General features: G+C 44.6%; 2 protein-coding genes and 1 long non-coding RNA gene across 7 annotated transcripts in view; 1 reads left to right on the top strand and 2 right to left on the bottom strand.

The window, feature by feature from the left end:
• The window catches only part of LOC118392567 (protein O-mannosyl-transferase TMTC1-like), a 105,047-nt gene extending 84,205 nt beyond the window's left edge, over positions 1–20,842 (bottom strand). Inside the window, exons 1-4 of the mRNA XM_052460222.1 lie at positions 20,380–20,842; positions 16,341–16,518; positions 6,069–6,142; positions 5,751–5,927 (exon numbers count right to left, since the gene is read on the bottom strand). Of these exons, the coding sequence (XP_052316182.1) occupies positions 5,751–5,927; positions 6,069–6,142; positions 16,341–16,518; positions 20,380–20,672 (722 nt within the window). The 5' untranslated portion in view covers positions 20,673–20,842. The remainder of the gene's footprint in view (positions 1–5,750; positions 5,928–6,068; positions 6,143–16,340; positions 16,519–20,379) is intronic.
• On the top strand, positions 19,669–21,792 carry LOC127906803 (uncharacterized). Its single transcript, XR_008062885.1, has 4 exons — positions 19,669–20,091; positions 20,286–20,385; positions 21,425–21,495; positions 21,594–21,792. It is a non-coding gene; the product is annotated as an uncharacterized LOC127906803 (long non-coding RNA).
• Positions 21,793–31,926: 10,134 nt separating this feature from the next.
• LOC118392566 (importin-8-like) lies at positions 31,927–53,436 on the bottom strand. Of its 5 annotated transcripts, none has more exons than XM_052460217.1 (25): positions 53,227–53,436; positions 52,200–52,281; positions 51,738–51,894; positions 51,319–51,477; positions 50,945–51,101; positions 50,725–50,814; positions 50,504–50,598; positions 50,288–50,372; positions 49,980–50,114; positions 49,516–49,615; positions 49,275–49,351; positions 49,023–49,139; positions 48,835–48,924; positions 48,021–48,186; positions 47,746–47,906; positions 42,179–42,304; positions 41,243–41,318; positions 40,648–40,773; positions 40,407–40,504; positions 40,217–40,312; positions 39,571–39,791; positions 39,076–39,278; positions 38,018–38,242; positions 37,689–37,834; positions 31,927–37,441 (listed from the first exon to the last, which is right to left on the bottom strand). In XM_052460217.1, the coding sequence occupies exons 1-24, from the start codon at positions 53,308–53,310 to the stop codon at positions 37,701–37,703; spliced, it is 3,060 nt and encodes a 1,019-aa protein (XP_052316177.1). In that variant the 5' UTR covers positions 53,311–53,436; the 3' UTR covers positions 31,927–37,441; positions 37,689–37,700. The 5 variants fall into 5 exon arrangements, with proteins under 5 accessions (XP_052316177.1, XP_052316178.1, XP_052316179.1 ...); XM_052460218.1 differs by having other exon boundaries at positions 37,705–37,834; XM_052460219.1 differs by having other exon boundaries at positions 41,252–41,318.
• Between the last annotated feature and the right edge of the window lie 18,653 nt (positions 53,437–72,089).

The raw sequence follows: 72,089 nt of genomic DNA, 5'->3' as shown, positions 1-72,089 counted from the left end.
AAGAACTGACTTATTTACAGAGGGTTGAATGAGTGCGTGTTATTTCAGAAAATCACAGAAATCTCGCATAGCTCGGAAACACAATTCAAAAAGATTCGTCTGAACACGCTGCAACTGGATATGTAACTTAAAACAAAATGTAAAAAATGTTTGAAGATCACCAATTTTTTTATTGACACCGAAATTTGAACATTTCATAAAACGGAAACCGAATGTCCGAGAGACTTCGTTTGATGACTTCCTGGAAGATTCGGCCCTGCTGCACGGCCCGACGCCGTCCGAGAATTTTAGAAACGTTGTCTGACGTCTAGTAAGGGGACCGTACATTTGCAATGTGGACGATAATGTTCCCTTAATGTATGTAAGCTACCCAGCAGGGCGCACACACTCACTAACGCTATCTCCAGTGCTCCATTTCATGGGGACAGACAGACTCTCTTCAGAGGCTTCTTCACGTTCTAGAAGTTTCAGGGTTCTGTCTGAGTAAATAGAATCTTCAAAGTATTTCATCTCAAAAGAACTCAATGAAACATCAAAATACATATCTCCAACACACATTTACACAAGGACACACACACACTTCAGGGACTTATTTTATACTCTGTCTCATCATTACTATCATTTCCATCAACTTTTTAAACAAACTTTTTTTTTTAAACACACATAAAAACACATCAACAAAATCCCTTAGGAACATTGTGCCACATGCACCGACTACAAAGACACCTGTGAGTGGAGAGAAAATGTGTCACAATAGAATCCGTGTGAGTTCCAATGTCAATTAGAGGTCTCTTCAGAAGTACAAGCAAGGCAGGGGGAGCAGAACACCTACGGAAAGAGATCCTAACAAGAAACACAACTGACAGTTGTGAACCTCCCCTGAAGAATGAGGGACAAAGCCCCAAATTGAACACACTCTATCATAAATACAGCAGATACACGCAGGCACACACGAACTTGCATTAAGTTGTGTAGGTATGCAGGTTTATGGAGAGATCTACTCAGAGTTGAACTCTCTGGTCAGCCATATGCTTTCACTCATACCGTACAACACACACACACACACACTCCTCCGTCACAAACCCCCTCTGGACCCGAGCTCTCTCTGTCTGAATATTTTTAAAGCAGAGGGCCCCAGTCAGAAACACATAACCCAGTGTGATGGGCCCCTCATATCTCCTAGCCCGTCTGTAAACAAGCCTGGAGGAGATGACATTATCAGGCAGAGCTAACACAGACCTAATGGAGCTGGAGGAGGGCTAACTCACAGGGCAGAGACACGTCCCATAAACAATGTCTACGGCTGTGTTTCAAATGGCAGCGTATTAACCATATAGTACACTCTCTGTATATAGTAGACTCTGCTTATAGTGAATGTGGATTTAGTGGTCAACTACTTATAGTGATTAAATTCTCCTGCACGGATGTGAACACTGTATGCGGAGTTCTCTGTATTTCCATATGCAGGGCACTTTTCGCAAGGCCTACACAGTACATAAGGATGCTTGGAATACGAGCATGCAGTGTGATAAAAGTACTGTAACTGTAGTGTGAAATACTATGCTCTCAACCCGGACAGGGTTAAAACATCTGTTCTGCCATCTGATTGGCTGCTCTCCAGTTGTGTGGGCCGGCGATAAACGGGTGCCAAACAAATTAGGCAGGAGACAAAAAGCTCACCCCAACAAAAATCACCAGACATCTTTTTGATGAGGCATTTACAAAACAATCTCCCAATTAGTGTTCAAGCCTCTGGCCTGTGTGTGTGTGTGGGGGGGGGCAATCGTCCATCTAAAAACAGGCCCTCACACCCCACCGGGCCAGATACACCGGAGAAAGACATTATTGGCATTATTTTGCTCTCTTCATCTTTCTCTCTCTCTTATTCCCTCTGTCGCCATCTCACTCACTCGCTCTGCCTTTCTTCTCAGTCACTCTTTTTCCGTCACTCTCCGTGCCTCCTCTCTGTCGCATGCTCCCTTTCTTTCTTTCTCTCATCCCTCATAGTCTTTCTCTCCTCCCATTGTCATGTTGGATTGTTTAAAATCCCAGTTCCGGACCGCTTATCACCAGAGTATGGGAACGGAACTGGAGCGAAGCGAAGAGTGCCCAATTTGACTGGAGCGCGGAGTGAGATTACAAAAAGGTTGGAGGGTCGGCCTTCTCGCCTGCTTCAATTTCGCTCCAGTAGCGCTCACTTCATGAGCTCAGGGCATGCCTGGCCCAGCATGCATTTGTAGTCTACTTGTGTGCTGCTACAGTCCCTTGCTTTACCTACTGTCATGGAGTTCGCTAAATATTTACATAAAGAAACTGATAAAACACACAGGTGCTAAATCAAGGTGACTTACAAAGATGAGGACCAAGAGCAAGAGAGGGATTGCGGCGATGTAATGTCCACAACTAAAGAATCATTGTCTAATCTGAAAAGACACCTATCCTGAAAGCACGATGGTGTACTTACTACGTGCACATGCTAAAAGAAAGGAACGAGGTGAGTAGCTAATTAAGTGCAAAGTATTTACAAACTAAAAATCTGATCTCTTAAAAGTTTTGTTAATTTTTGTTCTATTATCTATACAATAGGCCATCATTGATTTTGGCCCAATAGGCCTGGCATATGCCCCCTTTCAAGGAGCTTTCGGTTTTGATTGGTTTATTTGGCCTAAAAACCTTTTTGGCCTACCTATAGGCATTTCTATAAATAACTCTATCTCCGCCCAGCTTGGCAAGAGTGCCCAATAGGGTATTTAGCATCTCCGGTGGCTCTGCGAGCGCGGAGAGGATGCTCTCTGCTACTGGCCTGACCATCACATGAGCCTGAAGCCACAAACTGGTTAAACTCGTGTTTCTAAAAATGAATTCAAAAAGGCACTGAGCCTAATAAAATATTTTTCATTTAAATTTGGATTTAATGATTTAATACCACAAAATGTTGTTTAATTTGGGAAACGCTTTATGTCCCTACCAGCGTATTGTGTCGCACTTGCAAATGTTTCACAATGCATTTCTTTGTAGGCTATAGCCTTGAAATAATTGAAATAATACAGCCTGAGTCATTCCTCTTCGTTCCTTCTTAGGCTCCCTGTCTGGCTCCTGACCTATTTAGAGTGTTATATGCGGTTTAATATGACATGTAGCCTATTTAAAATGATGACATTCACCTTTTCATGTTTATCAAAATAGCCTACTTTTCATTCCAATCATATGGTTTGGTTTCAATACTTCAAAACCAAATGTTAGGTCCAAGAAGTCACAGAAATAGACGGGCGTTGTTTAAATTGTGATTTTAATGAATGGAGAAAATTTGTGGCATCAGTCTTTACCCCCTGTGAGCACAGACCGGTTTTTAGCAGTAAGGTTGGAAAGGACTAGGAGAGGTGAGCGAGCAAAGCTCCGTGAGCGATGAGCGGGATTTCCCACCGCTCAACACCTTTCACATACCCTGCTTATCACAGACAGGTCTCCAAACAGGCAAGAGAGCTGTGGCCCAAGGGCTCTCATTACAGAGAGGAGACAGAGTGCACACACACACACACACAGAGCGCGCACACACACACACACACACACAGGCTCACATACTATCTCCGTCTTTCTCTCCCTCCTTAATTCCTTCCTTCCCTCTCTCTCTCTCCCCCTCTATCCCCCCCACTCCCTCCCCCAGTTCTATCAGTTAGTCCAGCCTGTAGATACATGAACAGATGTTGGTGTTTAATTAAGGCCCAAATTAAATCAGCATCTATTAAATCTTCCCAGCGTATCAAAGAGCCCGGCACAGGACAGGCGTGGGGAGAGATCTAACGCACCCCCAACATATCACTAACCTATCTCCAACGCATATCTAATGCATGTTGACAGTCCAGAACAAAGGGCGACTGGAGGGGAGAGGGGGAGGAGGGGGGTGGAAAGAGGGAGGGAGGGAGGGAGGGAGGGAGAAGAGAGTGAAAATGGACAGGAGAGTGAGAGGGACAGAAAGAAAAGCGGGGGTCTGACTTGAAATGCTATTGGATCTTCCTCGCTGAATTCCGGAGATGATCCGCATTTCCTGTTCCCTGGCACCAGTATCGAAGACAGTACAGTGAGGCGAGAGGCCGGAAAACAGTGGGTATTCAGTGAATACTCTCTCCCTCTCCTCATCCTCTCTCTATGCCTTCTGAAACACATCCGTACACATAGTCTCGGTCTCTCTCTGCAACAGGGCCTGTGGAGCTCACAGCAGACACATACAGCTCTTTTCTGTTCGGTCCCTTTCTGCTGGGTTCATTCACAGATCACAGCTTCACTCACTCACTCACACACACACAGTCTGAGGTCTCCCAAACCGCAGGCCCCGTGGCAGATACTGTAGGCCTTCAGAGAAGAAATATGCTGTGCGTGTGGTCAAATGAGAGATTCCATCTACTGCACTAACACACACGCCATCCATCAGAGAGCATTCTTGTCACCACTAGTTGAGACACTGATAGGGCTCTGGGCTTGTATTTGAGGCTTTAACATACTGCAAAGGATTACACAAACACACACACACACACACAAACAAACACAACCATTATTCTTTCACATCTGTCTCTCACCCTCACCCTCTCCCTCCCCTCACACCAATTCATCCCTCCCTCCTTCCATCTCCATCATGTTGTGTTGTGATGTCATAGCCACACCATAGAGATGGTGATGAGGTTGGTGTGTGGTGAGTGGGGGGGGGGGGGGTGAGTGAGAGAGTCCAAGCCCAGCGTCAGTGCTTGGTTTGGGGTAGGACTCAAGATTGCAGTGCCTAGTGGTGGTGGTTAGAGGTATGGAACTCCACACATGAAAGAGGGGATGGAGAGAGGACTGGGGCCCAGGAGCGGTTTTGGTGGCTGAGGACAGGGAGCAGAGATCGGGGTTGTGGCCCAGGCACGGTGCCTGATTGTGGATATAACTCTGGGCGTTCCCTGGTGGGTGGAGGGAATTGAAGTTGTGTGTGCAGTTTGTGTGTGTTTTCTGTCTGGAGACACAGAGGCATGTTACTGTGCCATGTAAACACACAGCCAGGCCGGGCAGCAGGCCAACACAGCTGTTCGGGTGTGTGTGTGTATGTGTGTGTGTGTGTGTGTGTGTGTGTGTGTGTGTGTGTGTGTGTGTGTGTGTGTGTGTGTGTGTGTGTGTGTGTGTGTGTGTGTGTGAAGATGTGTGTGTATGTGTGTGAAGATGGCTTGATTGCCTAAGAAGACCATTGTCAGCTTGTGTGTGTGTGTGTGTGTGTGTGTGTGTGTGTGTGTGTGTGTGTGTGTGTGTGTGTGTGTGTGTGTGTGTGTGTGTGTGTGTGTGTGTGTGTGTGTGTGCGCTGCCGCTGACTGACAGTCCTGGACTACAGGCCTCTCATAGAGACTCACTGCTAAGCCTCTGTAATAGCCTTCAGTATTGTTGTAGTATTACAACAGCTGTACTGGTCTGATAGTGAATGAGTGCACCACTAACCCCTACTGTGGGCTGATGAATGGTGTACAGCACTACTGCTGCTACTTACTTGTGGCTTTGTTTTTTTCTCTGTTGCTCTGGACTAAAGCTGCCTGCTAAATAGTTAATGGTGACTTCAATGTTGACTCCTATAGCTTTAAGACACTGTTCTGTTGCTAAGTTACAGTACAGTGTTGTTGCTTTTGCAGGAAATATAGTGTTACTTGCTTTATTGTTCTATTCCCGACACACACACACACACACACACACACACACACACACACACACACACACACACACACACAGAGACTTACAAGAGGAGGGGCTTGCGGCAGAGCACCAGGGCATCGTAGAACACACACACCCCGAAGACGGTGATGCCCGTCTCCTTGACCAACATGGCACAGGTGCCCAGCAGCAGACTGGCACCCAGCACCCACACAGACACAGTGGAGGGTAGACAGTCTGCAGAATCACACACACCCACACTCCTGGAGAGAGAGAGAGAGAGAGAGAGAGAGAGAGAGAAGGGGGGGATGCTATTAAGTAAAGAGAAAATGCCGCCCAGTGTAAATAAAACTCCACACAATCCGCCCTCCACAGTAGTGACAGAGAGAGAGAGGGTTTCTCACCTAATATAGGAGAGAAAGGCCAGGAGGAACAGCATGCAGGCCAAGACATCCGCCCTGCCCACGATACCAGACACCTGAAACATACACAAACAGAGTTTACATTAGTCCTGTGGCTCAGGTGACCCGCACAACCTGTAGACGAGTGACAGAGTAGAGTGGGTGTCCATAGGGAAGTCTATTTTGTTGCTAGGTTACACTGAAACACATAACTCTGTGTTATGGTACAGTCTGTCAGAGAAAGGTCCAGAGACAGTTCAGGGCAGGTTGGAGATGACAGTACGACATTATTAATTTCTATATATTTACCACAAAGTGGCCTGATGTTTGAGCCTCTTCCCCAGGAGAGAGACCTAGTCAGTTGGTAATACTTAAGGTGTGATAGGTTATCTGGTGATATGTTAGGTTGTGTTATAGTTCTGTTTGGGTCTGGGGTGCGTTAAGTTCTAGTGAGGTCTGCAGTTCTTAAGTCTCTGCTGCAGAAAGGTGGTTAGTCAGACTGGATGAGCACACTGACATGTCCAACTGGGACTGAGATAAAGAACACACACACACACACACACAGAGACAGAGAAAGACAGAGACAGAGACAGAGACAGAGAAAGACAGAGACAGAGACAGAGAAAGAGACAGAGACAGAGACAGAGAAAGACAGAGACAGAGACAGAGAAAGACAGAGACAGAGACAGAGACAGAGACAGAGAAAGTCCAGAGACTCTGAAAGATGAACTGGGTCAGATAGGAGTTGTGAGATCATAAATCTCAAAACCTCCAGGATAGGAAGACAGGGGGATGGAGAGAGGGAGGGGAGAGGAGTGGGATAGCAATAGATGAGGAGGACAGGAAGAAGTAGATTGATTGCCACCCTCCAGAGAGTCTGTAAATATAACAGTTGGGTCCCAGAACCTTTTAATCTAACTGGCAAGACAGCCTACCTCTGTCAGTGTGTGTGTGTGTGTGTGTGTGTGTGTGTGTGTGTGTGTGTGTGTGTGTGTGTGTGTGTGTGTGTGTGTGTCTGTGTCTGTGTCTGTGTGTGTGTGTGTGTGTGTGTGTGTGTGTAAAGGTACAGGGACCTCGTTTTGGTCTGCACTGTGAACCCGAATTAATAAATACAAAATATATTTAGAAAATACTAGGCCTACACTGCATTGTAGACATCTTTTGTAAATCTGAGCTAAATTAAAAAACAACAACAGTTCAGGCTATTCCTAAAAGAAAACTAGAGCCTATGTGCACGTTGTAATCACTACTACAGGCCGAAACTAGTTTTGTGCGATGGCGTGGTCGTTAAACCAGGAGTCGCCATCATCCTTTAAATCTCCAGTTTGGGAACATTTGGGCTTCCCAGTAGATTAGAGCGGTGATGGAGAGAGAGTAGCAGCCGCCAACACATTGACACATTTACGCAGACGGTTGAGAAGAATGGGGGGTGGGGGTATTCAGCACTTTGTGAAAGTGCTCGAGTCAAGCTACGAACTTCGCCCCCATTTCAGCAAACAGGTAGTATCCGCTCTATATAAGCAGGCTAAAGCCGGAGTTCTGAATGAATTGGCCAATGACCCTGTGTTGCACTTACTACAAATGGATGGACCTCCAAGGGCTACTTAACAGTAGGCAGGTTCCCAATGGCCCAGATTAAAGCAATAACGTTGCAACAAGTGTAATGGAAAGAGATATTTTCAAAAATATAGACAACATTTTTATCCATTTGACAAGGGTGGATTTTTATTTTGTCAAACTTTCTTTATTGAGACAAAATGAAGGAAATTATTTATTTTTATTTTTTATACTGTATATATAAATTGTTTGGAGAATAGTTTTGAAGGTACGCTTAAGGTACGTAACTATAAACTCCACTCTACATTTAATTCTAAATGCCTGCTGCTTACAAAATACATGTTTTCCAACTATATATACAGTATACCATAAAAGTGAGTACACCCCTCACATTCTTGTAAATATTTGAGTATATCTTTTCATGTGACAACAATGAAGAAATTACACTTTGCTACAATGTAAAGTAGTGAGTGTACAGCTTGTGTAACAGTGTACATTTGCTGTCCCCTCAAAATAACTCAACACACAGCCATTAATGTCTAAACCGCTGGCAACAAAAGTGAGTACACCCCTAAGTGAAAATGTCCAAATTGGGCCCAATTAGCCATTTTCCCTCCCCGGTGTCATGTGACTCGTTAATATTTACAAGGTCTCAGGTGTGAATGGGGAGCAGGTGTGTTAAATTTGGTGTCATCGCTCTCACACTCCCTCATACTGACTGGTCACTGGAAGTTCAACATGGCACCTCATGGCAGAGAACTCTCTGAGGATCTGAAAAAAAGAATTGTTGTCTACATAAAGATGGCCTGGGCTATAAGAAGATTGCCAAGACCCTGAAACTGAGCTGCAGCACGGTGGCCAAGACCATACAGCGGTTTAACTGGACAGGTTCCACTCAGAACAGGCCTCGCCATGGTCGACCAAAGAAGTTGAGTGCATGTGCTCAGCATCATATCCAGAAGTTGTCTTTGGGAAATAGACGTATAAGTGCTGCCAGCATTGCTGCAGAGGTTGAATGGGTGGGGTGTCAGCCTGTCAGTGCTCAGACCATACGCCGTACACTGCATCAAATTGGTCTGCATGGCTGTCGTCCCAGAAGGAAGCCTCTTCTAAAGATGATGCACAAGAAAGCCCGCAAGCAGATTGCTGAAGACAAGCAGAGTAAGACATGGATTACTGGAACCATGTCCTGTGGTCTGATGAGACCAAGATAAACTTATTTGGTTCAGATGGTGTGTGTGGTGGCAACCAGGTGAGGAGTACAAAGACAAGTGTGTCTTGCCTACAGTCAAGCATGGTGGTGGGAGTGTCATGGTCTGGGGCTGCATGAGTGCTCCCGGCACTGGGGAGCTACAGTTCATTGAGGGAACCATGAATGCCAACATGTACTGTGACATACTGAATCAAAGCATGATCCCCCTCCCTTCGGAGACTGGGCCGCAGGGCAATATTCCAACATGATAACGACCCCAAACACACCTCCAAGACGACCACTACCTTGCTAAAGAAGCTGAGGGTAATGGTGATGGACTGGACAAGCATGTCTCCAGACCTAAACCCTATTGAGCATCTGTGGGGCATCCTCAAACGGAAGGTGGAGAAGTGATGTCGTCATGGAGGAGTGGAAGAGGACTCCAGTGGCAACCTGTGAAGCTCTGGTGAACTCCATGCCCAAGAGGGTTAAGGCAGTGCTGGACAATGATGGTGGCCACACAAAATATTGACACTTTGGGCCCAATTTGGACATTTTCACTTAGGGGTGTACTCACTTTTGTTGCCAGCGGTTTAGACATTAATGGCTGTGTGTTGAGTTATTTTGAGAAGACAGCAAATTTACACTGTTATACAAGCTGTACACTCACTACTTTACATTGTAGCAAAGTGTCATTTCTTCAGTGTTGTCACATGAAAAGATATACTCAAATATTTACAAAAATGTGAGGGGTGTACTCACTTTTGTGATATACTGTATATTTATGTCAAGGATTGTCCTGACTTTTAAGAATACCAGGATTTATTTTCTGGTTGGATGGCAAGTTTCACCATCCACTTATTTCAGATGTCCAGTACGTTTCAGCACAGACCATGGCGATATGTTGGCGCAGGATAATTATTAGAACATGGCTAATATTAGTCAAATACTGCATTCCATACATGCTGGCTTTCGCCGGCTATACCTGAGACATGAAACAGGTGGGAGGACATACAGTCTGTCACAAATGTATTAATGTGCAATTTGCCTAAATGGGTAATGGAAACACTTCAACCACAAATTTTATTCGACATTGTAGGTTTTTGCAACAAAAGCTGTTTGTTTGTTTCTGTGGCGTCATTGTGTCCAGCTGTTTTTAAATCGACAAGATAGTTAAATGCAAACGTACCCTAGCAGGCAATTCATTGTCACATCTATTTTCTATGCAAACGTTAATTACGAAGAAAAAACTCAAATCACTGGACAAGTTAATGGAAATATAGCTAGCGACTGCCCATTGCATTACCCAGGAGTGGGAAATGCGAAGTAGCCTGCCGCGCTACAGACACGCCTCCTTTATGAGAGTCACACAAGAGCGCATATTGTTCTCTACCTAAGAAAAAAATGATAGAATAATATGTCTGAGCCAAGTTTACATATTGACTTCACTCGCATATTTCACTAATTTGAGTGTTTTTGTTGAGTAATCATTTGTTTTTATTTAATCAAATACAAAAATGTTGGTGTTATTCCTGAATGTGCTCTCATCAGTCATTTTTTTTTAACTCATGATCATATATGGAATCAGGAATACCAACACTTTGCATTTCCTAAATAAACAACAATTACCTACCGTAACTGTTGGTATTTCATTTTCCTGCTGTAGAAGCTCATCAGTAAAGCAGGGAGAGGAGCCCAGTATCTTATATATTTAATTAATGAGGAAGAAGACAAGAGTCTTCCACCCTTCCCCTGTCCTCACTCTCCTCCCTCTCTCCCTTTCAACTTCTTCTTCCCTCCCACCCCCTCATCCATTGCCCTTCATCCGTCACTTCCCCCCTCTGTTCTTTCTCTGCTTTCATCTTCCTCTATCCATCCCTGCCTCCCACTGTGACTGAAGGTGACTCAGCAGTGTCATCTCGGTAAACACACACACACACACACACACACACACACACACACACACACACACACACACACTTTAACAATATATCTCAACTCAAAAACACTCCCTGCCCTAACACTCACTTAAAATATCTAAATGTCCTACCCCATGGAGTACCATCTGTGTGTTTGTGCGTGCACGTGCGTGTGTGCAGTGAGAAACACATATCATGGTACATTCTGAGCCACACCCCTATAGGGCTGCAACTGTTTCTAATAGAATCTGCTTTAGAGACACACCCTGCCCCTTGGAAAGGTCTAATGGGACATTTGGTACTGATTTACACTGTGTGTGTGTGTGTGTGTGTGTGTGTGTGTGTGTGTGTGTGTGTGTGTGTGTGTGTGTGTGTGTGTGTGTGTGTGTGTGTGTGTGTGTGTGTGTGTGTGTACATGTGTGAGTGTTTGTGTATTAGCCTACATAACCCCACAACCCTTCCTGGTATGAGGCACGGCGTGAGGCAAGAGGGTTCCTCATGACGAACTCAGGATAATGCTGTTCCCTTAGGGGGGGTTGAGTACTCTATCCTGATCACACACACCCCTATTACAGTAAAGTATTACCCTACCACACATCCCTACTACAGTAAAGTACTACCCTACCAGACACCCCTATTACAGTAAAGTACTACCCTACCACACACCCCTACTACAGTAAAGTACTACAGTACCACACACCCCTACTACAGTAAAGTACTACCCTACCACACATCCCTATTACAGTAAAGTACTACCATACCACACAACCCTATTACAGTAAAGTACTACCTTACCACACACCTCTACTACAGTAAAGTACTACCCTACCACACATCCCTACTACAGTAAAGTACTACCCTACCACACATCCCTACTACAGTAAAGTACTACCCTACCACACATCCCTACTACAGTAAAGTACTACCCTACCACACATCCCTACTACAGTAAAGTACTACCCTACCACACACCCCTATTACAGTAAAGTACTACCTTACCACACACCCCTATTACAGTAAAGTACTACCCTACCACACAACCCTATTACAGTAAAGTACTACCCTACCACACAACCCTATTACAGTAAAGTACTACCCTACCACACAACCCTATTACAGTAAAGTACTACCCTACCACACAACCCTATTACAGTAAAGTACTACCCTACCACACATCCCTACTACAGTAAAGTACTACCCTACCACACACCCCTACTACAGTAAAGTACTACCCTACCACACATCCCTACTACAGTAAAGTACTACCCTACCACACAACCCTATTACAGTAAAGTACTACCCTACCACACAACCCTATTACAGTAAAGTACTACCCTACCACACATCCCTACTACAGTAAACATAATTTTGTAACTTATTTTGTACATAATGTTGCCGCTTCCATCTCTAATGACCAAAAATAAATTATAGGCATCAGGACTGTGATTATTCACCATGGACTAGCAGAATCCTATTTTTCCTTTCACGACTCTGACGAGCCCGACGTGAAGGATACACTACTTCCTCGGGAACAGACCCCGATCCCCATGATCAGAGTGAAGAGGAGGAGGAGAAGAAAGAGGGGCCGAAGGTCGGGCCGCTATCTGATAATTCGTAGGCGAACGAATAAACCCCCACTTCCTCATTCTTCCCTTGTTCTGCTAGCAAACGTACAATCTCTGGAGAATAAAATAGCCGAGTTGTGCGGAAGATTAATCTACCAACGGGACATTAAAAACGGTAACATCTTATGCTTCACGGAGTCGTGGCTGAACGACGACAACATCAACATACAGCTGGACGGCTATAGGATATACCGGCAGGATAGAACAGCAGCGTCTGGTAAGACAAGGGGCAACAGTCTATGTAGCTTGTGCATGATATCTAAGGAAGTCTCAAGCTATTACTCACCTGAGGTAGAGTATCTCATGATAAGCTATAGACCACACTAGCTACCGAGTGAGTTTTCATCTCTATTCTTTGTAGCTGTTTTACATACCACCACAGTCAGAGGCTGGCACTAAGACAGCATTGAATGAGCTGTATTCCGCCATTAGCAAAGAAGAAAACGCTCACCCAGAGGCGGTGCTCCTAGTACCCGGGGACTTTAATGCAGGGAAACTTAAATCAGTTTTACCAAATTTCTATCAGCATGTTAAATGTGCAACTAGAGGAAAAATAACTCTGGACCACCTATACTCCACACACAGAGACACATACAAAGCTCTCCCTCGCCCTCCATTTGGCAAATCTGACCATATTTCTATCCTCCTGATTCCTGCATACAAGCAAACATTAAATAAAGAAGCACCAGTGACTAGATCAATAAAAAAAAAAGTGGTCAGAGGAAGCAGATGCTAAGCTACAGGACTGTTTTGCTAGCACAGACTGGAATATGTTCCAGGATTGCTCCGATGGCATTGAGGAGTACAGCACCTCAGTCACTGACTTCATCAATTAGTGTATCGATGACGTCGTCCCCACAGTGACTGTACGTACATATCCCAACCAGAAGTCATGGATTACAGGCAGCATCCGCACTGAGCTAAAGGCTAGAGCTGCCGCTTTCAAGGATCGGGACTCTAACCCGGAAGCTTATAAGAAATCCCGCTATGCCCTCGGACGAATCATCAAAACAGGCAAAGAGTCAATACAGGACTAAGATCAAATCGTACTATACCGGCTCTGACGCTCGTCGGATGTGGCAGGGCTTGCAAACCATTACAGACTACAAAGGGAAGCACAGCCGAGAGCTGCCCAGTGACACGAGCCTACCAGACGAGCTAAACTACTTCTATGCTCTCTTCGAGGCAAATAACACTGAAACATACATGAGAGTACCAGCTGATCCGGAAAACTGTGTGATCACGCTGTCTGCAGCCAATGTCATCTACGCATAGTCACTTTAATAACTCTAACTACATGTACATACTACCTCAAATAACCAGTGCCCCCGCACATCGACTCTGTATCAGTACACCCCTATATATAGTCTCGCTGTTGCTATTTCACTGCTGCTCTTTAATTACTTGTTACTTTTATCTCTTACTCTTATCTGTATTTTTTTTAAACTGCATTATTGGTTAGGGGCTCGTGAGTAAGCAGTGTCCTGTTGTATTCGGTGCATGTGACTAATACAATTTCATTTGATTTAAAGTACTACCCCACCACACACCCCAACTACAGTAAAGTACTACCTAACCACACATCCCTACTACAGTAGTCAGTAATTAGCCTTGTCCAAGCCAGAACGGACTGGACCCATCCTGTTTCTGTAGCGTGAGGCAGCTTGATGTACAAGTACACCCCCTGGGCAGGACGCTAGTCAGTACCATACTACTCCTCTTTAACCCAGCACCAAACATGTCCATAAACCTATAGTGATAGACGGTACCTCTGACAGTGGTGACACAATGGTGACAGTGATACACTGAGCTGACTGACACAAAGGTGTTTCAATAATAGCTAGTGTGTTAACCAGAGCTGCTGTAATAGTAAGTATGGCTCTCTCCCACCTCTCCACTGCTGTCTTCTGGCCTGCTCTGCTCTACACACACTGGGCTCTGTTCACTGGCACAAACATACACACACACACAAAACACAGACTACCTCCTTCTAGCCAATTACATACTTTTGCAGGAATTTGAACACAGCTGCAGCTCCCCCACTCTAAACTTAACACGTGGAGTAGGATATACAATACGGCCCAAGGACACAGACCCAAACACATATATCACACACACACACCACACACACTCCCTCAGGTCTGCAAAATATGTATTTTCTTAATATCATGGTGTTAAAAGTCAGGAGAAAAAAATATTCTATCTACAGTATAGCGTCCCTCACCTCTGTCTGACACTCAACAACATCTACTTCGCCATGCCAACCATGTGTGTGCCTAAGTGGACAGTGAGTCACGCAGACGGTCAGTGGGATCCCCACATGACCTGACCAGTCTCTCTCAGCAGGAGAGTGGGATGAATAGAGGGCTTTCAGCCTTGAACAGCACCTCCATTCACTGGCTGCAGATCTGAATGACTGCATCTTTATGGCGGCCATATTGGATGGAGAGACAGGGACTGTGTGATGCCAGGAGCTCCACAGAGAGGGAGGATGAGGGTTAAGCCACTTTTTAATCTCTGTCTTATTGTGGTGTGTGTGTGTGTGTGTGTGTGTGTGTGTGTGTGTGTGTGTGTGTGTGTGTGTGTGTGTGTGTGTGTGTGTGTGTGTGTGTGTGTGTGTGTGTGTGTGTGTGTGTGTGTGTGTGTGTGTGTGTCTCCTCATCAGTATAAGTGAAGTGAACTCCAGCTGGTCCCCTGGCTAATGACGTAACCGGTTTACTGCACTGAGTTCATCAGATTCTGGTACCACTGGCACAGTCACTCACTGCAGAGACACAGCCCCAGCCCTCAGAATGACTGACTAACTACTTACTGCATGACTGCCTAGCAGACTGACACTGGGTGGAAATGGGACTGAAGCTCCTGAAAATGCATGCTAGGGAGGCAAGTGCTTGTATGAGCTAGGAGGCTAAAGACTCGAGTGGATGTGTGGATGTGATTCGAGTGGCTGTGGAAGTGGACAGGGGTTATGAGCTGGAGGTTGGTCCATGATTAGTTTATGGTTTAGGGAGAAGGTTGGGCAATGAAGCCTGGGCTGAAGCTCACACTGGGGACAGATGGAAGGATGAAGGAAACTGCAGCATTAACACTAGAGAGACTAAGGCTGATTGGGATGCAAGACACAGACTGGGAGCAGCCCTGGTCTCGTCTCTCCTTTCCATTATTATTATTATTATTATTCTCTCTCTCAGGGGCTCAAGGGAGCACCCTGTAGAGCTCTATAGTGTAGTTCAGCTCTCACCCCTGCTGCTCTTTATTCAGCTCCCTCTCTTTCTCTCCCTCGCCCCTCCTTTTATCCTTCGCTCTCTCCACCATCTCATACATTCCTCTGCCTCGCCCTCTCCACATTTTTCTCCTTCGCCCTTTTCATCTCACTCTCTGTTTCACTCAGTGTCTCTGCAGAGCTCTAACTTTAACACAGCTGTCTTTCTTCTTCCTTCACCTGTGAGAATGAATTATAATTCTCCTCCACACAGGATTTGCATTTGTAAAACTTTTTTATTTATTTTACTAGGCAAGTCAGTTAAGAACTAATTCTTATTTTCAATGATGGTCTAGGAACAGTGGGTTAACTGCCTGTTCAGGGGCAGAACGACAGATTTGTACCTTGTCAGCTCGGGGATATGAACTTGCAACCTTTCGGTTACTAGTCCAACGCTCTAACCACTAGGCTACCCTTGCCTCGTTACTTTTCAAACATTCAAAACTAAAGTCATGGAACTGGAACCTGCAATATGAAAACGGGAAGGTTGCATTTTCCGGACTTATTGAACAGGGACCTGATTCACCAGTAGCGAGATGAGTGAGTGAGAGCACAGTTAGTCACAGATTACCACGTCACAGGATGACTGCATGTGTCACAAAGTAGTGCTACTCTACAGTATGTGACGGAATCCATGTCATTGGTTTTACACGTGAGGGAGGAGTCATTGAGAAGAAGCATGTCTGCTAGAGGGGGTTGTGTGTGTGCGTGCATACTCACAGCCTCAGTGTGTATGGGGTGCACAGCGAAGAGGAGGGCGGTGAGGAAGGCCAGACGGGGGTCGTCGAACACGCAACGATCGCACGTGTGCATGAGCAGACAGGTCACGGCACAGTGAAGACACACGTTGACCACATGGAAGTAGAGAGGGGTCATTCCACCCAAGAGGATGTTCAATCTGATGGAGAGAGAGAGAGAGAGATTGTAATTGCAATCACCATTTTGTAATCAAAATCACCAGATCTGTAATCAACCACATTTTACCATCATAATTAGAGAGAAAAGAGACTTATTCAAACTAAAACCGCAGGATATGAAACATTCGCTGCTAATGTTTCACAGTCACACTGTGTCCGGAACTATGACCCTCCTTTACAGTTGCCACCATCACCAATGACTACAGTCCAATCACGGCTGGGGTCACTTCCATTCGACCGGAGTCAATTAAATTCAGGACGGGTATCTAACTTAAGGTAATTACATGAATTGAATACAATTACATTCATTTTTGTTGAGGATATTCCCTTCCCTTAATGACCCGATTTTAAATGGATGAGCCTAACCCTAATTATTTTACACATGAATGAAGCAGAGCATTATGAAATACCAGCACAGAAACACATATAATCTCCCTTTACAGAAGCTTTTTGATGGTGTAAAAAGGCTGAGATAAACCATTTGGAATCTTCATAGAATATATCTCATATCTGCATATATTAGTCTTTTCAAATGACATTTTTCCCCCACCCACACACAGTTATGACACAATAGTAAAATCTCCATTACACACCCAGGTACAGAAAACCATTAGTTCAGGTTACATAAAAGCATTTCTCCGTGAGATTGTAATTACGATTCCTCCCCCGTCTCAAAGAGAAGAATCCCAACCCCAAACCTCCATTATGAATTCAATTACAGTATTACACCATCTCCGTAAAACAGCCTGTTTCTCTCGTCATTGAACGAGCACAGTCCGACTACTAATGTGAAGAAACCCACACATGTCCAGGGTGAAAGACATGGAGAATCTGAAACTGAACTAAACTAGACAGAAGGGAATCTGAAGAGAACGTAACACGGGTTTTAATGGGGGAAAGACCATAGAGCTGATTGTCACACATAAGCGATAATAGGGATGTCTCATAAAAGCCAACGTCCAATCCATTAAGTGATGATGAAAAGCAGGCTCCACCCCTCCTATATCCTGTGTTACATCATAGGTCATACATAGTGGATGTTGTAGGATAGGCCTTCTCAGTGAGTCATGGCGGATGTGCACTCTGTTATTAAAACTAATGCATTTCAATTAGAGACCAGAGGCTGGACAGTGGACAATTTCCTGGCAATGTGATCTGACCAGGAAAAACAAGGCCTTTCTTATACCCTACGACTAGGATCTGGAGGTGTCTCTGTATTGTGATAGAAGTGTTGAGCCGTGCAGTTAGAGTGGTTACACTGGTCAATGCTGAAACAGACAGGTGTCCAGCTCCCAAAGCACACAGTAACTGTCCCCAGGCAGCCTGGCTGTGTTGGAGGCGACAGGGAATATGACAGATGCTTCAGCAGGTTATGTGTCTTTACACTGTTGTACCATGTTTATACTATGTCCTCTGGGTGGGATTCAAGAGGGGGGGGGGCTGGACCATATGCTGTGACGTGATCTCATAGCCTGTTCTTCTGTTGTTCTCGGTTGTTATACCCCTCTCTTTGTTATACCCCTCTCTTTCCTCCCTCCTTCTCTCTACCTACCTATATACCTACCCTCTCTCCCTTGGTCCCCTCCTGCTCTCTCCCCAAAGCCATTGTTCCATTAATAGGCTACTTTAAAGTGCTTCGGGGGTGTGTGTCCTTCACCTTGAGGGCCGTCTCAGAGGCCCGACAGTGATCACGGACACAGAAACACACTGCTATACTGAACACAGAGCCCCCACAGGCACACGTGTGTATGTGAGCGTGCGTGTGTGTGTGTGTGTGTGTGTGTGTGTGTGTGTGTGTGTGTGTGTGTGTGTGTGTGTGTGTGTGTGTGTGTGTGTGTGTGTGTGTGTGTGTGTGTGTGTGTGTGTGTGTGAGCCCCTGCATGTCGAAATGACAGATATACCTAGCAGATCCTCAAGGGCATAGATGTGGGAGTGTGTGTGTGTGTGAGTGTACATATGTACCACTGACCCATATACGGTACATGTCTGTAAATAGGCACTTAGTCTCCCATAATAAGGAAGCACACATGCAAATGTGAGTCAGATTTGCCCCATTTAGTCTGAACTTAAAGCGAACACAGAGGAGACGTACACACCACAGAGAATGCATCTGGACAGTTTTGGGCTATGTGTAGATGGAGATTCAGCTGCTTGGTTTGACAGCAGTGTGTGGGTAACCAACTGCAGAACCAGAAGGGGAGCGCGATACAACATCAATCGCCTCAAAAGAGAGAAACCCATTCAACGCCTCAGCACATCAGCCTTCCCTCTCCCCCGTACCAGCACACTAAGTATTCAGCACACACACACAGCAGCAGCTGACAACCTCTCTGTTGTCATAATCAGCATCTCGCGACTTTAGCTCTGAATATGTGCCCTTTTCAAAGAGGATGTTGATACCTACACGCTCAACACAGGAATGTAGCGCAGAGAAGAAAAAAAATGTTTTTTGAAATGTATTTTCTGGCGCATCGTGCAGTGTCGCGGAGGAGCAGCACATGGTTGGCATGCGGTTCAGGCTCTGAGAAGAGGTCAGAGGATACAGCGACAGAGTGACAGTGGAGATGTCTTACTAAGCAATCAAAGTATTAGAATAGATAAGTTCCATACATAGGACGGTGTGAGTGTATCCACAGCCCCGTGCAAAAAAAAGTAGCACAAAGCTTTACCAGGCAGAGAATCGGTCTATCCTGTGGTTGTCTACCGCCTGATGGTTCATATTAATATTCCAGGCTTTTCATATCTATTCTTTATATTTCAACTGTATTGCCTGCTGAAGAAAACCAAGCAATTTGTGCCCTCGCTGATTACATAAAGACCTGCTAGACATGTTTACTAGGCAGCCATTGTAAATAAGAATTTGTTAATTTCTTAAAAACGGACTTGCCTGGTTAGAATCAAAGTTAAATATCAAGCCTACATGTGCTAGATAGAAACAGAGCCTATGGTTTGTGTGTATTTTTCATATCAACACATCTTTCAAACAGTCTGCCGTATGTTTTTTCATCAATCTGTGACATTTGTAGGTTATTAATGTTTCTGGTTGACTAACGCTTGAGCCGAGAGCCAGAACCCTCCCGCGTCCCACCGCGCTGCCTGTGACACGCCCTCTCCAGTGTGTGTACCCGGAGAATAAAATGACGCTGTCTGGAAAAGTTCCCTTGAATGACGACTGTTTGTTTAGTTGATACAACAACATTCAACACTAATTTCCCAAAATGTGGCCGATAAATGTTCTGGAGTGTCAAACATGTCCGCCAAAAATACATTGAAGTGAACGTGAGTGCGAATTCAGGGATTCCACAGCAAGCAACAAGTGTTGGAGGCAAAAAACGGTCAATATCTGCCCGGTCCAGCTAACATACTGTATGACGACATTGGGCTATTTGAAAATGTTTAAGTAGCATATTTTAAGGTCAAGGAGCACAAATAAAAGCGGATGTTCTTGCGAGCGAGCATTGTTCATGGCACGCTTCAGCAAGTTTAGCTAACTGCGCAACCGGACCGTAGCAGTCTCTTTATAACCCATTAGGCTACATGCATGTTTGTTTATGGTAAGTGCAGATGTGCGTCGTTCATGACCGCAGGCGATCGAAGTAACCTACAATAGGCTAGCCTATGACGTCAGCCTATTTCTGGGAACGGATACATGGTATTAATTGTATCCGATCACTGGTAGGATAGCTGACGAGGCCAGCGCATTTCTGGACATTGCCACCAACTTCTGCAACATTGTTTCTCATTTCAGCCCGAGACCCAACTGTTCAAGTAAACTACATAGACTTTGCAACCGATGCTGGGAAGATAACCACAGAGAGCTAGAGGGGAGAGAGAGAACTTACTTGAAGGTGAGGATGCATAACGGTCTGTAGGACTTGTGGCTCGTGTTGTCCGCCATCCTCTTGCCCCAAAAGTCGTTGGAGAAGATGCTCTGCAGGCTGGACCCGGGCCGGACGTCGGGGTTATTGCTGATAGCCCACACATCGTCGTGCACGAACTCCCCATGCAGAGAGTTACTGTAGCACAGCGCGCACAGAGCCAGCAACACGGCATATCGACCCGCTCCTCTCCCCGCTTCTAACGGGACCGACAGGCGGAGCCGACCAGGGGTCTTCTCTCGTCGGTGTACTGTCATGTCGGCCCTTGCCTGGCAACAAGCCGCTTGGGTCTGGGAAAAAGCCGGGGTGAGTGGGGAGCCATATCCGTTCCACTAGGCAGGCAGGTAGCGACTGTATTGCCTACTGTGGGCTGCGGGGACTGACTATGGAACAGCCTGCGAAATGAGAAACCTCCTCTTGACGCATGCGCACCGTGCAGTACAGGCCTTCGCAGAGCTAGAGAGGTTCATTAGCACCATCTAGATCGAAAATCAATAGCGCGCGGCGTACTGTTTCAGCCGACATGACCTTTATCTTTAGACTAGGACAATAATAAACGAATGATTGTCTAGGACGGGCCATGCGGGGACGCGCTAATAGAGTGAGTTAGATATACATGCCCGTGTCCTGTCAGTCTGAGTGGGAGAGATGAGAAAACAAAGACCTTGTCTGTCTCTGTGAGCTCGAGGTCACTGACTCTTACCCTGCCTAGCAGGTTATTATACACAAAAAAATAGGGGTTCAACAAGGGTTCTTCTAAGATCCTCAAAAAACTTAGGGTTCTTGGCACTGAAAATTACCCCCAAAAGATTATTCCAAGAACCCCATAGGAGGTGGGGTTCATCGAAGAACCTCCTAAGTTGTTGGAGGTTCTTGCAGGAACCTAATTGCCCAATTTAAACTTGGATTTTAATTTGAAAGGACAGAAGGTGCAGGCACTTAACTGAAAATGTAATGATCTCCTCGTGATTGTTTTAGGATGATATTTGTGCACATCTTTCTAAAACAGGAAATGGACACATTCCAATGGATAGCTGTATTGGGTGCAGATGACTGAACTGCTCACTTCTGTGTCTGCAGGTATCTGAGCAAAATCTGACCAAAATCCAAGGTATGAATACTGTCATGTGCATGTTTTGTTAATCATCTGTATAATTACTATTTTTGGGGATTCACAGACTTCACCCTCCCTACACCTCTGATGAATACAACAGGAAACCTGTTCAATGACCATGCACTGCTAAATCATTCTGGCTATAGATACGGAGAACATCAACACATGAACATCAACACGCCAGAGGATATACCCATTGGACTTGAGGCTCTGATGGGAGTTTACCTCGTATTTACAAGTTTTAATCTGTTTGCCACTAAAATCATAATAAACACTGACAACTAAACTATTGTGTTATTGTTGTTCTTGTTATGCATATTATTAATCAATCATATTCATAGGGTAGGGGGGTAGATAAAAAATGAACCACAAAAGGTTTTTCAAAAAGTTCTTTGACAATCCATTAAAAGGGGTTCTTCGGCGAACTTATAGGGGTTCCCCCACAGTTTCAATTTGAAGAACCCCTAAATAATACTCCAGGAACATTTTCTTTTTAGAGTGTTGTCGTGTCTTTGGCTATGCCGGATTAAGTGATATGACATGCTATTCTATAAAATAATTTATCTGTAATTAATATTACCTGATTGAGCTAATCATGTAAATGTAATTAACTAGAGAGTCGGGGCACCACAAAATAATATGTATAGAGCTGTTAGAATAATCAGAATCTTCAGAATAAACTCTTAGAAAGACCTAGTAATGTTTTTACATCAATAGAAGTCAATATTAATCGTCACCTTAATTCAGTCTCATCTGGAAGTTGTAAATTCTTGGTTATCTGCACAAACCCTGGCTAACAAGTTGAATCAGCAATACAAAATTGGGTTTAATTATTTATTTACTAAATACCTAACTAATCACACAGAATTACACATACGCATAATTAATCATAACTTGATTACAAATTACGTCATAAAGGAAAACGTCCCTAGCGGGCGGAACAGATATGACAGCTGGATACACAAAAGAAAAGGGTCTGGGTTTGAGTGAAAGAGCGGAAAGACTGAGGAACAAAGGGCGAAGCTGTACTATCGTAAATACAATATCTTATGCATTCTAAATTAATGCCCATTTGGAAAAGGAAAATGCAATAAATATTTACTCTGAGCTGCGCTTCAGTAGGTTGGTGGTAGATGGAAGGCCGTGTTGCCCAACCGAGTCCTTTGTCCTTTGAATAATGTCTCTGCTGGTAAACTGGATACGTTGTAGTAACATCGTTGTGTGGTAGACGGGATACTCTGTCTGTTCCTTCCTAACCTGCGTTTGCAGCTGCTGTTGCTAACTCAACGGCTAGGAGGTATCACTTCTGTAGTGAATAAGAGTTCAAAGTTCATACCATTCGCAACCAAAGCTCACGCTGATGTTGGCTTCGTTCTGTAGTTATTATCTGAACCATTCTGACATCAGACCGTCGTCCTCACATTCTCAGAACAGGAGGTTATATTGTCATCAAGCAAGACTTTATATAGGAAGGGAGAAAAGGGGTGTGTTTCATAGTTTACAACCTATGTCTCTTCACGTGGGCGGGTCACTGAGTCGGGCCTAATTCACTCATGAAAACCCAAATCTCATATTTTAGAAGCTAAAATCACATTTCATCCCATCACGAATAATTTAATATTCAAACATTTAGATTGAACAACAATTCCATGTGAATCCGATAACTCTGATGTGTAGACTTTCCACTGTAGAGTTTATGTCATCTTATCATTGATGAGAATGTCTCAGATGACAACCAAACTGACATCATATTCATTAAGTACCATCACATACAGTGGGGCAAAAAAGTATTTAGTCAGCCACCAATTGTGCAAGTTCTCCCACTTAAAAGGATGAGAGAGGCCTGTAATTTTCATCATAGGTACACTTCAACTATGACAGACAAAATGAGAAATAAAATCCAGAAAATCACATTGTAGGATTTTTTATTAATTTATTTGCAAATTATGGTGGAAAATAAGTATTTGGTCAATACCAAAAGTTTATCTCAATACTTTGTTATATACCCTTTGTTGGCAATGACAGAGGTCAAACGTTTTCTGTAAGTCTTCACAAGGTTTTCACACACTGTTGCTGGTATTTTGGCCCATTCCTCCATGCAGATCTCCTCTAGAGTAATGATGTTTTGGGGCTGTTGCTGGGCAACACAGACTTTCACAGTAGGTATGGTGTTCTTTGGATGCAACTCAGCATTCTTTGTCCTCCAAACACGACGAGTTGAGTTTTTACCAAAATGTTATATATCTCTGGATCATCCAAATGCTCTCTAGCAAACTTCAGACGGGCCTGGACATGTACTGGCTGAAGCAGGGGGACACGTCTGGCACTACAGGATTTGAGTCCCTGGCGGCGTAGTGTGTTACTGATGGTAGGCTTTGTTACTTTGGTCCCAGCTCTCTGCAGGTCCTTCACTAGGTTCCCCCGTGTGGTTCTGGGATTTTTGCTCACCATTCTTGTGATCATTTTGACCACAAGGGGTGAGATCTTGCGTCAAGCTGCTTACCTATTGCATATTCAGTCTTCCCAGCATAGTGCAGGTCGACAATTTTGTTTTTGGTGTCCTTTGACAGCTCTTTGGTCTTGGCAATAGTGGAGTTTGGAGTGTGACTGTTTGAGGTTGTGGACAGGTGTCTTTTATACTGATAACAAGTTCAAACAGGTGCCATTAATACAGGTAACGAGTGGAGGACAGAGGAGCCTCTTAAAGAAGAAGTTACAGGTTTGTGAGATTTTCCACCATAATTTGCAAATAATTTTTATTTTTTTATTCTCATTTTGTCTGTCATAGTTGAAGTGTACCTATGATGAAAATCACAGGCCTCTCTCATCTTTTTAAGTGGGAGAACTTGCACAATTGGTGGCTGACTAAATACTTTTTTGCCCCACTGTATGTTCAATTGGTCGGATTACCAGAATATAGATAATTTCCCCCCAAATTCTGATGTTCCAAGAATCTCTATGTTAACCAAGGGGTTTGCAAATGTAACATCAGTAGCGTAGAGAGAGGAAAAAGGGGGGAAGAGGTATTTATGACTGTCATAAACCTACCCCCGGGCCAACTTCATGACAGTGTACACCGAGTGAACAAAAACATTAGGAACTTGCTCTTTCCATGACATAGACTGACCAGGTGAATCCACATGAAAGGTTATTGATGTCACCTGTTAAATCCACTTCAATCCGTGTAGATTGACTGCCAGGACCTAGGATCAAGGGAGACACTCAAGTGTTTTAGTACTATATCTCTTGACACAATGATAAAAATAATCATGGCCTCTAAAACTTCAAGCTGCATACTGGACCCTATTCCAACTAAACTACTGAAAGAGCTGCTTCCTGCACTTGGCCCTCCTATGTTGAACATAATAAACGGCTCTCTATCCACCGGATGTGTACCAAACTCACTAAAAGTGGCAGTAATAAAGTCTCTCTTGAAAAAGCCAAACCTTGACCCAGAAAATATAAAAAACTATCTGCCTATATCGAATCTCCCATTCCTCTCAACGTTTTTAGAAAAAGCTGTTGCGCAACAACTCACTGCCTTCCTGAAGACAAATAATGTATACGAAAAGCTTCAGTCTTGTTTTAGACCCCATCATAGCACTGAGACTGCACTTGTGAAGGTGGTAAATTACCTTTTTTATACCATTGATCACCACATTCTTTTGGAGAGATTGGAAGCTCAAATTGGTCTACATGGACAAGTTCTGGCCTGGTTTAGATCTTATCTGTCGGAAAGATATCAGTTTGTCTCTGTGAATGGTTTGTCCTTTGACAAATCAACTGTAACTTTCTGTTCCTCAATGTTCCATTTTAGGACCACTATTGTTTTCACTATAAATTTTACCTCTTGTGGATGTCATTCGAAAACATAATGTTAACGTTCACTGCTATGCGGATGACACACATCTGTACATTTCAATGAAACATGGTGAAGCCCCAAAATTGCCCTCCTTGCAAGCCTGTGTTTCAGACATAAGGAAGTGGATGGCTGCAAACTTTCTACTTTTAAACTCGGACAAAACAGAGATGCTTGTTCTAGGTCCCAAGAAACAAAGAGATCTTCTGTTGAATCTGAAAATGAATATTGATGGTTGTACAGTTTTCTCAAATAAAACTGTGAAGGACCTCGGCGTTACTCTGGACCCTGACCTCTCTTTTGATGAACATATCAAGACTGTTTCAAGGACAGCTTTTTTCCATTTAAGTAACATTGCAAAAATCTGACATTTTCTGTCCAAAAATTATGCAGAAAAATGTATCCATGCTTTTGTTACTTCTAGGTTAGACTACTGCAATGCTTTACTTTCCGGCTACCCGGATAAAGCACTAAATAAATTTCAGTTAGTGCTAAATACGGCTGCTAGAATCCTGACTAGAACCAAAAAATGTGATCATACTCCATTGCTAGCTCCCTATACTGGCTTCCTGTTAAGGCAAGGGCTGATTTCAAGGTTTTACTGCTAACCTACAAAGCATTACATGGGCTTGCTCCTACCTATCTTTCCAATTTAGTCCTGCCCTACATACCTACACGTATGCTACAGTCACAAGATGCAGGCCTCCTTATTGTCCCAAGAATTTCTAAGCAAAAAGCTGTAGGCAGGGCTTTCTCCTATAGAGCTCCATTTTTATGGAATGGTCTGCCTACAAGATGTGAGAGACGCAGCCTCGGTCTCAACCTTTAAGTCTTTATTGAAGACTCATCTCTTCAGTGGGTCATATGATCGAGTGTAGTCTGGCCCAGGAGTGTGAAGGTGAACGGAATGGCACTGGAGCAACGAACCGCCCTTGCTGTCTCTGCCTGGCCGGTTCTCCTCTCTCCAATGGGATTCTCTGCCTCTAATCCTATTACAGGGGCTGAGTCACTGGCTTACTGGTGCTCTTCCATGCCATCCCTAGGAGGGGTGCGTCACTTGAGTGGGTTGAGTCACTGACGTGGTCCTGTCTGGGTTGCCCCCCTTGGGTTGTGCCGTGGAGGAGATCTTTGTGGGCTATACTCGGCCTTGTCTCAGGATGGTAAGTTGATGGTTGAAGATAACCCTCTAGTGGTGTGGGGGCTGTGCTTTGGCAAAGTGGGTGGGGTTATATCCTGCCTGTTTGGCCCTGTCCGGGGGTATCATCGGATGGGGCCACAGTGTCTCCTGAACCCTCCTGTCTCAGCCTCCAGTATTTATGCTGCAGTAGTTTATGTGTCGGGGTGCGTGGGTCAGTTTGTTATATCTGGAGTACTTCTCCTTTCTTATCCGGTGTCCTGTGTGAATTTAAGTATGCTCTCTCTAATTCTCTCTTTCTTTCTCTCTCTCGGAGGACTTGAGCCCTAGGACCATGCCTCAGGACTACTTGGCATGATGACTCCTTGCTGTCCCCAGTCCACCTGGCCGTGCTGCTTCTCCAGTTTCAACTGTTCTGCCTGCGGCTATGGAACCCTGACCTGTTCACTGTGATTATTATTATTTGACCATGCTTGTCATTAATGAACATTTGAACATCTTTGCCATGTTCTGTTATAATCTCCATCCGGCACAGCCAGAAGAGGACTGGCCACCCCTGGTTCCTCTCAAGGTTTTTTCCTAGGTTTTGACCTTTCTATGGAGTTTTTCCTAGCCACCGTGCTTCTACACCTGCATAGCTTGCTGCTTGGGGTTTTAGGCTGGGTTTCTTTACAGCACTTTGATATATCAGCTGATGTAAGTAAATACATTTGATTTTGTAGATGAAGGGGAGACAGATGAAAAGAAAAATTATTTTCAAGCCTTGAGACAATTGAGACATGGATTGTGTACACTTTAAAAAGAAAAGATTCATGGAGTATCCTTTAGGGGTTCTTCAAATGGAAACTGTCGGGGAACCCCTATACGTTCTTTGAAGAACCATTAAGGGTTCTTCAAAGAATCCCTTTTAATGGATCCTCCTATAACCTTTTGAAGAACCTTTTGGGGAACATTGAACTACACTCTAAAAATAAAATGTTCCTGTGGTATCATTTAGGGGTTCTTCAAATTGAAACTGTGGAGGAACCCTTATAAGTTCTTCAAAGAACCCCTCTTAATAGATCCTCAAAGAACCTTTTGGGGTTAATATCTGAACTACCCCCCTCCCCTATTATCAATAATAATAATATATGCACAACAATAACACAATAGTTTAGTTGTCTTTGTTTATTAGGATTTTAGTGGCAAACAGAATAAAACATGTAAATACGAGGTAAACTCCCATCAGAGCCTCAAGTCCAATGGGTATATCCTCTGGCGTGTTGATGTTAATGTGTTGATGTTCTCCGTATCTATAGCCAGAATGATTTAGCAGTGCATGGTCATTGAACAGGTTTCCTGTTGTATTCATCAGAGGTGTAGGGAGAGTGAAGTTAGGAAGATGTTCCTAATGTTTTGTAAGCTCAGTATAGACACTGGTAATAAACATGTTTACTAGAGAGATAACCATAAATCAATGAACCATGATGATGGTTATGATGTGGGATATTGACTTGACCATAGCAGGTTATGATGAGTATAAGATTTAATATCCATCCACTTCATTGTAGGCTACTGTACTAGGTCTACTGAAAATCAATTCAATGAAAAAACATCCACTAGGTCAGTATGTTAAATCTACACTTTCCAAAAACACCATACATAAAAAAAATCCTCTTTCAAAGCATCACTTTAATCATTTCTAAATAGGCTGGTGTTGAGTTTGCCCTCAGCAGCAGAATGCAGGTGTAGTGCCAGCCTGGTCGGTGGGAACGGCTGTTGTGTTGTATGATGATCATCCATCCAGCGGGCCCTGCTACAGGCACACCAGCTGGCCTCTGCAACCCCACACCACTCCTGCTGCTGTCCTCCACAGAAACCTGTACAGTCAAGATCGCAAGTAATGAAGGGCTACATTCATATGCAGCAGGTAAAGGTGAAGGGATCGTCCAGTCCCAGTACGGAAACAGCGGCTACTCTCAGATAGCTCAGAGCCAGTGTCAAAACCATCCCTGCTGACGCAATATGACTAATGGAGACAATTGCATACAGGTGCTTGACTTCCAAATGATGTAGCACTTAAAATTAGTGTGTGTGTGTGTGTGTGTGTGTGTATGTCCGAATATGTCCGTCCAGTTAAACATAGTCGTCCCTCTTGTGGTTAAAACTACTCATTGTCATTCCTGTCCTGCCATGCCTGGCCAAACACCAGCCGACCACCAGTGTCCATGCCAATGACCCTCTCCATAAAGTTGCAGTGCCAAGACAGCATCATCACCTGTTGATGAAGAGGAAGGGTTATACTTCTACAATGGCCTATTTTTTATTACCACCATCTGTTGGGAGGGGAATATCACCATCACATCCAGTATGAATTTGTTTGGGTTTGGTGTTTAATAATGCTAACAGTGCTTTAGGATGAATCCAACTCACACAGATAGATATATAGATATATAGATATATATGAGAAACACGGATGAGGATGGACACACACACACACTTCCCTTAAATATCCAGTGTTCTCACTTACATTAACATATCTGTCAGTTCCAGTCTGATGCCTGAGACGACTTTAGCTCTCAGACAAATGAAGGGTAGAGAATTGGGTCTCTTTGTGCCCTGTGGGGATGGTGGGCACAGAGTTTGTGTGTGTGTGTGTGTCAGTTTGTATGTGTGTGTGTCTGTCAGTGCAGGGCGGTGGTGCGTATGTAGCCTACTCTATGTGTGTGAGGCTGTGAGCAAATCCAGCGCCACAACCTTGACAGACTGAGCCAAGGGTAGGATGTTTTTTTCTCTCTCTGTTTTAGAGGCTTCGGGACAGAGCTGAAAACACAACTGCACTGAAGGTCAAGCACAGATGGACCAGACTAAATCATTTCTTATTCAAGCAGTGTGGAGGACATCCATATAGCTGCTTCCCATAATCCATCAGGTTAGTCATTCTGATCAAATGCATATACACACACAGTGGCGATTTTAGCATGTAAATCTCTGTGGGGCAAAAATAATAAAAGAATGTGGGATGCATGCCAGCAAAGCCACTACACAATACTAAACAATACATTAATTGCAATATAACGGTGAGAAACGGTACCCACAAACTGTTAGGGCCTACATAAAGCTGTCCCAACAGCAGATTCCCAACAGCAGTCCCAACACTGCTACATCTGGCTATTAGCGGAGCCTTGCCTGGCAACGAAACAGTTCATTCAGCCTCGTTTAATGCCTTTACAAAAAAACATAGCTGATTTGCTTAAACAAATGTGGTTTCTACTGACAATTGAGATTTACAAACTATGGCATAAGGGGACGACGAGCAGACAAGAGGCAATCCATCAGTTTGAATAAGACATCAATGAGCAAGCTAGGACGGACGTAGTCAATATAACCATTTGTTCAGCACTTTTGAAATGTACAGCGACAGAATTCAGAACATGGGCAACACCTAACATACCAACACCTAAGCTCCATATTTTCCACTGGCCACTCCCACCACAGAAAGCACTGAGCTAGGCTGAAACACCTGCATTTTGGAGCTGCATTTCTCAAGAAAGCAACCTAGAGACTTTTTTTATGCAGCTTTATTAACTCAATAATGAGGAGTTTGTTACTAACACTCATTCACTGCAGCAGAGTGTGTGTGTAACAGTCCCTGGATGTGGCAAGTCAGCAGCTACGTGAGTGGCGGTGAGAGCAACACAGACTGACAACTATGACTGCCTCCAAGACACTCACGCAACACTGCACCGCGCTAAATTACACAAACGCACACAAAAGTGTTTCCACTCGTGATGAAAACACATAGGCTATGTGCGTGCTTTAAATCAAATCATGTGCCGAACACAAGTGTAGACTTTGCCGTGAAAGCACATTTTTAATAGGGTATGAATAACATGTTTGACGAACACACTTCAGTTGCCCTTTCTACTACTTCGAGAATAGCTTTCTGTCACTACAGCTAGTGGGGGGGGGGGGGTACTAGGGAGAGGGCTCTGATGGCACAGTAGGGGGTTGGCAACGGGTACACTGGGGGACACTGAACCATGTACAGACCGCCAGGAAACAAACTGGCGTGCAACACCTGCAGACAACCACCTCCTGTGCCGAGTCCAGCATGACAGTACCTGGGGGGGGGGGGGCTACTGGGAAAGACATGCTAAAGGGCAAAACAACTAAGTTGTCAAGCACTCCTTCCCCTTACTCTCCTTCCTCCCCCTCTCTTGCTCTCTAGTCATTGCCAGAGGGTTGTGCGGTGACAGGATATCCTATCAGGGATGGGACAACTTTGATGGTGGTGGGGGGCCACAACAAATCTGAACTCATGAGAGCCACAGTTGCTCGCGGGGTGTAGAGAATGTTCGTTTTAGAGCAACTGCTGCAATCCTACACATGTTTGCCATGGGACAGAAGATTTTGCAATTTTGTAACTAATTTCATGCAATTCTGCTCATTTTGCCTTTGGGCAGATAGGAAAACAGGCTGTTTTACAGCTAATTTCCTGCAAGTGTACACATTTTGCCATAGGGTGTAGAGATGTTTTGTGTCGAAATTGCACCTTGTATATTCTAACTTGCAACAGTTGAGACCCAACAGGAGTTTTTAAAAATTATTTTATTTTAAATGTGGTGGGGCCCGTGGGCCGCCAGTTGTCCATCCCTGACTTATAAAATGCATATGATACTGTTGCTGTATTCACATCATCATGAAGGCTGTTCTGGGCCATTTCTTCACCCAGCAGCTGGCGTCTAGACGGCTACACGGATCAAGGTCGTCTTCTCGACCATTTGTTTCATCCATTAGCCGCTCGCTATTCACCTGGGTATAAGTATCCATTTTGCGCACCAATGTTCGCTCTAAACTTAGCCACGAGACTGCCGCGCTGAAATATCAGTCCGCAGAGAGAAGCAAGAGATTGCTCTGGAAAGTTGAGTGATTTTCAATGGTCAACAACCCGATTGGTCAATCGCCAAACATTTCTGTAAAAAAAGCAACGATTAAAGCATGTTTATGTTTTCTTTTTATTCGTCTCGTGCAGTTGAGGGTAGGTGTACCCGATTCATCTGCCCTCTGCGCCGGGTAAGCGAACTGTTGCTATTTTCAATAATTGCATGTACGTTTGTTCAGAAGGTACAAACTCCGAGGGCCCAGAGAGCATATCAAGTGCACTGTAGGTTTACCGCTGGCCAATCGAATGGCTCAGATGACTGTGTCCGCAGTATTGAAGCAGGCACAAAAAAAATATACAGCAAAGTTGATACTGTGAGATTTCAAAACGTTTAAAAACCATGACTAGAGAGAGACTGTCAACGAATATAGCAAAGAGCTGCTGTTTTTATGAATGGGTGTTTAAGTTTCTACTTAGCAGTGTCAACTGTATTCAGCGCTTACAACAAGCAGTGCACCAGTAATGAATGAGTAGGAACGTATTAATAGGCTTGCGTTATTATTAGTTGGATTGGGTCTTTTTTAATATCAAGGAATATTTAACTTTCTCTGTTCATAGGAGTAACAAAATGAATTTGTGCATGAGGCAGAAATAATGCCGTGTGCGACTGGAGTTGTCGTCAGCTGGAAGACATTGTCCCTTTTTGGTCAGTGTCAGTGGAGGAGAGAGAGAGGAGGGATGCAGGCACCGTCAGCCCAGAAAAATTAAAATAAAAAGCAAATTATTGAAATGTATGCTCACTCAGCTGTGCCGCACAAGTAATACAACAATGGATCTATTACCAGTGTGATCATATAGCCTACCTAATTAAAAAACAAAAAACTATTATTTAAAAAAATGTTCGGAAGAACAATACACTGGCAGGGCAATTCAAGCAAAGCCAATATGCAGTGATAATGTATTGGGCTTATAGCTTTCTGCACAAACCTCTGCTACAGTACTGTTTTAATTGGTTAATGTTGCATAGGCTTACGTTTTTTAAGTCATGTTAAAATCAAATTTAAGCGGTAGATCTCAGCTTGCATTTTGATCTTGACTCAGAAAAGGTTGCAGACCACTGTTCTAGAGTTTCCCTGTTAACACTATTGACTCAACATTAGCCACTTTCAATGAAACATACTGAAACAAAATGAACTATGCAAGAGATTGTTGTAGGCAGAACACATCGGAGTAAGATTCTATTGCATTGACAGCGACACTCAGCCCGTATGGTGCAGCATAAACAATCAGAGTTGCAGTAGGCCTATATGCAAATAGACTATTGCCATATATGGATCTGTGCCGTTTACTTTGAACTGGACTGCGTTTACAGCATGAGCGGTCATGAGTAGATGAACTTGTGAGATCAAAGCAAGAGCTGCATGAAGCCACATGTACATTTGTTCATATCCTCTGATAATTCACTAACTATTAGCCCAGTTATAGATTATTTATAGTCAGCAATAGGGGAGTGATTGCTTCCTACAAGAGCACAAAACGTGTACATTTCTAGACACCTTTGAAAAGCCAGTCAGTTAAAGAGCTTTTGTTTTGGTCTTAAAGGGGCAGTGTTGTATTTTGAGACAGGTTTGAATGATCTAAGTAGCCAATAGGCAGAGTGTAGCATAATTCGTCTGATTCTCTGTAGTAATGGTAGGAGAATAATAATGCATTTGATTTTGTAAAGTGGTTACGTGCATCAAACAACACAGCAGCATTTTCAATCACCTTGTCTGAACAACAAGTGGATAAAACAGGTTAATGTCAAGCCCTGCGTGTTTTTTTCCCCAAAAGTCTCATGGAATGTAGGCCGACATTGAACACCACACATAGGCTGCTGCTGTCGGCTGAATGATAGAACAGCTATTTCCATGTAAAAAAAATGTTACGGGATGCATTTTCTCCATAGTTTTTTACGCCAGTCCTCTCTGGTCGGCCAACATTATGATCAAGTAGCCTATTTGGCCACTGTTAAAACTGTAACTTAAAGAGGGTACAGCCTCAGTGTTCACAGTAAACCCCCTGGAAGTTGTACAGGACTTTCAATGTTTGCGTTCAGCAGACCTGAAATTTGCTCAGTGACGGAAAAAAAAAATGGAGGGAACATTGCTGCACACCATATATTCACCTCACCATTCTGGGACCAGGAGAAAATCAAACATCTGCTCTCTGTGGTCTCTCCGACTATAAAGAATGAAACGGTTTTGCCTCATTAATTTGCTTCTTTTTTCCCCCATTGGAATGGTGCATCTGTGAATGTTCAAGGTGGCTTTCTGTGCGCTAATTGCCTTCAGAATGCATGGCGCACTCACCAACTGCCGCACCGCTCAGCAGGGCTAGGCAGACCTAGATTCCTGTGGGCGACGGAGCGTGTCGACCACAATAGCCATTATCCATCGGTAATGACACGGTTACATGTTCGAGGCGAGTGTAGGCCTCTCTCTTTCTACAATAGCGTTTGATTTCATTACCTTAGGCTTATAGGTCGGTGGCTGATTGCCACCAAACGAGCCGGTCTGGTAGTTATGTCACCACCAGGCCCATCACAGCACGAGGTGGTGTTCAATCTCACAGGTGTACTTGAGGATGAGTAGCTCATTAGAAGGAGAGGTGATTATAATACTACTACTCAGGTATGAAGAGCTTTGGGATGGAAATCGTCAGACTAAACCTGTTATGGATCTTCCTGCCTGCGAGGTTTCTAATTTCATGCAGCTCACTCCACCCATCACCGGATGGTGCCAGAGACTCGGGGATCATAAACTGTCTGCCCAAACTTCCAGTGACCTCTGCCATCAGGCCACCAATAGGTTGCTAGGGGGCAGGATACCAGAGAGTCCTGCCTGCTCAGGTCAGAGCCTCCTCAGTCTCTCTCCCAGTGGACAACGGTGAGTGATGTTGTTATTGAAACGTGTGCATTTACTGTTGGTTGTTACGATTGCTAGTTGTTAATAGTAGTTGATGCTATGTGTTACTTAGTCCTTTGCTGATGTCACTATCCCCTTATAGTCTATTAATTGCTCTTGTGCTATTACTGATTCTGGTTTATTCATTCACATCTCTTCTCTGTACAGAACCATCTCATATATGTCCTCTGGAAATAAAGTTCTTTAGTGTGTGGAACGCTCTCGGAGGTTGCCTTATTCCTCTGAACGGGAAAGTTGACAGTGAATCACAGACCAGCCCAACTGGAGACCCGCTCTCTTTAAAAAAAAACTTTGGGATTCAAGTGGAAGGGGCACAAGGGCGGGAGAGTGGCGCATGATTCATGATATGCAATCAGACTCCCTCATTACCAAAGCAAATGCAATTAACTGGAGTGTGAGAAGGGGTTGCAAAGTAGCCAAGACCCCCATTAGGAATCAAATATCCCATTACTAATGCAGCGGTGGAGGGGGAGGAGTCAGCCGGAATGGGGCTTGAACCAGTGACCCTGTATTGTTACAATGCGAGGCAGCACACTTCAACCTGTGCCATCGAAGTCCACTCCTCTTAGCAAAATTCCACTCCAGTCCTCACCATCCGTGGCGGAGTCTGGGGACCTCTGACTCACACAGGGCCGATAGAGACACAGTCAGCACTGTCAGTCTGCATCTCTGTCTCAGCTTCACTGGCGGGTGGAGATGATCCCCGTGTGCCCTGGACACACACACGCACACAGGAGAGTTCTCTGTGGGAGTGTGTTTTTGGGTGACTATAAAAGGGCAGGGAACTACCACATGACACAAAATTCACTTCACCTGATCTTTGCCTACCCACATCCATCCATCCATCCATCCATGTAAGTGATTCTGACAGAGGCACACACTGCAGAGACCACAGGCAGTTCGCTGCCCCAGAGAACAAACACACATCACAGTATTCCACTCAATAGTTAGCTGGAGACTTCCGCTCCCTTTTTAACCGTGAGCTGAAGTTATTCGGTTGCTGAACTGCAGTGAGGTCTCTCTCTTTGACTCTGCCCTTGTTTGCCCTTCTCATACTCTGCTTTAGTGAGACTATACTATCAGATCTGATTAGCTTTGCCCAGCACACCACGGTCTATGGCCATCATCATTACCTCCACTCTGCTCCCCAGGGGGAAAGAGGCCACCAGGCAGGCTGGAGGAGAGGCACCCTGACTGGGACACAGGGGCCAGAGAATCCCCTGCATTATTACCAGGGCAGTAGACTAGAGTTAACTCCGTCTCTCTCTCTCACAGATTAGTGTAACAGCATCCTAGCATGGCCTGGAAGTGTCAGGTATACGCAACATCACCTACATAAAACAATCATACCGACCAATAGAAATGAAGAGAGAGGGAGGGTGTTTGTTGGAGAACATAATTCACTGCGGTGCTTAAGTGCAGAGGCAGATTGCAACAGAACATTTTCTGGAGAGAAACAACTCCAGACACTAGTCAACAACATAACACACACCCTATGTTGGTTTCACTGCCCGCAGAGTTCGACAGCTCTTCAACGCTTGGCTGCTCCTTACTGTCCTGCACACACACAGTCTTCAGTCGAAAATGCAGTGGGCTAGAACATACAAACTGCAGCCGAACACACACAGAATACTAACACAGGGAGAGAGAGAGGGAGAGCAAGAACGCCGTTGCCGCACCAAAACCCATCCAAGCGTCCCATATGAAACATCAGGATCTGACTCCCAACCCTGCAAGCAGAGCCCTCTGACTCCACTAGAGAATCAAATACTGACTATAAAATGCAGAAAGAAGCCCTGTGGTATTTGGACATCTCTAACATTCCAGATGAAACTCCTTTCACAGTTGGCTCCTTTCTCGACAGCTGGGGACATGAGAAAAATTACTGCCGGGCATAGAGAGACTCCCAGCTGTGATTTGAATTTGATACCCAAGTCCAGATAGTTGGTAGACTGGTGAAAGCCAGATTCCACCATGTTATGCCCTCTGTCTTGTGTCAGAACCATGGAGGATGGGAGGAATCCATTTTGAAGTATTTGAACATGGGCCCCGAGAGAAAAGCCTGCAAATGATGTTATGAAAACATATTTACTCCTGCTGACACTGTTCACCTACATGTTACAGTAGTTGTTCAATCCATCTGTGTGCTACTGAGCTGGATGTTTTATAAATGAGGGTTGATCGCAGCAGTGAACTCTGACCTAGTATTGATTCAACAGAGCAGGGAGAGACGTACAAAGACGGAACGTTTCAGCGGCCGCAATATCCTCTATGTGAAATCAATATAAAATCTTTGCCACACACACACACACACACACACACACACACACACACACACACACACACACACACACACACACACACACACACACACACACACACACACGGCTAGATGTTACATAACATTTATGATTTTCTTAAGTTAAATGAAAACAGTTATATAAAACAAAGACAAACAAACACTCTCCTCCCAGCATCTTGCCCCCTATTACAATCCATCAGTGTGAAAGGAACCCCCCCCGTGGGTTAAAGGTCACTGACCCCTAACCCTTCACCCCAACATGCCTGTCTGTCCGTCCATTAGCACCACAGCTTTGGTTCAGACTAACTGACACATGGTTCTGATTGATGCCATGGCAACCAAGGACATCTGCCCAGTCCTCTCGAGACCAAACAAAAGTCAGGCTATAGATTTTGTGTACAATACTTACATTCACACAGTTACAGAATCACAGACCCAAGGACTGTACTGTACTAGAAGATGAATTCGCTGGTCAGTGATACAGAGCAGGACATCAATCTCACACACACTCTCTCTCTCTCTCACTGGGGTGGGTGTGGTCCAATTACGGTCTGAGATGTGAACCGTAAAGTGTGTAGTGTAAAGTCCTGGTGTTATGGTCTCTGGTGGGTCTCCACCGAGTTCAGTTACGGGTTCTAGATGGCCCGGTCTTGGTGGGATCAGTAAAGTCTACATAGATCTGGTCTGAAACAGTTCTTGATGTGTTTTAAATCCACTTCAGATCAGGCCAGAACTCTGCTGCTACTCCTCCTTCCATCCAGGCCTCCAGCCATGTCTCTTACAGCTCTGAAACAACATGACACAGTGTTAGGACTCAACGTAATGGAAAATACAGCATGCTTGTCAAAATACATGTTTAAATCAACAACCTTTTACTGTATGTTGTATTTTACACCTTGCATCCTTATTCTTCAGCCTCACCATCTCCCAACCCATTGGCTTCCTGTCATCTCTCCTGCCCATTGGCGCTCTCCCCTCTTTCCCAATTAGCCCTCACCCCCCCCTGTCCTCTCTCCCCATTGGTCCCCCGTACCTCTCTTCTGCCTCACCATTGGCCCTTGGCGGCGGTGCTCCTCCTCTGCTGGGACAGGCTGTAGATCTCCTGCAGCTGTTTCTTCTGGTCATCACTGAGGGGCGTGGTCAGAGACTGGTACCAAGGCTGGTCAGTGTTCTGGACCCCTATAGTACACATGGGATAGAGTAAGGGTTAGATGCCTCTGTGTGTTTGTGTGTGTGTGGGCGAGCGTTCATACATGTATGCATGCATATTTGTCTTTCCTGTGTGTGTGTGTGTGTGTGTGTGTGTGTGTGCACAAGTAGCTGTGTGAGCGAGTCGGTGTGTGTAGATGTGTAACCACTTACTGAGTAGGGCAGCGGTGAAGAACTGGTACTCGTCCTCCCCATTGTCATAGTCCAGAGGTGTGTTGTACTCCTCCAGGGGTGTCCTCTCCAGCCCCTCTTCATCCCAGTAGTCTTCATCATCCTCCTCCTCCTCATCGTCCTCGTGGCCTACGCGTGTGCTAGTCTGCTGTTGCATCATGGCGTTACAGTTCTCATTCACCTCGTCCTCATCACTAGGGATCTCCTCTGTGGACGCAACACACACGCAGACAGACAAACAGAATGAATAGAAAAAGATGACCCTTTGACCTTTTTGAAAGGCACAATTCTTCTTAATGCTATTTTAAATATGCCAAATTACAGTAACAGCTGCTTAGCTAACATACATAACAATTTACTTCATCCTAACCTCCCCTGTACCCTGCTGTTCCCAATAACACTCCTATATTCCCAGAAGGTAAATTAACTCAAATGAAGCGAATATGGAGACTAAATGTGACAGAAGAACACTCAAAGTCATTCCCTCGGAGCTCGTCTCATCTACTACCTTTGTGTCTGACTGCACAACAACACTACAACCCCCAGAAGCACTCTGAATATTCTGGAACTCCAGGTTCTTCACACTTGACTGAGGAATGCCAGCACAGCTGCCGTGCGGCATGTAGGGAAATGTAGTGCAACTAATATGACCTGAAGGCAGAGTGAGAAGTCAAGCGAGAGAGCGAGAGAGAGCGAGAGAGAGCGAGAGAGAGCGAGAGAGAGCGAGAGAAAGAGCGAGAGAGAGAGAGAGAAAGAGGTTTATAGGTGTTGAAACCTGGCCATTGATGTGTAAAGCAACACACATGAACAGCTGAGGACTGATTCCCACCACATCCATAGCTAGTGTTAGTCGTGTCTTAAACTTCTACCATTGACATTATCCCTGGCCCTACCCAATGGCTTCCAAGAAGCGGGTTTGAGTCAACAGTATTAGCATCTCTCCTTTCCTTTTCTCTCCTCCTCTCTTGCCTGCTCTCTCCATTCCCCTCTCATTTGTTCTGTCTCCTCTCCTCCTCTGTCGCCCGTTTTCCTCATCTCACCGTTCTGGTCTTCCTCCGGTAACCCAGGACAGGCCAGAAGATCTGGCTTGTTGAGGCGGGAGGAGTAAAGGTGTTTGAGCCCCAGGAAGAGGAGCAGGACGCTGGGGACAATCTGAGCCGCTATCCCGTCTACCACCACTGGCCTGGAGGGTAGCTCCATCAGAACACTCAGTCCGATGATACACATCTTACGGTCATGGAGCCTGGGAGAGAGAGAGACAATGAACTACAGGTAGGTGGTGAATTAATCATGTACAGTGTACTGTAGTAGGTATAAGTATAGCATGTCCCTTATGTTTTTACACTGCTATAGGAAGAACACAGTGTGACTCAGTGATAACTAACAATAATGTTGATGAAGTGGACCGTATACAGTATGGGTCCAGTAGTATTTAGGGACCGTGGTTTAGGGCACGTTGTTTATCCACTGTACTTTATAGTGGGTAGGGTATAGGGCGTAGGATGTAGGGCGCATGGCTTAGTTTATACACTTACCCCAGGAAGAACTCAGTGTCATTCATCCACTGGTTGATGAAGTGAGCGGTGATGGGCTGTGGGGTGTGGGGGAAGTGCATGTTGTCCAGCGTGTGGATGAGCAGGGCTGGGTTGTAGTAGAGAGCAGCGATGGCCACCTGCAGACACATGGTCCTCAGCTCACTGGACTTCACACCTCTGGTTAGCCTCTCCAACACAGCCTCCACGAACAACGGGATACACTGGAGGAAGGGGGGAGTGAGAGAGAGAGAGAGAGAGAGCGAGAGAGCGAGAGAGCGAGAGCGAGAGCGAGAGAGAGAGAGAGAGAGAGAGAGCGAGAGAGCGAGAGAGCGAGAGAGCGAGAGAGCGAGAGAGCGAGAGAGCGAGAGAGCGAGAGAGAGAGCGAGAGAGCGAGAGAGAGAGCGAGAGAGAGAGCGAGAGAGAGAGCGAGAGAGAGAGCGAGAGAGAGAGAGAGCAAACAAGAGATACAACTGTGCCAAATCACATGCGGGTGAGAGAGAAGAATCAATTCAATATTGATAGCAATCATCCCTCCCAACGGGAGATTGAGGGTATGAAGAGGAAAGACCGTGCAAACTGATTTGGGCTGAACTGGGACCACTTCTACCCTTAAATACTACCCAGAAGCCTCCGCGGTCCCTCTCACCTGGTCAATGCCCCTCCCCCGACACTGGAGCACGATGACCTCTAGCAGCTTAGCAGCGTGACACTCTGCATCCTCACCTGCATCACTGGTCAGCACCTACAGCACAGGAGTCAAAGGTCAACATGGGACACTTCATCAAACTCTACCTGAACACACACACACACACACACATATATATGCTCACGCTCACCTTTTTGCACATGTTGTATATGACCTCTAAATATTTGGGGTTGGACAGGAGCATGTCTGTATCCACGGTAACGTAGTTGTGCAAAAGAGGCATCATATCTGAAAGAGAACAGACCGTGATCATCAGCATGTTTGGCCAGTATCACCATCATGCTATTCGACATCACATTCACTGTGATGTTCAATGTTCACGAGACAGGTGTGTAAGCCCAATATTCTCACTCAGTGACTCAGTACTCTACCCGTGAAGTAGTCAAAGCAGTCGTTCTGGAAGACCTCGTAGAGCACCGCCAGTAGCTGCCACATCTGAGGGGAGATGGTCTGGCAGGTCAACCCAAACCCCAGGGACAGAATCTCCTCGTAGAACTCTGGAGGGGAGAGAGAAGAGGAGGAAACAGATCATCGAATTGATGTTTCCCTTTGAGAGATAAACAATCTTTCACAGTGACCCCCCACACTCTTCTTGAAGGAAACTAACATTATACAAGTTATCACATAACCCATTCATTAACATAGAGCTGTATTCTCGCCTTACTCACACACACACACACACACACACGGTGCTTGGTTATCTGGGATTTGGGAAGCAAAAGGGGAACATCTTTTGATAATTAGACCGTGCTCATTGTGCGACGGAAATGGACAAGGTGCTATACAAGACGGGGGGGGTAGCTCAATGGAACAGGAAGTGAGATTAATATGGTTATTGTGTAATGTGTGTGTGAAAAGCACACACACACACACCCACAAAAGGTCACACAGAAGAAGACACACACACAGCAAACAAATGAGTATGTGTGTACACACAAAAACAGACAGTGACGTGAGCACACACACCTGCCATACCTATGATGGGCTTCTGCAGCACCAGGCCTATCACCTGTAAACAGATGCCCTCCAACTGCTGAGTGATCTGAGAGAGAGAGGGAGAGAGAGAGGGGAAGAGAGAGAGAGAGAGAGAGAGAGAGAGAGAGAGATGGAGAGAGGGGAAGAGAGAGAACACGATAACGAAAGAACGAGACAGTCAAGAGGGTGAGAGAGGAAAGATACAGGCAGAAAGAGAGAGAGAGATATCAAAAGGTCAAAGATCTATTGATCCCAGGCTAACATCGGTCTGACATAGGGAGGGCGGCACAATTACCGTATAACCAACTGTTATGGATAAAATAACAGTCATAAACGGAAAATGTGGAAGGAACAGCTGACTGAAGACAGAGCGGCAGGGCAAATCGTACGGTTGAGTGTTTCTGCGGTAACATGGACTCTTAACAACGTTATGAAATGCACATTGTTCATTCAAATGGTGTTAACTGGTGTGGCTCATGTAGTTCTGTAATGTCAGTGGAGTTGAATCGACAAATCACAGCACATATTGACGGGTACACTTCCTGTTTCTACTTCTATGGGTGCACTCGCAATGGCCGCCAGTCCACCCATCACACCATCATCGACTTGAATGGGGACGCCCGTTCTATTCATTCTATTTCTATGGCGGCACATGTGGTCAGGAGCGGAGAGGGAAAACGGTTATTACGGAGAGCACAGTCATTTGGCTGGCCAATTACTGTCATCCAAAATCCCATGACCGTCACAGCCCTAGTCTGACATACAGGATGTTCAATAGCACTGTGTGTTCACACAAAGCAGGGGAGAGGGAGCAAATCAATCACACATTCAACTGGAGCTTCAGAGGACTCGATTTGGAATAGGGTGAGTGTGTGTGTGTGTGTGTGTGTACATCTATAGAATGCGTGAGTATACAGTTGGTCTCACCTCCTTGTGGTCCTCCATAACAGTGAGTATGGTGTCTATGGTGCTGAGGATCCCCAGAGCCATCACCGTCTTGTCTTCACTCTCCTCATACTCTTCACTCTGTAGCACCTTGGTGAAGATCTCAGCCTGGAGACACACATACAATCTCAGCCTGGAGACACACATACAATCTCAGCCTGGAGACACACGTACAATCTCAGCCTGGAGACACACGTACAATCTCAGCCTGGAGACACACGTACAATCTCAGCCTGGAGACACACGTACAATCTCAGCCTGGAGACACACATACAATCTCAGCCTGGAGACACACATACAATCTCAGCCTGGAGACACACATACAATCTCAGCCTGGAGACACACATACAATCTCAGCCTGGAGACACACATACAATCTCAGCCTGGAGACACACATACAATCTCAGCCTGGAGACACACATACAATCTCAGCCTGGAGACACACATACAATCTCAGCCTGGAGACACACATACAATCTCAGCCTGGAGACACACATACAATCTCAGCCTGGAGACACACATACAATCTCAGCCTGGAGACACACATACAATCTCAGCCTGGAGACACACATACAATCTCAGCCTGGAGACACACATACAATCTCAGCCTGGAGACACACATACAATCTCAGCCTGAAGACCAATCAAACAAAAACGTCACAAAATGTTGTCATAATATATGCACAAACTGTTTCAGATAGGAAGCATGCGGGCGCCTTTACACACACACACACATAAAACGCAGAGACAGAGACACGCAGAGACAGACACATAGAGACAGAGACACGCAGAGACAGAGACACGCAGAGACAGAGACACGCAGAGACAGAGACAGAGACACGCAGAGACAGAGACGCAGAGACAGAGACACGCAGAGACAGACACGCAGAGACAGAGACGCAGAGACACGCAGAGACGCAGAGACACACGCAGAGACAGAGACACGCAGAGACAGAGAAGCAGAGACAGAGACACGCAGAGACAGAGACACGCAGAGACAGAGACACGCAGAGACAGACACGCAGAGACAGAGACGCAGAGACAGACACACGCAGAGACAGACACACGCAGAGACAGACACACGCAGAGACAGACACACGCAGAGACAGACACACGCAGAGACAGACACACGCAGAGACAGAGACACGCAGAGACAGAGACACGCAGAGACAGAGACACGCAGAGACAGAGACGCAGAGACAGACACACGCAGAGACAGAGACACGCAGAGACAGACACACGCAGAGACAGAGACACGCAGAGACAGAGACACGCAGAGACAGAGACACGCAGAGACAGAGACACGCAGAGACAGAGACACGCAGAGACAGAGACACGCAGAGACAGACACACGCAGAGACAGACACACGCAGAGACAGAGACACGCAGAGACAGAGACACGCAGAGACAGAGACACGCAGAGACAGACACACGCAGAGACAGACACACGCAGAGACAGAGACACGCAGAGACAGAGACACGCAGAGACAGAGACACGCAGAGACAGACACACGCAGAGACAGACACACGCAGAGACAGACACACGCAGAGACAGACACACGCAGAGACAGACACACGCAGAGACAGACACACGCAGAGACAGACACAGAGACAGAGACGCAGAGACATATACACGTAGAGACAGAGACGCGGAGACAGAGACACGCAGAGACAGAGACACGCAGAGACAGAGACACGCAGAGACACGCAGAGACAGAGACACGCAGAGACACGCAGAGACACGCAGAGACAGAGACACGCAGAGACACGCAGAGACAGAGACACGCAGAGACACGCAGAGACAGAGACACGCAGAGACAGAGACACGCAGAGACACGCAGAGACAGAGACACGCAGAGACACGCAGAGACAGAGACACGCAGAGACACGCAGAGACAGAGACACGCAGAGACAGAGACACGCAGAGACACGCAGAGACACGCAGAGACACGCAGAGACACGCAGAGACAGAGACACGCAGAGACAGAGACACGCAGAGACAGAGACACGCAGAGACAGAGACACAGAGACAGAGACACAGAGACAGACACAGACACGCAGAGACACAGACACGCAGAGACAGACACAGAGAAACAGACACGCAGAGACAGACACAGAGAAACAGACACAGAGACAGAGACACGCAGAGACAGACACACAGAGACAGACACACAGAGACAGACACACAGAGACACAGACACGCAGAGACAGACACAGAGAAACAGACACAGAGAAACAGACACGCAGAGACAGACACAGAGAAACAGACACGCAGAGACAGACACAGAGAAACAGACACGCAGAGACACAGAGAGACAGACACAGCGAGACAGTCACAGAGAGACAGACACGCAGAGACACAGACACGCAGAGACAGACACAGAGAACCAGAGAGACAGACACAGAGAGACAGACACGCAGAGACAGACACGCAGAGACAGACACAGACGCAGAGACAGACACAGAGACAGAGACACGCAGAGACACGCAGAGACAGAGACACGCAGAGACAGAGACACGCAGAGACACGCAGAGACAGAGACACGCAGAGACAGAGACACGCAGAGACAGAGACACGCAGAGACACGCAGAGACACGCAGAGACAGAGACACGCAGAGACACGCAGAGACAGAGACACGCAGAGACACGCAGAGACAGAGACACGCAGAGACAGAGACACGCAGAGACAGAGACACGCAGAGACACGCAGAGACACGCAGAGACAGAGACACGCAGAGACAGAGACACGCAGAGACACAGACACGCAGAGACACAGACACGCAGAGACACAGACACGCAGAGACAGACACAGAGAAACAGACACGCAGAGACAGACACAGAGAAACAGATACAGAGACAGAGACACGCAGAGACAGAGACAGACACAGAGACAGAGACACGCAGAGACACAGACACGCAGAGACAGACACAGACACGCAGAGACAGACACAGAGAAACAGACACGCAGAGACAGACACAGAGAAACAGACACGCAGAGACACAGAGAGACAGACACAGCGAGACAGTCACAGAGAGACAGACACGCAGAGACACAGACACGCAGAGACAGACACAGAGAACCAGAGAGACAGACACAGAGACACAGACACGCAGAGACAGACACGCAGAGACAGACACAGAGACACAGAGAGACAGACACGCAGAGACAGACACAGAGACACAGAGAGACAGACACGCAGAGACACAGACACGCAGAGACAGACACAGAGAACCAGAGAGACAGACACAGAGACACAGACACGCAGAGACAGACACGCAGAGACAGACACAGAGACACAGAGAGACAGACACGCAGAGACAGACACAGAGACACAGAGAGACAGACACGCAGAGACAGACACGCAGAGACAGACACGCAGAGACAGACACGCAGAGACAGACACGCAGAGACACAGACACAGAGACACAGAGAGACAGACACAGAGAGACAGACACAGAGAGACAGACACAGAGAGACAGACACAGAGAGACAGACACAGAGTGACAGACACAGAGTGACAGACACAGAGAGACAGACACAGAGACACGCAGAGACACGCAGAGACAGAGACACGCAGAGACACGCAGAGACACGCAGAGACACGCAGAGACAGAGACACGCAGAGACAGAGACACGCAGAGACACGCAGAGACAGAGACACGCAGAGACAGAGACACGCAGAGACACGCAGAGACAGAGACACGCAGAGACATGCAGAGACAGAGACACGCAGAGACAGAGACACGCAGAGACAGAGACACGCAGAGACAGAGACACGCAGAGACACGCAGAGACACGCAGAGACAGAGACACGCAGAGACAGAGACACGCAGAGACACGCAGAGACAGACACAGAGAGAGACACGCAGAGACAGACACAGAGAGAGACACAGAGACACAGAGAGAGACATACACGCAGAGAAACAGACATGCAGAGACAGAGACACGCAGAGACAGACACACAGAGACAGACACAGAGACAGAGACACGCAGAGACAGACACAGAGAAACAGACACGCAGAGACAGACACAGAGAAACAGACACAGAGAAACAGACACGCAGAGACATACACGCAGAGACACAGAGAGACAGACACAGAGAGACAGACACGCAGAGACACAGACACGCAGAGACAGACACAGAGAACCAGAGAGACAGACACGCAGAACCAGAGAGACAGACACGCAGAGACAGACACGCAGAGACAGACACGCAGAGACAGACACGCAGAGACAGACACGCAGAGACACAGAGACAGACACGCAGAGACAGACACGCAGAGACACAGAGACAGACACAGAGAGACAGACACAGAGAGACAGACACAGAGAGACAGACACAGAGAGACAGACACGCAGAGACAGACACGCAGAGACACGCAGAGACAGACACGCAGAGACAGACACGCAGAGACAGACACGCAGAGACAGACACGCAGAGACAGACACGCAGAGACAGACACGCAGAGACACGCAGAGACAGACACGCAGAGACACGCAGAGACAGACACGCAGAGACACGCAGAGACACAGACACGCAGAGACGCAGACACGCAGACACGCAGAGACATAGACACGCAGAGACACAGACACGCAGAGACAGACACGCAGAGACACGCAGAGACACAGACACGCAGAGACACAGACACGCAGAGACACAGACACGCAGAGACACAGACACGCAGAGACACAGACACGCAGAGAAACAGACACGCAGAGAAACAGACACGCAGAGAAACAGACACGCAGAGAAACAGACACGCAGAGAAACAGAGAAACAGACACACAGAGACAGACACACAGAGAAACAGACACACAGAGACAGACACACAGAGACAGACACACAGAGACAGACACGGAGAAACAGACACGGAGAAACAGACACGGAGAAACAGACACGCAGAGACAGACACGCAGAGACAGACACGCAGAGACAGACACACAGAGACAGACACACAGAGACAGACACACAGAGACAGACACACAGAGACAGACACACGGAGAGACAGACACGCAGAGACAGACACACAGAGACAGACACACAGAGACAGACACACAGAGACAGACACACAGAGACAGACACACAGAGACAGACACACAGAGACAGACACAGAGACAGACACACAGAGACAGACACACAGAGACAGACACACAGACATACACGGAGAAACAGACACGCAGAGACAGACACACAGAGACAGACACACAGAGACAGACACACAGAGACAGACACACAGAGACAGACACACAGACACACACGGAGAAACAGACACGCAGAGACAGACACGCAGAGACAGACACGCAGAGACAGACACGCAGAGACAGACACGCAGAGACAGACACGCAGAGACACAGAGAGACACAGAGAGACACAGAGAGACACAGAGAGACACAGAGAGACACAGAGAGACAGAGCGAGGTTTGATGCACTCTTAATGTAGAATCATACTGGTGAAGATAGTATACATACCTCCTGCCTCTTTCTCACACACACACAGAGATCTTGTTAAACAGTAGAGCATGCCAGTGGTGGCATAGGGGGCGTACCAGGTTCTGGGTCATGTCGACGGCGATGACAGCCACTTCCTGGTTGTACTCGCAGATCATCTTCTGAATGACATTAGTGAGGTCATCGTTCTCCGTCTCCTTGATGACGTGGAGCAGCTCCTGCATGACAGGCCGGATGTAGGGCCTGATGTAGACCTTAGCTAAAGAGAGGCAGAGAGGGTTCAGAGTGTGTGTGTGTGTGTGTCTGTGCTAGCGACGCTTGTGCATGTTTGTATGCATGTGTGCACGTCCGTGCGTGTGTGTGAACCTCAGACCTTGCTCCTGGTTGCTGACCAGTGTCTGCAAGGCGATAGCAGCCTCCACCTTGACGGGCATCTCCTTGTCTGCTATGAGGCCCTGTTTGACCAGCTCCACCGCATTCCTCAGGACCAACTCGTTATGGAAACGCAGCGGGCTGAACGAATGCAGCACCCAGCACGACTGAGGACAAACACAGGGTCACAATCACTGATCTATATACCACACGGATGGGCATCGCTACCAGTGTGGAGCCGATCCACATTATGTACAAATCAGCGCTGTCCACTTCCAGTCACCAAAATGTGCAGTGGTGCTTCCCAACACGATCACCAGCCTGAAGAGGGCCAGTAAGTAAAATAGCAGGGGTGAGGAGGGTAAAGAAACGCAGAAAGCTGAAGGGGGATGTTTAATCCATATAAAACAGGACTGACAGACCATTCTGACTCATATGGATGGACTGTATGGAATGTAGCACCCAACAGGACTGTAGGTATAAAGAGGGAAGGAGCCATCTGCTCACACACAATAACACACATACACTTCTATTTTTTATTTTACCTTCTTTTAACTAGGCAAGTCAGTTAAGAACAAATTCTTATTTTCAATGACGGCCTAGGAACAGTGGGATAACTGCCTTGTTCAGGGATTTTTACCTTGTCAGCTCAGAGATTCGATCTTGCAATCTTTCGGTCCAACGCTCTAACCACTAACCGGCTACCTGCCGCCCTACATGTTCTTACACACCCATTCTCAGCTCCATGAGAAGGGTTGGGTTAGAGGGGCCCTGGAGTGAAAGCGCACGCACGCGTGCGTGTGTGTGTGTCTCACCCTGGCCCGGAGGTATCCCAGAGGGGAGTTGAGTAGAGGGAAAACGTAATTCTGTAACATCAGCTCCATCTGCTCCCTGTACACCCTCTTCTACAGGACGACAACAGGAAGAGAGGACTCAGTCACAGATAGACTAAACAGGCCATAAAACAAGAGGGGAAAGTACAGAGACAGCCACACTTGTTGACCTTCAGTAGGAGTTCGGCTAGTGAGCCGATGACATGCAGCGCCCCATCCTTCCTGCGGGGGTCAGCAGAGGGCTCCATCATGATCTGGTGGCAGAACTCCATCATCTGGGGAAGAACCTGGGAGGGGAAGGGGGGCAGAGCAGTGATGCAAGTCATATCAGAAGACTCAGTTAAGGAAAGGAAATGAGGAAAGTAACCTAGTTAGGAGTGTTGGGTAGTTTTTGTTTGGTTCTAGTGTGGTTCTCCACTCACCTCCTTCCTCTTGCGGGCTGCTTTACACAGGAGGCTCTGGGCGGCGGTGGCAGGGAGGGCATGGTCATCATACACATCTGGAACAGAGAATGAAACCCAGCCAAGATCACAATTGACCTTATCTCTATTCTGTGGAAGCCATACATTTTCAACCTAACATGTCAGTATGTATACTGACCATACAACGTCCCACTACCTCCGTAACTACTAACTGATTGAGTTACAGAACGTGTGTACTCACTGAATTTCATGCGGATGTACTCGTATGGATCCTCCTGCCACAGTTTCTCATCCTCGTCTTTGTAACACATTAGAGGGAAGATCACCTCTTGGCTGATGGTCTGTGGAACGCACAGTACACACACACACACACACACACACACACACACACACACACACACACACACACTCAGGTTAACTACTAAAAGTGGAATTGTAACATCGTTTTCAGAAGCATAGCAGTATTCTGATTAGCTCAATTACTAAGTATATAAAACAGCAGATATAAATGCTGACAGAAAGATTAGACAAATTTAACTTTGATCATCACCTGCCACATACTGTAACTCAATCCAAAATGTCACACACCGGCATAACAAGGTGTAATTTCCCACATTTGTGATGGAAAAGACCTAAATATAAATCCAATCCATTATTATTAGTGTGTCACAGAGATACAGGTGTCGTGGTGTCTGTCTGACCCACCTGCATGTGTGGCTTCATGTGTTTCCAGGTGAGGGAGTGAGACAGGCCCTGGTTCAGGTAGTTAAGAGACTTCTGGAGGACGTGAGGCGTGACATACTGCTTCTGTCGGTGTTGGTCCAGCACCTTCAACAGGACCTGAAGGAGACCACCCAGAGACGAGGTCACACCAGATCGTACGGGGTCAGACTAAACGGAAGACTACTGCCACACACACACACACACACACACACACCATTGGTAGATGTGGACTAACAGACAATCTATACATTCAAGCGGGATGTCATATTTAGAATGTTACAGACTCTTACCTGTTGGATCCCTACAGCGTACGTCTTCAAGAAAAAGTCTGCAAACTCAAAGTACTCCTTTGTCACGTTGCCTGGGCTTCCGTACCTGCCACACAAGTATAGAGCAACATGGTTAGACTGAAAAAAAAGGCTACGATCCACAATCAAACAAACATATTCACATCAACATACATCCAAATTCATCAACACACAAATACATCTCCCGTGTCCCCTCACCTCTCGAACAGTCTGGTGATGATGTATAGGGCCCACTTCTTACTCTTCCACCACACCAAGTCAGGACGGTCATCCTCATCCACTTCCAACGTCTCCTAGCAACCACACACACACACACAACAGAGGTTCGCCACTCCCTTTCAATAAAAAAAAACGTAGGTCGAAGAATTCGCAGGAGGCTGGCAGGTCTACACAAATAAGGATGACGAAATAAAACGTACTGGGGGGACATCTCTGTCCATAACAGCTCTGAGGAGCTCCATCCACTGGGTAATGACTGTGTTATTAATCAGCTGGAGAGGCAGGGAGTACTGTAGGAGCAGAATAGAGAGACACTGGTATTAGTATCACACACAATTGCACACGCATGCCACATGCAGTCAGTCACAGACACTTGAGCACGCACAGTCAGTCAGTCACACACACAGTCTCTTCTCTCACCTGTACGAGTGCGTGGAAGATCTTGAGGATCTGTTTCTGTATGAGGACAGAGAAGATGGTGCCGTCAGGCAGTAGCTGGGTGACGAGCTGCTGTATACGGGGCAGGAAGATCTGCATGGCTGCTAGCAGCGGATCCCTCTCCTCCGCCTTCTTATACCTGACACACACACACACACGATATCGTCGACAACAGGCTGGGTGCAATGACTGAAAAATGTAAATGAAATAATCATTTATATCACTCAGCTTATACACTAGAACTACTAAACTAGGACTGAAAATGGTGGCTCAAAACACTGCATCGTTACGACTTGATCACTAGTGAGAGTGACGGGTCCTCAGGTGGGACAAACAGCGCCGGTTGGTTGACTCACTCGTAGGTCTTGACAAGCTGGTAGAGGGCCAGCAGGCTGCCGTACCAGCTGCCACTGTTCTGAGACTGCAGATACAGGCCGATCTTATCCACTATGGCCGTCCAGCGCCCAGGGAAGTCATGCTTTATGATGGCTCGCAAACACACTGTCAACTGGGCCCTGGGAGAGAGAATACACACACATACATCAGCATTGTATTCTTTCTATAACATGCCATCACTAAACGATCCTCCCATCCCTCTTCATTGGGCACTTGTAGTCACAGATGATCTATACAGTCAAGTGACCGTGTTTCAAAGACTCTAGGTAGATCAGAGCAGAGGACCCGGAGCAGGGCACCAGCTGCCCTGAGTATCAGGCTAAGAGTTAAGGGTTAGTGGGTTAAGGGAGGTAAAGGAGGTTAGGACAGCAGGACCCACCGGATGGACTCGGGACACTGGATGATGCCCTCCACGATGTTGTCTCTGATCTGAGTGCGGTCGTTCTCGTGGATGTTGAAGGGGAACACCACCTCCCCTAGAGAGGGCTCGCGGTCCTGCCAGTACTGGCTCACCATGTTCTTTAAGTAGATGGCCGCTGGCAAACAGAGATCACTCAGACTGGCAAGACTGACACAATTATACCTTACAATTCATTCATTCATTCATGTGCCAGTTTCCCGGGCACAGATTAAGCTTAGTCCTGGACTAAAAAGCATGCTTGATGAAGAACCTTCATTGAAAGTGATCTTTTGCCCAGGACTAGGCTTAATCTGTGTCCTGGACACAGGCCCAAAGTGAGGCTATTATCAGTGTTGTTTATAGTTGTTGCATTGGTCCAGTGATGTTTTAAAAACAGCCAGATGCAGGTCTTTATGTCATGTTCTGAGGCAAGGTTCTTACCTGCTTGGCGAACAGGGAACTCCACCTGTTCAGACACAATGATCTGGAGCAGAGTGGGGGCGAAGTTGATGATCTTGTACGACTGGAACACACAAAATAAGACACTGTTTTAAAATGAGCTCAACCCAAATCGGACCACATAAAGTTAAGCGCCTGACTACTTCAGGTGTCAGCGTCACATCTACAGCGCACAGTGAGCACAGTGGTCAAAACAATTATATGATGACAGAGCAGAGTGTAAGGAGGTGGACTCCCAGGTTGTTTGTTGATGTCAATACTAACTGAAGAACAAGGAAAACACAGAGCAGGTGAAGCATGTAGCCTATTCGCTCCTCTCACACTCACATCAATTTTGTCAGACCAGTTATCAGATTTAAGGTTGTAAAAAAGAGCCAGGGTCTGTCAAAGTTATAACCAGGAAACAACAATTAAAAAAGGAGGGATATTTTGAACCCGAATTCTTTCTCTTTTACCTCGCTCTTTCTTTATCTCCCTCCTCTCCTTGTCAGTGTTCCGTCTCCGGCAAATGCTCCTAATTTCAATTGGTTGCATCACTGACTGACAGGCATTTCATACAGACACACCAATCATTTGTCCCGGTTAGAATTCACCGGTCAAATCCAATGAACCATCGAAATTGTAAACTTTTACTATCGCTGGCTGAAATTGCTGCAAACTCGCGCGTGACGTCTACAATTCCAATCCAATCGGACACTTGCTAGTTACATTGTTTCACGAATAGCTCCATCTCCGGACTGCTGCACAGTGGGCGCACTCTCCCTCACAATTATATTGTTCTCCGGTGCAACAGTTTGTGTTGCAAGTTACATTACATGTCAATCTACTGTTTCGTGTCCTACACAATAAACAGAGAGATGCAAACATAAGTTATAGAAGGACTAATCATTGATCCCGAAACACGGCCTTATTGCGATCCCAAATCATAAACACGGACAACCCTTTCTGGAAATGGGTTCATGCTGACCGGATAACAAAAACAACAAAGTTATTTTGGGCATCCACCCACCTGATTGAGTTCGTTTTCAGCCGCTATCCGGAGGTTGGGATCAATCGTCCCTTTCAGGGCTTGAATTATCCTATTGGGATCCATAATGTCAAATCCAGGTCTAATCGAGTGGTAATTTCTATGTTTCACAATCACATTTATGAACTGCTTCAGATTCGGCAAAGCGTTATGGAGCTGCCCTAGCCCTGCCCCATTTTACCGGCAATCAGCAGGCGGTGGACGCAAAGCAATGTAAATAGTGGCGATTTACGGTAGCCCCTCTTTCTTCTTCTCTCTGTAATAGGTATAGACATTGCAGAGATTAGTCTTTACTGCTACCTTAAGAACTGGAGTGGTCATGACTGAAAATATCCCTTCAGTCAATCATTTGTGGTAACCTTTGATTTGACGTGATGTTTCTTAACCAGAGGCGCAGGCAAGGGTGGGCCCACTGGGGAGCCAGGCCCACCAAATCAGATTTAGCAACAACAAGAAAACTGCTCTTTACTTGTCAGTGTTTCAAACAGGCCATTAGACTTTTTACATTCATCTACAAGTCCATGCTAGGTAAAGCTCCGCCTTATCTCAGTTCACTGGTCACGATGGCAACACCCATCCGTAGCACGCGCTCCAGCAGGTGTATCTCACTGATCATCCCTATAGCCAACACCTCATTTGGCCGCCTTTCGTTCCAGTACTCTGCTGCCTGTGACTGGAACGAATTGCAAAAATCGTTGAAGTTGGAGACTTTTATCTCCCTCACCAACTTCAAACATCAGCTATCCGAGCAGCTAACCGATCGCTGCAGCTGTACATAGTCTATAGGTAAATAGCTCACCCTTTTTCACCTACCTCATTCCCATACTGTTTTTATACTGTTTTTATTTATTTACTTTTCTGCTCTTTTGCACACCAATATCTCTACCTGTACATGCCCATCTGATCATTTATCACTCCAGTGTTAATCTGCTAAATTGTATTATTCGCCTACCTCCTCATGCCTTTTGCACACATTGTATATAGACTGCCCATTTTTTTCTACTGTGTTATTGACTTGCTAATTGTTTACTCCATGTGTAACTCTGTGTTGTCTGTTCACACTGCTATGCTTTATCTTGGCCAGGTCGCAGTTGCAAATGAGAACTTGTTCTCAACTAGCCTACCTGGTTAAATAAAGGTGAAATAAAATAAAATAAAAAACATAAACATGCAAACACCATCATATAGAATTCATAGCAAGCTGTGCACTGAGTTAGTCCGATTTGATGAAATATAACAGAACAGATTAACACAGGGGATGGGTTGCCAAAAAGAGCCAACTGAAAGCCACACGCCCAATAACCAACCAATATGACTGCATTGAGGCATGTCACTGTGCTTCTATGGCTCAATACACCATGCCACTGCCTACTTGGTTTGGTCATTTGACTTCTGAAGAATGCTTGGAGTGAGATTTGCTATGTGAATTTCATTGTCCCCTGGCACAACCCCTAGACAGGAGGAAATGTTACTATTTTAAAGCTAATTTCCTGCAATTCTATGTATTTTGACATGGCTTAGGCCTATGACCAGGGTGGAATATATATTTTTAAACACAGGTCAGGTGTATTCAGAATGCTTTGAAAATTAAATGAACACTCAAAATTGGACAACTTACTACTTTGCCATTTTTGGTGGGTGAAATACAAAGTATGCCAAACAAATGTAAACACTTTTTAGGTGGTTTGACACTATTCAGACAGTAATGAAATGAGATAGGGAGACAGGCCGATGCTATAAACAGTGGGAAGGTTGGAAGCAGGGATTAATCCCTGTTCTCAGGTGGAAAGTTGTGTGCAACAAGTGGCAGGGTGTTACAGCTACATCAAGTTTTTGGCCAGGACATTTTAATGGTTTATGGCAGTGGGTCTCCTTGTCCATATACTGCTTTCAAGGTAAGGACACAAACATTTTATAATTTGGGTAAACTATCACTTTAAAATAGGTTTAGGGAAAAAATCCTGCTTACTCTTCAGGAGGGTTGGCAACCCCTGATCTGCGTTTTCCAATTGCTGGGTATTTGAAAATGTTCTTGTTATAAGAATTAATTTCTCTAAATCACCAAACCTTCAGGAGAAATCTAATGAATATCAATATTCAGGAGGTTTATGCCTACTGGTTGAAGATCCTTGCCATCATCTTACTCTAGAAAATGTGTTTGAGTTGCCTAGCATGTCCACAATATTAAAATGTCAAATTATATTTGATTCCTGCAGCATTTCATATCCAATGCTTATTTGTAGGACTTGTTCAAAACTGCCCCTGAATGGCTACAAAAATATACTGAACAAAAATATAAATGCAACATGTAGTGTTGGTCCTATGTTTCATGAGCTGAAATAAGATTGCAGAAATTTTCCATATGCAGAAAAAGCTTATTTCTCTCCAACTTTGTGCACAAATTTGTTTGTCCACCAGAGCTTTTGCCAGAGAATTGAATGTTAATTTAAATTCTATTCAATTCAAGGGCTTTATTGGCATGGGAAACATATGTTAACATTGATAAAGCAAGTGAAGTAGATAAAACAAAAGTGAAATAAACAATCAAATGAACAGTTAACATTACACTTACAGAAGATTCAAAATAATAAAGACATTTAAAATGTTGTAATGATGTGTAAAAAGTTAAAGTACAAAAGGGAAAATAAATAAACAAATATGGGTTGTATTTACAATGCTGTTTGTTATTCACTGGTTGCCCTTTTCTTGTTGCAACAGGTCACAAACCTTGCTGCTGTGATGGCACACTGTGGTATTACACCCAGTAGATACTGGAGTTTATCAAAATTGGGTTTGTTTTCAAATTCTTTGTGGATCTGTGTAATCTGAGGGAAATATGTCTCTCTCTAATGTTGTCAGGAGGTTAGGTGCAGCTCAGTTTCCACCTCATTCTGTGGGCAGTGTGCACATAACCTGTCTTCTCTTGAGAGCCAGGTCTGCCTACAGTGGCCTTTCTCAATAGCAAGGCTATGCTCACTGAGTCTGTACATAGTCAAAGCTTTCCTTAAGTTTGGGTCCGTCAAAGTGGTCAGGTATTCTGCCACTGTATACTCTCGGTCTCCAAATAGCATTCTAGTTTGCTGTTTTTTTGTTAATTCTTTCCAATGTGTCAAGTACTTATCTTTTTGTTTTCTCATGATTTGGTTGGGTCTAATTTTGTTGGTGTCCTGGGGCTCTGTGGGGTCTGTTTGTGAACAGAGCCCCAGGACCACCTTGCTTAGGGTACGCTTCTCCAGACCTCACAACCATAAAAGGCAATGGGTTCTATAACTGATTCAAGTATTTTTAGCCAGATCCTAATTGGTATGTCGAATTTTATGTTCCTTTTGATGGCTTAGAAGGCCCTTCTTGCCTTGTCTCTCAGCTCGTTCACAGCTTTGTGGAAGTTACTGTGGCGCTGATGCTTAGGCCGAGGTATGTATAGTTTTTTGTGTGCTCGAGGGCAATGATGTCTAGATGGAATTTGTCTTTGTGGTCCTGGCGACTATCATTTTTGGAACACTTATTTTTTGTCTTACTGAGATTTACTGTCAGGGCCTAGGTCTAGCAGAATCTGTGCAGAAGATCTAGGTGCTGCTGGAGGCCCTCCTTGGTTGGTGACAGAAGCACCAGATCATCAGCAAACAGTTGACATTTATAATAATAATATATGCCATTTAGCAGACGCTTTTATCCAAAGCGACTTACAGTCAGTCATGTGTGCATACATTCTACGTATGGGTGGTCCCGGGGATCGAACCCACTACCCTGGCATTACAAGCGCCATGCTCTACCAACTGAGCTACAGAAGGACTTCAGATTCTAGTAGGTTGAGGCCGGGTGCTGCAGACTGTTCTAGTGCTCTTGCCAATTCGTTGATATACATGTTGAAGAGGGTGGGGCTTAAGCTGCATCCCTGTCTTAGCCCACGGCCCTGTGGAAAGAAAGTGTTTTTGCCAATTTTAACCGCACACTTGTTTGTGTACATGGATTTTATAATGTCTTATGGTTTCCCCCCAACACCACTTTATAGCAATTTGGATAGCAAACCCTCATGCTAAATTGAGTCAAAGGCTTTTTTGAAATCAACAAAGCATGAGAAGACTTTGCCTTTGTTTTGTTTGTTTGTCAATTAGGGTGTGCAGGGTAAATACATGGTCTGTCGTACGGTCAACTTGTAAAAAGCCAATTCGACATTTGCTCAGTACATTGTTTTCACTGAGGAAATGTACGGGTCTGTTGTTAATGATAATGCAGAGGATTTTCCCAAGGTTGCCGTTGATGCATATACCACGGTAGTTATTGGGATCAAAATGTGTCTCCACTTTTGTGGATTGGGGTGATCAGTCCTTGGTTTCAATAATTGGGGAAGATGCCAGAGCTAAGGATGAGGTTAAAGAGTTTAAGTAAAGCCAATTAGAATTTGTTGTCTGTATATTTTATCATGTCATTGAAGATACCATCAACACCACAGGTCTTTTTGGGTTGGAGGGTTTGTATTTTCTCCTGTAGTTCATTCAATGTAATTTGAGAATCCAGTGGGTTCGGGTAGTCTTTAATAGTTGATTCTAATATTTGTATTTGATCATGTATATGTTTTTGCTGCCCTATAGGGCCAAAAAGATTTACCCATACATCTCCATTTTTGGATAGATAACGCTGTATTTGTTTAGTGTTTTCCAATTTTCCCAGAAGTGGTTAGTCTATGGATTCTTCAATTACATTGAGCTGATTTCTGATGTGCTATTCCTTCTTTTTCTGTAGTGTATTTCTGTATTGTTTGCATGATTCACCATAGTGAAAGTGTAGACTAAAAGGTTTTCTGGGTCTTTATGTTTTTGGTTGGATAGGTTTCTCAATTTCTTTCTTGGTTTGATGAAGAATTCAAAAACCTAATTGTCAGTGTAAAATTTCTTTGGTTTTGATTTCATAGGGAAGCTGAGAGCTCAAATATACTGCTTAGATTTTATCGGCCAAGTTTACACCTTCACTATTACAGTGGAACGTTTTGTCGAGGAACTTGTCTAAAAGGGATTGCATTTGTTGTTGCCTAATAGTTTTTTGGTAGGTTTCCACACTACATTCCTTCCATCTATAGCATTTCTTAATATTATTCAGTTCCTTTGGCTTTGATTTCTCATGATTGAGTATTGCTCTATTCAAGTAGACTGTGATTTTGCTGTGGTCTGACAGGGGTGTCAGTGGATTGACTGAACGCTCAGATACTCTGGGTTGAGTTCAGTGATAAAGTAGTCTACAGTACTACTGCCAAGAGAGGAGCTATAGGTGTACCTACCATAGGTGTCCCCTCAAAGCCTTCCATTGACTATGTACATACCCAGCGTGCAACAGAGCTGCAGGAGGTGTGACCCATTATTGTTGGTTATGTTGTCATATTTGTTGTGCCTAGGAGGGGGCATATAGGGGAGTGAATGCTTTCACCTCCAGGCAGGTGTTTGTCCCCATGTATCGAGGGTGTCAGGTTCTTATCCGGTTCTGGCATTTAGGACGCCACAGACTAGTACATGTCCTTAGGCCTGGAAATTATTGATTTCCCCCTCCAAGATGGAGAAGCTGTCTTCATTAAAGTATGGGGATTCTAGTGGGGGGATATCAGTAGCACACAGGAGGACATTTTTCTCTTAAGATAATTTCCTTTGAATTTCTAGCCAAAATGTAAAATGTTCCTGTTTTGATTGATTTAAAAGAGTGAGTTAGGTCTGCTCTATACGGAATTAGCATACCCCGAGTCCCTTCCCTGTTTCACACCTGGTAGTTTGGTGGATGGGACTATCAGCTCTCTGTAACCCAGAGGGCAACCAGTGGGTCCGTCTCCTCTATACCATGTTTCTTGTAGGATGACAATGTCTGTATTTCTGATTTCTTTGGTGAAATCCAGCTTTTTTATGCCAAGGGCAGATGACCTCAGGCCTTGGATATTCCAGGAGGAGAAAATGAAGGCTTTATCTTCCATAAAGTGTCCAATGTTGTTGGTCGTGTGGTTTGGGGGCTGTTGATTGGTTGGGGTGTGGCTTTTGGTGCTGTGGTCTGGATGTAAGTACTCTAGGCGTGGGTCCCAGTCGTTTAGAGAATTTGTCAGTATGTCCAACAACGTATAACCATGCCAGTCCAGGACCTACACACCTGGCTTCCTCACCTGCGATATCATCTGAGACCAGCCACACAGCTGATGAAACTGAGGAGCATTTTCCCTTTATTTTAGCCCATTGTTAAGAATGAGAACTGTTCCACTGATCATACTAAAATAAATAGATATCTCCTTAAGACAACTTGACATTAAATCTGCCACTACACCCAAACCAACATTTTTTTATATTTGCCCCCCTAGAATCAAACGTACACTTTTTTGGGGTTCACAATCGGTTTAACAAAATGTACATAGCTACAAATCAGGTAACCCTACCAAACGTCCCTGCTGAAACATACTGTAGGTCTGGTGCTGCCTTTTCGCTGTCAGAGCCTAAATGCCAATCTCTAAATCGACTTTAGTACATGCTGTCAAAAGGTTGGCTTGTGCAATGGGGACAGGAGTAAAAACAACCTAATATGTTGACAATATTGTACATAAATACTTTTCACATATATAATATATATTTTCACAGTTTTATCAACCGAGTGGATAACGTTCTTGATCTCCATTGAACTCCAATCTTGAGGGGTGTTTCTTTAAAACATCCCTCCAATCCCTTACATAACTAGACCAATCATATGCGTCAATGTGCCGCAGTTCACAGTACTGTGGCAAAACAAGAGGTTACGCACGTGATGTTAAATTAAATTGCAGGCGCAGATGCTCCGATTTCAAAAAGATTTGGAGCATTAGATATAGTTGGCGAGTTAACTTTACAATTGACAACAAAGTTAAATAAAATAAGTACTTTTCAATGCGTGAGATAAGAGGTGTGTAGTGAGTGCATGAGAAAAGGGTGAAATGCGTGTCTCACTTCCAATGCATAGTTGGCTGTTCTGCATTTAGCGAACAAGACCGCAAATAATCCTGTGCCTTTATCAGTCAACTCGTTTTTAGCTTTAAAACTGCTAAATTCTCTAAATGCAAAATGTGTAGTACAGCATGAGATGAGCTATAAAAAAACTGCACATTTCCTCTGCCCCTGTTTTACAGGACATTTCCTGCAACATTCTCTCAGCCCTTATTCAACATTATATTCTCGCCTGTAGAGTTCGAGAGAGGAAACTTTCCTGATTCAGACGCTAGTTTCTGCCTGAAGTAGAACTCAATGCAATTTAACGTCGGGCTTCCAGTCAACGCTCAGCCCTACTTTTAAGTAGGCTACACTTAAGTTTAACATGGGTAGCCTTCACAAAACACACTTATTAGGATAGTTTAGTCCTCATCTTTCAACATTGAGACATTTTCTTTGAAGACAGCGTGGTCCTCGGGGAACCGATCTATACATGCCTGTAAAATATAATGGTGGTGGGGGAGTTACTATTATAGCATAATACGGCATATACTCATTGTGTTTCTGGTTGTAATGTAGACAACCTGTACGTACCATACTCAATGAGTGACCTGTCTGGACACGGTATGTCTGTGAATTAACGCTCTAATCGATAAAATGCAATTGTGTTTGTTGTCCGTAGTTTATGCTTGCCCATACCATAATCCCACTACGAACATGGGACACAACATTGACATCAGCAACCCACTTGCCCATACACGTGGTCTGAAGTTGTGAACACAGGTGTACCTGTTTAATGATTTATGGTAAAGGCATTGCGTCATGCTGTGTAATCAGTTTCTTGATATGCCACACCTGTCAGGTGTATTATCTTGCCAAATGAGAAATGCTCACTAACAGGGATATACATTTTTAGAGAAGTCTTGTGCATATGGAACATTTCTGGGATATTTACTAGCTCGTGAAAAATGAGACCCAAACACTTTACATGTATATTTATGTTCAGCGTAAATACATCTAAAACATCACACAGCCCACATATCAGTATATACACTCACAAAACTATCTAGGTTAAATAGGGGAGCAGTATTGTGCAATGAGGTGTTTTTTAAATCCACATTTGCTGTCCACTTGAGCAATCTGAGATGGAACGTAGTTCCTCGCAATGATGGCTCTAAATAATACTGTACGTTTTCTTGAATTTAGGGACTGTGAAAAGATCCCTGGTGGCATGTCTCGTGGGGTAAGTGTGTGTCAGAGCTGAGTGTAAATTAACTATGGAAACAATTGGGAATTTACCACTCCCAATTGAAAGAAAAGTGATGCAGTCAATGTCTCCCCTACCTTTTAGCCTAGAGACTGGCATGCATAGTATTGATATTAGCCCTCTGATAATACTGATTCAAATGTGCCTCAGTTCTGGGCCAGCAACAGTTTTTCTAGGTCCTTTACAGCACCTGACCATATAACTGGGCAATAATCAAGATACGATTACATAAGAGCCTGCATGACTTGCTTTGTGGAGTCAAAAAAGAGCATCTCTTTCACCGACAGACCTCTCCCAGTCTTTACAACCATTGAATCAATATGTTTAAGTAATTTAGTCTCCTCAACAGAAACATTATTAATGATCAGATTCAGCTGAGTCTAGAATTTAGGGAATGATTTGTACCAAATACAATGCGCTTAGATGTTTCAGACGAGTTTATTACTGGCCACCCATTCTAAAAGTGACAAACCCTTTGTTCAGGGTTGCAGTGATTTCACTAACTGGATGCTGAGCGTATAGGATTGAATCATCAGCATACATTGACACACAGGCTTTGTTTAATGCCTGTGGCAGGTCATTAGTAAAAAATAGAATAGAGTAGAGGGCACACCACACTTTACATATTTAACATTAGCGATGCATCCATTAAAGATAACCCTCAGATCTATTAGATAGATGGTTCTGAATCTATGATATGGCAGAGGTTGAAATGTCAAGTATTTTTCAACACGGTGTGGTCAATAATATCGAAAGGCTGCACTGAAATGTAACAGTACAGCTCCCAATCTTTGTGTTTAAATATTAAAAAACACATTTACCCCCATTTTCTCCCCAATTTCGTGATATCCAATTATGATCTTGTCATTGCTGCTACTCTCACGGCTGGTTGTGACACAGCCTGGGGTCGTTGAAAATATGGATTTTCCAGATGTAGAAATCAGGCACATTTTTGCTTCTGAATGAAAGTTGAAAAGATGTCATTTATAGACATGAATGCCAAGATTTGGTTCAGCTTTGGTCCGGAAGTACCAAAAAAACAATTTTCAGTTGCTGTAGAAGTCAAGGCCATTCCGGAACTGCACCTCACAAAAAGACTTCCAAATGGCGTCAGTCCTTTTGCTTACTGAGGTGTCGACTAGAGTGTTGCCTTGAATGAATTCCCATCCGTGGTAAGCATACAGTTTGCAAAACATAAACTATGTCCGGAAAGGACCGAACAAAGATGTTTGCTCCTGCTTACTGGGGTGTAGCCTACAATGTCAGCCAGCAATGTCCTTTTATGTATGCACACCCACGTGGTAGGTCCACAGTTTGTAAAACAGGTCATTGCATTGGCTTTATTAGTCTTGATTGCTGTGACCAATCAATTTGACTGTGTCATCTCTGAATATCAGCTACCCAACTTTATCAGGAGTTATCTCAAGCCTGTTTGCAATGTGTTTACACAATGGAAAATGCAATAGTATTTTCTTTTTCACTATGATCAGCTTGTCAAAAAAAAAATGTACGGACACAAACTTGAAAGCACTAAATCATGGGGTAAAAATGTACGGACACAAACTTGAAAGCACTAAATCATGGGGTAAAAATGTACGGACACAAACTTGAAAGCACTAAATCATGCCAATGGGGTGAAATTCCTGGACAACAGTGATTGTCCATTTTACTTTGACACGTCATATTTTTAGGAGACGTTAATTAACATGACAGCGCTTTTTAAAATAGTTTTTTTGTTGTTGTTGTTAGGCTATTTGATCGGAGAAAGCTTCATGATGTAAAAAGTGTCCGTCATGAAATTTTCATAAATTTTTATATCCATCCTGTAGGCTACAGAAAAGGACACATACTTTCTTCCATATCCTAAATCTGCTACATGATTTCTGTACATTGTTTGGACTGCATGTTGGTGGAGCGCTGCAGAGATGCGTGCTGGGAATGGTTATTAAAGGGCGGCTTCAGGAATCACCTAAAAAAAGCCCATATGCCACTGGTTGAGTGTTTTTGGTCAGAATTATGTGAGGTTGTGTGTTGTTGGTGAGTCTTGGTCAGTTTAGCTCAGAAAAGGCCGCCCTCGTCAATCTGCTGCCACAGGCGACGGCCTCGTCCTACCTAAAGAGCGGACCGGCTGTGCGGCTACCATCCTCAGTAGCTTTATCTAAAATTTTCAAAACCAGGAGTTTCTTATTTATGGACAATACATGTTTCCTCCTCACCCAACCTAACTTAGCAGAATTTTAAATTACAATGCTTTTCTTTCAGTATTAGGTATTTTATGCATGAATAGGATGGCACAAAGTTTGTGGGCATTTCATTACTACGTTGCCAATGAAATAGTAAATAAAGTAATTGGCACCATCAAAAGGTTGATAAATGAACAAACTGATTCGATGCAAAATATTTGAATTAGTCTGTCCATAATTTAATTTAAAGTATTTGAAAGCTTTTTTCTATTCTTTTTTTATTTTCTTGTAATTTCTTGGCTTAATACAATTTATTTTGTTTAGTCATAATTTGTCAATACAGTAAGTTTGCCAATCAGATGTGTAGCCAGACTTACCCATTACTTTTTGCCCGGTCCCTCAACCAGACAGCTTTTAAATGTCTCATCAATCCACAGGGCATTAAGTTCTAACAGTCAGTTTCTTATTAGGTACAAGCTTATCAATAACTGCAATAAACTACTTTTGTAAATGCATCAAGTGAAGTCTCTGGGATGCTCCTCATTACACCACAAATATTTTTTTGTATCTCCAACAAAGGAATCAGTACAAAATGTTTTGTATGATCTCACACCATTTTAGACCCAACCTTTGGAACTTTGGCTTTTCTAGGTATGTCCATCCAAATACATCAGTACAGACAAAGGGTCTGGATATAACTTGAGGGTTATGCAGCATTGGTCGAAATGTGATCAATACACGTCGATTATATAGTTTCTGTACTGTTTTTAAACACTCTCATAGGTTGATTAATAACCTGAACCAGGAAGGGATGAAGTGACTAGGAAAAAGGATAGGTAGCCAGTAAGAGCAGTGTATGTGATGAGTTAAAAAAATAGTGCAAAAAGGGTCAATGCAGATGTGTCTTCTGCATTTAACTGAACCCCTCTGAATCAGAGAGGTGTGGGGGCCTGCCTTCAATTGACGTCAACAGTGCCCTGGGAGTAGTTGTTGGGGGTTAACTGCCTTGCTCAAGGGCAGATTTTTACACCTTTACTGGCCCAAAGTACTTCATTGCTAGCCTACCTGCCGCCAATTGGAAAAGGTGCATTTTCTCTGGTTCACTCGTTGAAAATAAATGCTGCTTTTTAAATATAATATGGACTGGGCATAGAGTAGGCGAATTCCAACTAAATTATGTTGTAGGGCTAGCTAATGAGCTAGCTAGATAACTTTGTCAGACAAACGAAGAGGCTAGTCCGCAAGCTAGCTTGCTAATATCTGTGGTGCTTTTCCCAGTAACATTACAGAATATAATGCTATCAAATGTAGCTTTGTTTAGGCCAAATGGTTAAGGACATTTAATTGAGCACAAGTCCCTGCAAAATATTTTACAAAAGTGCAAGACAAACTCCCATTTTAGCTAACCTATTTGTATCTCTTTCATTATTATACAAATGTACCTTAATGGCTATACATACAGAAGCTCAGTGACACCAGATGGACATGCAGGCACAATGCCTGCCGCACTCTGATGGACAGACTAGCTGCGCTGTTCCATGTCCTTGAGGATGTAGGCCCTGAGAACAGGTCTGGAAGGCACAGGGCCTACTTAACCAGATTGACAGAACTTTTATTGGGCTCCTAGCGACATTTAGAAAAGTGCTGGGTGACACCAATTGTATTTCTGACATGCTTCAGTCACCCTCACTTGACCTAGCTAGAACTGTGGACTATTTCAGCACTAGAGATTAGTTATTTTGCGGAGCTATGGAGAAAGGCCATCTATATTGCTCAACAGTGCAGTCTCAGCATTGACAAGACGAAGCGGAAGACTGTAGTCACATCCACTTTTGGTGAGCGTAGGCGTGAGCAAGATAAGGATGTTTTGAAGGAGCATCTTCTATCCAGTCCTTGACACGTTTTATTTTTTTAACCTTAACTCGGCAAGTCAGTTAAGAACAAATTGTTATTTATAATGACAGCCTACCCCGGCCAAAGCCTAAAGTAGTTTTCCCACCCAGCGTTGAGTCAAGGACAGCCAAGTTCCTGGTCATGGATGAGTTTTAGGGTATTCAGTAGTTGGTGAGCAGTAGCTGCAGAACACAGCTGTTCTGAGGCTGAGCTGCATAGCCTACATGTGTACTGTAAGATAGTCAGGATGGGCCTCTCCAGGTTCATTGGACCCCCATTGAGAGAGAGAGGCCAGTAACTGAAAGGTTGCTGTATGACACCCCGAGCCGACAAGGTGAAAAATATGCCGACGTTCACTTGAGCAAGAAACTTGACTCTTGATAAGAGCATCCAAATTACTAAAATGTCAAATATAGGAGGGTCATCACAGTACTTGGCACAAAGAAGGCTGGTTAAAACTAGATATCCGAATATAACTCGAATTACAATTTATCAAAACTTTTATCAAAACAAAAGCATAAATGTAAAGGAGTCCTGAAGAGTGAAACACCCAGATTGTACAGACATGAACAGGTTGGAGGACGAATTTATTAATAAGTCCCCTTGTCCGAGAGAGACTTACATGGTTATCAAAATGTCACCAGGGTAAGCCTAAAGGAAACACAGCCCTTATTTTAAGTGTTACTAATATCCCCTATGGGAAAAATGAAATGGAACCATTTCCCTGTTTGACCTCTAGGTTTATCTGGGACCTTGAGGGTTTGCTTTAGTGACAAAATGGTTCAAACGATTTGTAAGTCACTTTTCATTACTGAATAATATCCAAGTGCATGATATAAATAAAACACCCCCAAAAGACAGGGGAACCAACAGTTATAATTTAATATAATTGTTGATTTCCAGGTTCCCAACTTAATGTTTTCAAGCTAACCATGTCAGAATCAGATCAGTGATTCTAATCAGAATCTCATCATTATGCTGCTTTCAAAGGTTGATAATTATTCTATTCCAGTGAGGAGATTGTTGTCAGACATTCTGCTGCTGCAAGGCAAGCAGTACCGGAGTGCCAAGTCTGGGACCAAAAGGCACAGTAACAGCTTCTACCCCCAAGCCATAAGCCTGCTGAACAGTTAATCAAAATATTTCTCTCAATTTGTTTACATAACTTAGTGAGCATTTCTCTTTTGCCAAGAGAACCCATCCAGCTGACAGGTGTGTCTTACAAGAAGCTGTTTAATAAACAGCATGATCATTACACAGGGGCACCTTGTACTGGGGACAATAAAAGGTCACTAAACTGTGCAGTTGCCACAGCACAATGCCGCAGATGCCTCAAGTTGAGGGAGCATGCAATTGTCCAGCTGACTCTAGGAATGTCCATCAGAGCTGTTGCCAGAGAATGCAATTTTCATTTTCTCTACCATAAGCTGCCACCAAAATCATTTTAGAGAATTTCTCAGTATATCCAACCATCCTCAACCACAGACCATGTGTAACCTCGCCAGCCCAGGACCTCCAGCCGGCTTCTTCATCTGCGAGATGTCTTGTCACGATCCGGCTCATAGCCCGTAACAAAAGGGATTCAACATGAAGGTCAATGAATAACAAATATTTTAAAACTAAAGTAAACTATAAACAAGTAACCATGGTGTGTGTGTAGTCAGTCATGTAAGTGAGTGGTTCCGTGCATAGATGTGATGAGGGGTGTTGAGGTGCCAAAGGAAATGTAAAAAAACAGCCACAACCAAAATCCAACAGTGTGTCTGCGTGGCCGCAGAGAGTCAATGAATGGGGGAAGGTGTACTCATCCCCAGGACACACCCGAGCCCATGTGTCCCATTTAGCAGACAGCCCTCCCACCGACATCCTATTAAGACAAACTAAGAGAATGTCAGAGTGCGAGGGTCATCACCCCCATAAATCCAGGGACCCACACCAACAAAACATTAACCATGCCCAACATATTCCAAAGTGGAACACGTCACTAAGCCTAACAGGGGAAAAGACAGGCTATAGCTCCTGGTAACAAATGACATTATCCTGCCCAAATCTCCCACTGAGGTACATAGCAGATTGTACTCACCTACTCAGACCGATGCTCTACTTGCTGTTGGTACAGGAGTTTCCAGCGTAGGCAGGGGCCTGGAAACTAACCGATGTTACTCTCCAACACAGACCACCACCTATCCACCAGTAGCTAGTCAAAAAAATAACCTACTGACACCAGGCCTACCAAACTACGCAATTCAAAAAAGCTGTCACAAGACAAACAAAACACCTACAGAGTTATCACTTTAACTCCACATTTTCTCCCAAAGAAATTACTCACACCAGTGATCTTAACACTAGTATTGGTCATACCGGTCATCAAAACGGTGCGTTGCCTGGATATCACCGGACAACCAAAAACACTGCTAAGTCTCTAAGGCACTACACCGAACACTTATGACTAGGTAGTGAATACCAACCAAAACACATCCCAAATAGCATTGATCCATCATAATGCAACAAAATACTATCCACCAAAATGTTTAAGAACCAACCTTAAGATCCCGGATGAGCCCCCACATCACAAACCGTCTCCTAACAAAAAAATGGAGACAACGTGGAGATCGAGGAGTAACAAAAATATTTATTAACTATACTTAAGTACACTACAAACAAGTAACAATGGTGTGTAAGTGAGTGGTTGCATGCATCGATGTGATAATGAGGGGTGTTGCAAGCTGCCAACACAACAAACAAACTCCAACAGAGTTTATGCATGGGGAGTGTCTCCTCAGTGTGGGGGGTGTATTTATCCCCAGGACACACCCGAGCCCATGTGTGTCCCATTTAGCTGATGACCCTCCCGGCTCCGCCCACCGACATGCTTTGAAGGAAAACAGGAGCAAAGACAAAAAATTCAGCAGACAGAGTGGGAGCGTTGTCACAGTTTGAGACCAGGCACCCGGACAGCTGATGAAACTGAGGAGAATTTATTTAATTAATAAAGCCCTTTTGTGGGGAAAAACTCATTCTGATTAGCTGGGACTGGTTCCCCAGTGGGTGGGCCTAGCTGACAAATGGGTGGGCCTATGCCCTTGCAGGCCCACCCATGGCTGCACCCCTGTGCAGAGGACATCCAGCCAGCATTGGAGTCAACATGGGCCAGCATCCTTGTGGAATGCTTTTGAAACCTTGTAGTCCATGCATCGATGAGTTGAGGCTGTTCTGAGAGCAAAAGGGGGTGCAACTCAATATTAGGAAGGTGTTCCTAATGTTTTGTACACTGTTTTTTACTTGACAATAATTACAGTTGTCAAACACAAGTATGAACAAAATCTAGTCTGGAGTTTGAGTCTCAATGGATAATTGACCCTTAGGGCTGGATCAAAAGCCTGGGCAGTGGTTCCTCGGGACCAGGACAGAGGAAAAGAATGTTACATTAACCCTTGCTCACCTTATCAGGTAGTGGCAGAGGAACCATCCGTTTTCCTCTTGGCCATCAGCATAGCATTGATCTTAGCAGCCATCTCCACGCCTTCCCATTTGCCGTAGGCTTGCCCCTCTGCGATGTCCGGGGCCCCTGGAGATCTGCTCCAGGGAAACAATAGCTGAACTGGGACACTTCATATTGAGAATAGTTATCCAAGAGCTAGGGGCTAATTTATCTGGCTGGCGAGCTTTTCATCTTGCTCAAGCCAATTTTGCAAGGCTGGGTTGGAGGGCGAGCTAGTGTATGTTAGGTGAGGTTTTGTTACAAACAATATGTACATTTACAATAGGCATATACTTAACATTGACCACCACAATAATACATTACTTACAGTGCCTTGCGAAAGTATTCGGCCCCCTTGAACTTTGCGACCTTTTGCCACATTTCAGGCTTCAAACATAAAGATATAAAACTGTATTTTTTTGTGAAGAATCAACAACAAGTGGGACACAATCATGAAGTGGAACGACATTTATTGGATATTATGCCATACAAAGTATTAACTTAAGGGGGCTGAATAATTTTGCACGCCCAATTTTTCAGTTTTTGATTTGTTAAAAAAGTTTGAAATATCCAATAAATGTTGTTCCACTTCATGATTGTGTCCCACTTGTTGTTGATTCTTCACAAAAAAAATACAGTTTTACATCTTTATGTTTAAAGCCTGAAATGTGGCAAAAGGTCGCAAAGTTCAAGGGGGCCGAATACTTTCGCACGGCACTGTACATTTTACAGTATACAATCTGTAGGACTCTGTTAAACTAGTTTTGTTGGTGGAAAGAGGGATAATAAGTGCAGGTGAGAAACCTTTTATAGGAATGGCCTGCCTCTTTCCAGGTGGTTGTTATTGGGTTTTGATGGAGGTGTGTGGTGGCCAATAAGGAACAGGCTCCCTTCCAGGGTAGGGGGTAAGTGAGATTTTTCTGCAGTACTTGGCCGTATTCCCCTGCCCAGATATCGCTGACGCATGCCAGATCTTACACCCCTAGATAGGTCATTTACATATCAGCTAACCACATGTTACAGCAATCTGGTGCCCGACGCCATAGTTGATGACATGGCATGCAACCATTAGTTCGTTCTGATTCTCCTAACACACTCTGCTTAGACTTTGCTGACGACTGGCAGATTTCTCAATGCATGGATAGGTATTTTATATGCCAGCGTGCCACATTTTGGGCACGTTCCTATGCCCAGATGTTGCTGACGCATGCCCAGATCTTACAACAATGACATGTCTCTGCTGTGTTTTATATTACATGATACCCGGATAGGTATTTTACGCATATGTTATAGCAATCTGTCAGTCGATGGCACAGTCAATGACGTGGCGCTCAATCATTGGTTGATGCACGCAACGTCTAAGCAGGGGAACACGACCAATATGTTATGCAGCATTTTTAAAACCAAGTGGCAAGGCGGTAATTACCAGTTGTGAAGTTGTAAATACCAGTTGGATGCATTCGTCTGCTTTGAACTCACTGAGAAACGCAGATTAGCTAATGGCCAACAAGTTGAGTCAACCATGAACTAAAAGTACAGCGATCATGCTAGTAAACAAATTATAGTGTTAAAAAAAAACATATAATTTTAAGTTTTGTTACATTTAACTGCCCAAAATGATGTTAGAGGTCATTTCCTTATTCTGGAATCCATCCAGGTCTGAGCAGCGGAACACAACCACTATTTGAGATGTACTCTGTACACTATTAAAATGTATTCTGACACAGGAAGCTATTCAAGTAGAAAGTACAACAGAAGTGTGTTAATGTCACATGTCATTCATACCCTATAAAATGTGATTTAGTATTACAAATACACTGCAGTGTAATGTGCTCAACACCATATAAATGCACTGAAATAAGACAACACAAGTTTGAAGAAAGTCTATTGAAGCACTGATGATCCATTATATTAACCAGATACTCAAGTGGCCGCTCTAACAATGGAAAGAAATGTCTTGAACATTGGAAGGCAGTCGAGAGGCGGCAAGGTCACGTGGGACCATTGTAGCCAATGAGAGGTCAGATACAGTACGTGTGTGAACAGGCACAACTCCAAATTTGACACTCCATACAAAAACAAATATTTTAAAAAGACAAGCTGCAGAAGACAGATTTTTGGACCAGTTATCCCTGTCGCTTGACCACTTCCTCTGAAGTATTGCAAGAGTTTACCAAAGCTATTGTACTTTTAACGTACAAGGGATATGCTAGTGATGTTACACACTTGTTACATTAGTTTAACGGTGTAATTATACCTGTAGGAATAGCCAACTACTCTTAGACAGCAATAAATCCACTGTAATCTGTAGGCTGAGGTGCTAATGCAAGGAGTGATGTAATTTGACAAACCATGCAGAGGTGACAATACATCCTTTGGAAAAATAAATGAATACACTTGCGTTTCCGCATGGACTATACATTTCAAGAAGATGCATGTCGTTGAGTAGAACTGTACAGCATCTTAAATGCATTTAACAATTGAGACAAAATGCCATCTTTTGTTTACTTTTACTTTACTGACTTTATTGTCCCCGTTTGTCCCCGTGGGGAAATGTTGTTGCAGTGTCAGGTACACGTTTAAAGTGGTATTTAAATACAAAGCAAATTGACAATACAACGTTCATAACAGTTACATACCAATAAAAAGAGACTAGCCTGCTGGCCTTACTGGGTCAATAGGAACATTAGCACAAGCTATTTAGGAGGGATATCACATTTGGCACAAATTATTGTCTAGTTCTGTTTTTCCTGCCGAGGGGTACCCTATACCTGCGCCCAGAAGGGAGTAGTTCAAAGTCCGGGTACAGGGGGTGGCTTGGGTCTAAATTTTTGATTTTGTGAGCCTTGCGGAAGGCCCTGACCTTAAAGATATCATCCAGGCCTGTCTGTTTGACTCCAAGTTCCTTGCTTGCTGTGGTGATAATCCTTCTCAGCATATTTCTATGACTGACAGTGGCATTGCCAAACCAACAAACTACACAAAAAGTTAAAATAGTCTCAATGAAAGATTTGTAAAACAGAGTCAGCAATTAACAATTAACAATTAAGTACAATTAACATTAAAAGATGCCAGCTTTTTGAGAAAGTACAGTCTCT

The sequence above is a fragment of the Oncorhynchus keta genome, chromosome 13 (assembly GCF_023373465.1).
Source record: "Oncorhynchus keta strain PuntledgeMale-10-30-2019 chromosome 13, Oket_V2, whole genome shotgun sequence".
In the NCBI taxonomy this organism is placed as follows: domain Eukaryota; kingdom Metazoa; phylum Chordata; class Actinopteri; order Salmoniformes; family Salmonidae; genus Oncorhynchus; species Oncorhynchus keta.
Note: the sequence above shows the minus strand (reverse complement) of the source record. Positions and strands in the feature narration are given on the sequence as shown.

Bases quoted from the DNA above. Each gene is read 5' to 3' on its own strand.
- LOC118392566 (XM_052460217.1), bottom strand. From the start codon at position 53,310: ATGGATCCCAATAGGATAATTCAAGCCCTGAAAGGGACGATTGATCCC. The intron at 51,102-51,318 runs GTGAGTCAACCA...TGTGTGTGTCAG, and splicing joins CAGCTTGTCAAGACCTACGA to GTATAAGAAGGCGGAGGAGA. The intron at 47,907-48,020 runs GTCTGAGGTTCA...GCCTCTCTTTAG, and splicing joins GGTCAGCAACCAGGAGCAAG to CTAAGGTCTACATCAGGCCC.